The sequence below is a fragment of the Bombyx mori genome, chromosome 21, assembly GCF_030269925.1.
Source record: "Bombyx mori chromosome 21, ASM3026992v2".
In the NCBI taxonomy this organism is placed as follows: domain Eukaryota; kingdom Metazoa; phylum Arthropoda; class Insecta; order Lepidoptera; family Bombycidae; genus Bombyx; species Bombyx mori.
The window spans coordinates 14,875,183-14,947,271 of NC_085127.1; the positions used below are offsets into that span (position 1 = coordinate 14,875,183).

General features: G+C 39.7%; 1 protein-coding gene, 2 long non-coding RNA genes and 1 other non-coding gene across 6 annotated transcripts; 1 reads left to right on the forward strand and 3 right to left on the reverse strand.

Moving 5' to 3' along the window:
* Positions 1-13,735: 13,735 nt before the first annotated feature.
* Positions 13,736-18,397, reverse strand: LOC119630122 (uncharacterized). Of its 3 annotated transcripts, XM_038018588.2 has the most exons (3): positions 17,058-18,397; positions 16,523-16,680; positions 13,736-15,012 (listed from the first exon to the last, which is right to left on the reverse strand). In XM_038018588.2, the coding sequence occupies exons 1-2, from the start codon at positions 18,049-18,051 to the stop codon at positions 16,571-16,573; spliced, it is 1,104 nt and encodes a 367-aa protein (XP_037874516.1). In that variant the 5' UTR covers positions 18,052-18,397; the 3' UTR covers positions 13,736-15,012; positions 16,523-16,570. The 3 variants fall into 2 exon arrangements, with proteins under 3 accessions (XP_037874516.1, XP_037874514.1, XP_062530571.1); XM_038018586.2 differs by having other exon boundaries at positions 13,736-16,680.
* Positions 14,896-14,971, reverse strand: Mir2830-2 (microRNA mir-2830-2). The gene has a single exon (NR_107452.1). It is a non-coding gene; the product is annotated as a microRNA mir-2830-2 (primary transcript).
* An 11,670-nt stretch (positions 18,398-30,067) lies between the features above and the next one.
* LOC134200911 (uncharacterized) lies at positions 30,068-31,365 on the forward strand. The gene is made up of 2 exons (XR_009976023.1): positions 30,068-31,087; positions 31,167-31,365. It is a non-coding gene; the product is annotated as an uncharacterized LOC134200911 (long non-coding RNA).
* A 1,115-nt stretch (positions 31,366-32,480) lies between these two features.
* LOC134200905 (uncharacterized) lies at positions 32,481-33,326 on the reverse strand. Its single transcript, XR_009976014.1, has 2 exons — positions 33,196-33,326; positions 32,481-33,024 (listed from the first exon to the last, which is right to left on the reverse strand). It is a non-coding gene; the product is annotated as an uncharacterized LOC134200905 (long non-coding RNA).
* Positions 33,327-72,089: the final 38,763 nt, after the last annotated feature.

Below are 72,089 nucleotides of genomic sequence, written 5' to 3' on the forward strand. Positions count from 1 at the left end.
TGTCTGCTTCCTTATTTTATGACTGGATGATTGACGTCGCTGTGATATTCTCTGAAGGTTCGGAGGCGACGGTAAATGGTATTCGCATTAATAACAGAGTACTCTGAAACTAGAGCAGAGGATGGGATACCGTAGTGATATGATGATGAGAGCACTCGTAGCCTACTACGTAAGCTTGTACATATCGACGCTTGAAAGGCAAACGTGACTAAGCGACAATAACTGCTTTGTATATAAATGATAGGCAATAACCATATTCGATGCGAAAAAAAAAAGTCTAGGTCTATTAAAATCATTTTAATCCTACAGATTGATTCGTTAAAATAATTTTTTTTTTCAGGTATTTCAACTTTAAATTAGTCTACTGTAAAGTTCACGCATTGTCGCTTAGCCACGTTTGCTTTTCAAGCGTCGATATATTTTTTTCATTGGCGTCAGTTCATTATTTAATTGGAAGAATATTGGGATAATAGAAAAAAAGGATATATTTAAAAAAAAGATGTAGTGTAGTTTGGGTAGAGGTGTATGTAAGAAGTGGTATTCACATAGGACCTAGTTACCATAAGTGCTTCTGTAAAGAAATTGGCAGTAAAATTAAAACACAAGTATTTTCTGACTCCTATCCATTAACGTGTACAATGTCTGAATATGGAAGGTTTGTGGCAGGCAGCCGTCACAGAACACGCTATTCAAGATTAGCTTGTGTATATAAAAGTTCCGAACAACAACATTTGGACTGTTAGTGTACCGAGCAATATCACCCGCTCGGTGGAAAATCTTCCCTTTGTCGATAAAGCTCAAAAAGGTTTATTTAAAAAAAAAACTTCTGCATTTGCAACGGAAACCCGTTGGACATTTTCGATTAATCAGATTACACTGCTTACCCAGTAAGCCGGTCATCATTAACATATCTAGTGATTACTTTCTGCTGAAGCTTTTTAAGAGATGCTTTTCGAAATCTCAACAGCTTTTTATGCATTGTTGAAACACGAGGATTTTTGTACAATGATTGACCATACATAAATGTAGTATTATTTAAGAACACTGTCGACTGAGTTCAACCAATTAAAGAAGAGCTTTTCAAGATTGAGGTTTTAAAAAAATTCAAGTTAGAGTGAAAGCTTTAAAAAATAACTGTAAGCGAGAAAAAAAAGAATAATAAAGATCTACAAATAACAAACGTGCTAAATCCGGAATGCCTATCACAACCATGATATCGCTTTTCCCTCAATATTACAGAATCAAAACTTACAAAAGAACAATTCATATTACAAGTCGAACGTTAAAACCGAAACTTTAGCGAACACGCAAACAAAGTTTCGACAAAAATAGGAAAAACAGAAAGCTCCGAGAGCCGAACAAACAATCGGCGGAGGAATCAAGGATTCTTAATGGATAGAAAATGGATAGTGCGGCCGAGATTGGGGAAACATTCGACCAAATTTTGCATAGTCAGTACCACAGACGTATGCGCGCTGGAGATGGCACTTGTGAATTAAATACGATTTTTTAAAGTACTTAGACAGGATGTTTTAGCGGTAGGCACCGGCTTGGCTCTGCCCCTGGCATTGCAGATATCCATGGGCGACGGTAACCACTCGCCATCAGGTGGGCCGTATTCTCGTCTGCCTACAAGGGCAATAAAAAAAGATGTGTGGTGTCGTGGGACACCGGATAGGAACGAAGTTCCTTACTATAAAAAAAAAAAATTATTTTATTTTATTATTGCGAAAATGAACGCTCTAAGATCGGGGTCAATGAATGATAAAAAATATGTTAGTTTTTGTAGTTAAGTCGTACGCTTTACTAATAAAAATCTTACGTTACGGACGTTTTTTCCCGGTTAGGCTACCCCTCCGCATCATCCGATAAAGAACTTCGTTCCAAAAAAAAAAAAGGGGTAGTACAGTACCGTACGTAGGGGTATGACAGTACAGTACATTCACAGTAGTTTAGACTGTAACAGAAGTATATTTGTGCGTTGAGAATGTATCTGTAAAATGAATAGAGCAATTAGCTATAAAACACTATTCTGATTTTGTCTATTTGGTTTATTCTACTATTTTTTAATTCTATTTCTAAAACGAAGATATCATTCATTCATCATCAAGTTTGTGGACTGGCGAAGACCTTTCAACTTGTTTATTATCTATTTGACTTTATTAACTTTATGTACAAAAGTACAGTGGCGGGTTTAATGCCTAAGGCATTTTCTATCTTACTGTACCGGTTTGGTAAGCATTACCGCTAGATTACCTCAAGTTATTGACTCTACTAAAATATTATCGTAGAGAAACTGTGAAGTGGTTAACTTCAAATATGAAATATAACAAAAATGCACTCGGAATATTTGTCGAGTTTAAGGGAGTTTCAAATTAAAAACCATTTCATGTCTGGACACATCTATGTCCTGGTGGCAGGCAATCGTGGCCTTTGGCTCGGCTCCAACCACCACGATGTGGGATGAAATTTAATACGAGAACCCCACTGAATATTTATTTATGATAATATGCAATGATTTATGCTCGGATTCCTTTCCAGTTAATAATTTTTCGATGTTCCGTTTTTTATTCTTATCAGAACTATTAGAAATTTATTAGGTCGTTATTTATTTGATTTTAAATTGAATTCGGCTATACAAAGTTATTATTTTGTGATAAAAAATTACTTTAGTCCTCAATTTATTACTGTACTAGGGGCCCGCTCCGGCTCCGCTCGGGCCTTTAACAAAAATTTCAACAATATTTGACGTTGTTTTATTTTGTAAATAAATGAACATTTATTGCGGCATAACTATAATAGTTACACATATGCTGTCGCGACACTTTTTGTTAATAATAATGTGTTCTATAAAGTTGTAGTACATTATTTTATTCTATCATCAATCGTTTTCGTAGGGCACGTGATGTAAAGAATATTTTAGGTATTTTTTTTACACCTTGGGTTACATTATTGAAGTTTTAGTAAGGATTCCTAATTTTTTTCAAAAAATGATTATATCCTATGTCACTCGGGAATAGTGTAGCTTCCAAACAGTGAAAGAGTTTTTCAAATTGGGTCAGTAGTTTCGGAGCCTATTCAATACAAACAAACAAACAAATCTTTCCTCTTTATAATATTAGTGTAGATAACGATTGATCTTTATTCTCTTAAACAGAGTAGTATTATATTTTTAAAACTAGTTTTTTTTAAATCGTTAGTGTTCATAATGTAAACAAAAAGGTGTATCTACTATAAATAGCCAACTGATAGTAGCACCGGAGCTGTGCTCAGGGAGAAAATCTTGTTAGAGCCTCACTATGAAGCTGAGTACTTTGCGACCTTCGTTAAGGAGAGGCTTTGTTTGAATATTTAGATTTTCGGCTCACTTACCGAACTGCCTAATTCAGATCTTAAGCACTGGTGGTAGAGAGAAGCCTCAGAGAATCTTTGCTCTGAATTGCACTTTTACCTTTTACACATAATAGCCAAGCCATAATAGCCAATTGTTTCGAACAAGAAATATTTTTAAGCGGTAGGCAGCGGCTTGGCTTTGCCCCTGGCATTGTTGAAGTCCATGGGGGACGGTAACCACTTACTATCAGGTGGGCCGTATGCTCGTCTGCCTAAAAGGGCATTAAAAGAAATATTAACGATTTTTTTTATCACATGCATAGGTTAATTGTATGTAATGTGAGTCATTTACAAACTGGCGCGGTATTCGATCGTGTCCCCTCTAAAGATTGTTGGCCAGACATCATTGGAAAAGTTATCACGTTTTTATTTCAGATATTTTGAACAGTGTAGAACGACTTTAAGAATGCATCAAAGCATCCACATTTTGTCTAATAAGCTACCTTACTCCGCCAATCGAGAAGTTCACCAACGAGTGCTCATTCAGTCTAACAACGTACAACATAAGTGGAAAAGTTTTACGTGATGACCATGTAGGTTAGGCGCTTGTTGGTCCAGGGAAACTTGAACGAGATGTAATATTATCGGTGAAGTTGTTGAGAGCTCATTTTAGTTTGGATTAACCACATGGTGAGTACTGTGGGTAGATCGTTGGTAGTGACTTCCATAATGGTTATGAGATTGTAGCGATGTCTATCGACTGATGATTATCGATTATCTGTACTCACCGACACCTTAACGTGAGTGTCGCTGATCATATCGAGACACCAGAATTCATTTATTTACATTTTATGTTTATATACTTTTTTCAGTAGGTAATTTGATTTTGTGTTGGGAATGTTACTACTAGAAATGTCCTAGACTAGAACTAGAATGTCCCTCTGATGTTGGGTTGTTGCAGGAAAACTTACGTCAGAGCTCAGTTTGCCTTTGCATATACGTGCAAGTTAATATTCTTTTTAGCTTTTCTTTGTACAATGCATACAAAAGTCTTAGTTCAATTTGTTGTAAATTTTACCCTACTCACAAAAATCAAAACTACCTATTATGTTAAGATAAGAACTCAATTGGGCAGGAAAGGTATGGTCTGTGACAACATAATACGTTTGGTATATTTAAGAACTAGCGACCCGCCCTCGCTTCGCTTCGGAAACTGTAATTTATTATTGATTTCTCCACTATTTAATGAATGTTATTATACATACAAACCTTTCTCTTTAATCAATATATCTATTAAAAAAAACGCATCAAAATCCGTTGGGTAGTTTTAAAGATTTAAGCACACATAGGGACAGGTATATAGGGACAGAGAAAGCAACTTTGTTTTATACTATGTAGTGATATGACGCAAAAATTATCTCGACAAAAATGTGAATGCTTGCTCTAAATTTAAGAACAGTCCTCGGTACAAGGACCCTCCTTAACGTTTTATAACGGAGAAAATAATTTCATCCGTGTGAAGGAAAGTATAGCTAAGCTGTGTTTAGGGAGAGAGGCTTGTCCTTCTAATTTCCTTCAGACGGCCGTTCTATATTATTTTTGGCTGCAATATTATTCCAGGGACGTTCTCCTGCAATTATATGTTATTACAGGGTAAGTCCATTAGAGACGGATCCAAAGCTCCGTGAAGTTTCCTTCGAAGATACGAAAATTCAATTTTGAAGAATTCAGATTGTGATGAATGATTTTAAAAAGTTTGTGTTTAGCGAGTAACTCGATAACGCTGAAGAGAGTTCCAGTAATTGCTGAGCCAAGGTTCGTGGGCTCTATTCTCACTTCGAGCCAGAAACCACGTGACGAACAGATTTGTTTGTTTATTGTCAGGGTGTTTAATGTATATTTATTTACACGTATATAAGTATGTATGTGTCTCTGATTAGTTGGTTAGTCTCTGGTTACCACAGTGCAGAGAATCCTAGTGTAAGGTCACATAACCGTGCTTGATTTTGCTACCGATTATCTCAAAAACAATTAATATTCATTGAAAACTTTTTTTTGCTTATGTAAGAAGGAGGCAGATATATTCCAGTGACGATATTATTATTTAACATCTTGCAAGCAAAATCTGTGTCCTACATTTACTAAAGTAATGAAACAGCTATCTTGAATTTACAATGTAAGAGCAGAATTGAATTAGATCAGCTGTACAGACTGTAGAGCCAACAAATATAAGGGATGATCGCTGCAGCTCGGACCAGATAAAAGCCAGTAAAGGAGCCCGCATTGAGTGGCACTTGAAAATGTGTTCTAAAACTTTAAACTTGAGACAAAATATTCGAAGCAATCATCCTTTCCGTAATTCGAAACTATAGGAAAACAACCATCCACTTGATGATCAGTAGTCACCATCACGGAGCTTAACAATTTGAGGAGTATAGCCGCGCTGCTGCGTCATGCACATGATAATATATGCCTAGTCTTGTTTATGGTATGTCATGGTATATACTCGAATATACTCAAAGTATAAGTTCACAATTATTCTGTACTGCCAATGGCTGACTTCTCTAACTACATAACACTAGACAACGCGTTCTAAACTTTGTCCCGCAATAGCTGGCAAAGGTATTTAGCAAACTGAATATATGAATAGCAAGTTTCAAGTGAATCCAGGTTTAGAAGACATAAAAGCACTTTCAGTTAGCTATACTTCACTGGTGGTAGGACCTCTTGGGAGGCCGCACGGGTAGGTACCACCACCCCGCCTATTTCCGCCGTGAAGCAATAATGCGTTTTGGTTTGAAGGGTGGGGCAGCCGTTGTAATTATACTTGAGACCTTAGGACTTATATCTCAAGGTGGGTGGCACATTTATGTTGTAGATGCCTATGGGCTCCAGTAACCACTTAACACCAGGTTGGCTGTGAGCTCGTCGACCCATCTAAACAATAAAAAAAAAGAACAACTGTTGTTTCAGGCAGTAACCCACAGTACGAAAAAAAGACGGCAAAGTAAAAAATGCGACCCGTTTCTACTTAAAACTTAATCTATGGCAGTGTCAAGTGCACGACAGTCGTGCACAAAAGCGCTCCGTGGCCCGGCTCGTGTTTTATTGGGCAAGTTCTGCGATAAATTGGCCAAGCCGAGTGTGACTGATCAGAACTTAGACGTACCGTCAACCACAGAAGGGCTTTCAAAAAGCTATTTTAATTTAATTGAAGTCCAGGATTTACGTTGTACATGCTAAGTTCAAAGAATAATTAATAACCTTTAACATTTTTTTAATCATAAATCTTATCTTCAGAATACAATTTTGAGGTTAATGTTTTTAACCAGCAGAAGATCGAACGATTGGTTTGTTAGTTTTAGAATTGACAGCGATCTGTTTTGAATTTGGTTGTTGTTACAGTGGTTGAGTGCAACAGAAGACTTTAAACCTTATGTAAATTAAACAGTTAAATATTACGTAAAGTACTTAAAAGTGAGATTAAACTATAAAAGTTATTTTTTCTGCCTAGATGGGTGAACTACGTCACGGGCTACCGACGGCACGTGTTAAGTAGTCAACGGGGCGCATAAACATAAACATAATATCTTTCGCAGCCCTAACAGTGGTAGGCAGCGGCTTGGCTCTGCCCCTGGCATTGCTGAAGTCCATGGGCAACGGTAACCACTCACCATCAGGTGGGCCGTATGCTCGTCTGCCTACAAGGGCAGTAAAAAAAAATTATAAGCAGAAATCTGCTTCCTGAGCGCTATCACATGTCTTTCTTCAAACGAGGCTTGTGGAGAGTATTATACGGTAGGCAGCCGCTTGACTCTGCCCCTGGCATTGCTGAAGTCCATGGGCGACGGTAACTACTCACCATCAGGTGGGCCGTATGCTCGTCTGCCTACAAGAGCAAAAAAAAAAGAATCATAATAAACGTTATACAATTGCCAACTTACACAACAATTTTTACTTCGACTGTACTTTGTACAGGTTTGAAGAGAATTTATATCTTGCACCTGAAATCCTGTTAGTCGTTCCTTTATGGAGAACGATTTTCAGACATCTGCATCTTATCGTCAAGGGATAAGATTCAAAATCTCTTGGCAAATACTTAAAAGATAACTTTTCAACAGCCAGGTTTTCTATGATACAATTCAGTTGAGCATCGGAAATTGAATCTTGAAAATAGAAAAGAAAATATCCCTTAAGTAATGAGTTTTTCATTTGAGGATATTGTGGAATATAATTATTGATTCTTTTTTTGAAGTTATACTTCTTTAGGCGCGTTATGAAAAATTGATAAGAGTGAAATTTTACGATGCGCGCGCACCGTGACACAAAATTAACAGAATGAAGTTGCCCACTAAATCGCTCATTACAAATGTCAAGAAAAGGGATACCAATATGCGTGTTTGAGGATGTTGTTTAATCGATTTTTTTTCAAATTGATTAAAATTTAAATAAATAAAAAAGAAATAAATTTAATAAAAATAAAGTATAACTTCTTACGCGGGACATAAGTACACGCACCCTTTTTTTTGTTTGTTTGTTTGTTACTATGAGTGTTCTATGAGCACGAGTATGTCACGACTGCATGTGGACGTCGGCTAATGACCCTGCTGTGTATTGGATTGCTGAATAAGCAATTGAAGTCGTCGGACCTACAATGTAAGCGACCCAGTGTACTTTTAGTACTACGAATATGTCAGTGTTGAAATTCAACAGGCAGTCTAAATTAAAAAAAAAAATACATGTTAAGCACGCGGTCATGAAGTAATTTCATGATAAAACAATAACATCTATACTAATATTATAAAGCTGAAGAGTTTGTTTGTTTGTTTGAACCAGCTAATCTCAGGAATTACTGGTCCGATTTGAAAAATTCTTTCAGTGTTAGATAGCCCATTTATGGAGGAAGGTTATAAGCTATATAACATCACGGTAAGACCAATACAAGTGGAGTACCAATAAATAATGTTTCAAAATAGGGGTTTAAATAGCACCTTAGCATTCAAAAATATTTTTTACTTACTTTTTACGTAAATGAAGTGGGGGGTAAAACTTAGCATTATGCCAAAGTAATTATTCCAAGCGGGTGGAGTCGCGGGCAAAAGCTAGTTGTGTAATAAAATCCAGTAGCAATACATTTTACCTATTTCTGCCGTGAAGCAAACATGCGTTTTGATTAGAAAGGTAGGACTTAGGACCGCCATTACACAATACAGTTGAGACTACGATTTCGTGTTTCAGCGCGACTATTTACGTTACGATGTTTTTGAACTTCAGTAATTGCTTAACACCAGCCAGTCCGTCGGTTAGTTTACCCATGAGGGGAAGGAAAAATATTGAATTATCCTTTAAAGAGTATCTACGGTTCTTTGTCCTCAAGGTGGTATAGCCGTCTCAACTTGCACAGCATTTACATTTTAATTCCCAGTTTGATTAGCTGATAGGCAGCTTAACATTACGTGGCTCGCGTTGCTAAGCTCTTTGCACATAAGAAATTTATTGTAGCAATTGCCTTTTAAACTTCTCTTTTCTGTCACGTTTTCTTTAATTTTTACCGACTTCTAATCTTTTGTTCACAAACAGAACGAAGCCAGCGAACGAGCTTATCGCTATGGAGCTTTACTTGCTATATTAAAAACTTCAAGGGGAATCGTTCGCTGAACCCGTACAGTCGATTTAATTCAACCACAAAGAAGGAGTCCGTACAAATGCGGAATTAATCCAGCTAAATTGAAGAACGTAGACACACAAAAAGTCTTGAAGGAAATCGCTCGCTCGCGCCATACACGTTTTGCTGAGTAACCCATCGTGGTGGAAACACACGTCTTGATATTCTAGTATTAAACGATGATTAATATCAACCCAAAGTGACAAAGTGGCCACTTTGAAGTCGTCGTGGCCTAAAGGATAAGACGTCCGGTGCATTCGTATCGAGCGATGCACTGGTGTTCGAATCTCGCTGGCGGGTACCAATTTTTCTGATGAAATACGTTCACGATTGACTTCCACGGTGAAGGAATAACACCGTGCAATAAAAATCAAACCCGCAAAATTATAATTTGCGTAATTACTGGTGGTAGGACCTCTTGTGAGTCCGCACGGGTAGGTACCACCGCCCCGCCTATTGCTGCCGTGAAGCAGTAATGCGTTTCGGTTTGAAGGGTGGGGCAGCCGTTGTGACTATACTGAGACCTTAGAACTATGTCTCAAGGTGTGTGGCGCATTTACGTTGTAGATGTCTATGGGCTCCAGTAACCACTTAACACCAGGTGGGCTGTGAACTCGTCCACACATCTAAGCAATAAAAAAAATAAAAATAAAGTTGAAGGAAAGAGGCCTAGGGGGCGTAGTCCCATGCGCTGGTCCGATCAGATTAAGACGACTTTGGAATCCAGCATCAATGTCACTATCCACTGCGCGGAGGACAAAAGTGAATGGAGGAACATAGTCACAACAAAAGTGCTCATTAAAGGTCACGATCCTCAGAACTGAGGAATACGACGCACGGAGAAGGAATATAAACCCTCGTTATGAATGTAAGTAATTGGACTGCTCAATTTGCCACATTTAATGATCACAACCTGAGCTCGTATACGCAGTCTCATTCATGTAAGCCCTTACGTAATCAGGTTTTAAAACCATATGATGGTCTTAGCCATTACCTCTTTGATTTTTTTTCCTACCTTGAGAGGCTATTTCAGCGTAACCTTAACTAGGCTCACGGGGCTCAAACCGTAGTAATGCTAATACTGACCCTAGCAAGAGCGGTGCTTCGTAGAATATACCACCGGATCGGAAACGCGACCCACTGAGAAGATCCGGCGAGAAACTCAGTGGGCTGTGTCTATGAGTTAATTCGCTAGTCGAGCTCTTCGTCGCAAGCAACGGGTTCGACGAGGACGGTGACCGGTGCTTGTGGTACCTAAAAGCACCGTTAATAGATCGAGAGGATCCGTAATGACGCGTTTTGGGTGACGTCGACTGTTTACCATTCGGTTTACAGGATCGGGTATGTGAATTTTATTGTTGTTTTATATCGTCTCCAATACCAGCAAGATTATGCAATTTCAAACATTTAGATTGTGTTCTGATTATTTCTAATTTAATCTATATTTGTAGCATGTGGTTCTAAAAGCATAACAGCAAAAGAGGCTTTATGCCTGTGTATGTACATACTCAGAGCAATAAGGAAACCCTCTGTTATTTTATGCCCATAACTGAATACATTAATTAGGGGCTGGTTGAAACGCAACACATCACCGTAATCGCCCGCGTCGATTCCGTCGCTCTGGCCGCGACATTCCCAATGATATTTCGATCGGCCGATATGAAAACAGACCCGTGATTGAATCGTGATCGGTCCCAGCCATCGGCAATGGCCCTCACAACAATCCCAATAGAATTCCATTACTCGAAAGCAGACGCAGAACGGGAAATTGCCTGATTAAAATCGAGAATTGTCTCGTGTGCAGTAATAGCATTTGTAAATTGAGCGTGTCTGTTTGTGCACGTAATTACTAGACGTTTAGATTGAATTCGATTTGAAACTACGCTTTTGTTTTCAAAATTGCAGTACGCTTGTATGATTATTTTACGTGTGATTACAGTTGTGGTATTATAATGCCCTGTTTAAATTTAATTTGTGAATTCTGCATGCGGAACGCTATGTCAATATAATTGATGAATAATCTTCAATTCCTCAAGGGTAGAAATATCTGTAAATATCTACTAAGGAAAATTGTTGAATAGCTAGCTCATATACGATAATGGATCAGGGTAAATAGTAATGTATACCGGAACAATTCATGTGCGTCGTTTGATAGGTTTCTGTTCGAATCTTGACTTAGATACTATGTTTTTTCTTTGCTGGTTTCTTACCGATATACTTACTAATAATAGCGCAAGTCAGTAACTGTATTTCTTTTGTGTTTTTTTTATACACTGCCCACCTGATGGTGAGTGATTACCGTCGCCCATGGAGTTAAGCAATGCTAGGGACAGAGCCAAGTCGCTGCCTTTCTTTTTTTTATAGCTTAGATGGGTGGACGAGCTCACAGCCCACCTGGTGTTAAGCGGTTACTGGAGCCCATAGTAAATGCGCCACCCACCTTGAGATATAAGATCTAAGGTCTCAAATATAGTTACAACGGCTGCCCCGCCCTTCAAACCGAAACGCACTACTGCTTCACGGCAGAAATAGGCGGGGTGGTGGTACCTACCGGTGCGGACTCACAAGAGGTCCTACCACCAGTGCCTACCGTTAAACCGTATTTTAGTGACGTTGCTGCATTTAAATTGATTGATCGTTAGCAGTCTAAGTTGACAACAAAATAAACTGGCACAAACCCACAACTAGAGTTTTAGTACTAGAGTATGAGGTTATCATTACCGAATAGTCGGCAATGCTTTGACGTTGTTTATGATTGCTTCGTTGCTCTGGTTGTGAGTACCCTATTCTTGAATCATTATCTCTAGCTTAGGTTCTCTGTCAGTCAATGACTTTGTGTGATACATTTTACAACACAGTAAATTAAAAAAAAAATTAATTAAAGTGAAATGAATGAAGTCGTAATGTCTGCGAGTCTAATGGGTAGAGACAAGTCGCATAGTTAGTGATAAACTGAAAATATCTAAATACGAGTAGGAATATTATATTTTATAGAAAACGGATTGTCATTTTACTTCGGTATTGTAAAAGGAAGCACTGAAAATAAAATATAATGAAAATTTATGTTTCACTGAAAACTATTTTAATTTACGTAAACTTTCCCCATGTGTTTCGCTTGAGAGCTAATGTTCGGAATTCATAAAGAGCAAATATTAATAAATAAAGTTTATATGCTAATACCGTGTAGAATTAGGGGCTCTTGTGAGTCCGCATGGGTAGGTACCACCACCCTGCCTATTTCTGCCGTAAAGCAGTAATGCGTTTCGGTTTGAAGGGTGGGGCAGCCGTTGTAACTATACTTGAGACCTTAGAACTTATATCTCAAGGTGGGTGGCGCATTTACGTCGTAGATGTCTATGGGCTCCAGTAACCACTAAACGTCAAGTGGGCTGTGAGCTCGTCCATCCCACTAATCAATAAAAAAAATTGAAAAATATAACAATATTTATTGGACTCACTTCTGAACATTTCCACCTCTCTCTCTCTCTATTTTGGTAACTACAACTGGTGAACAGTATCAGTACTGAGTGAGTGAGGAATTCCACAATAGTTATACACATAAAAAAATGTGTAGTTGAAACTCGGGAAAATTAAAACCTTCAAAAGTATTAACATCTAATTTTCCGAAAGGATTAGTTTCATATATGTGTACTATTGTCTCTTTTTAGTGTCGACTTCAGAGTATAATTAAGTACTGTTTCATCGAATTTCAAATCGCAACGGTACCAAAGAGGTTTTTAGCTCAAAAAACTATCAATCAGTTTGTTTGAAGTCGTCGTGGCCTAAAGGATAAGGCGTCCGGTGCATTCGTATCGAGCGGTGCACTGGTGTTCGAATCCCGCAGGCGGGTACCAATTTTTCTAATGAAATATGTACTCAACAGATGTTCACGATTCACTTCCACGGTGAAGGAATAACACCGTGCAATAAAAATCAAACCCGCAAAATTATAATTTGCGTAATTACTGGTGGTAGGACCTCTTGTGAGTCCGCGCGGGTAGGTACCACCGCCCCGCCTATTTCTGCCGTGAAGCAGTAATGCGTTTCGGTTTGAAGGGTGGGGCAGCCGTTGTGACTATACTGAGACCTTAGAACTATATCTCAAGGTGTGTGGCGCATTTACGTTGTAGATGTCTATGGGCTCCAGTAACCACTTAACACCAGGTGGGCTGTGAGCTCGTCCACACATCTAAGCAATAAATAAAAAAAATATTTAAATCAATATACGAGTACTGGTATTAATGGGCCTTTACATGAGGTATTCTGGGGGTCCTAACTGGGACTCCGATATTAATAATTTCCGTAAGCATTGTTGATTACTATTTAACTTGTGGCGAAACATGTTGCTTACACGAGTTATAAGATGAGATCGCCATAAACGTCTTAATGTAGCATCACGGGTATTTATCTCATCAAATACATGTTTCTCTCATACCATATATAAATTGCAAAATGGACCACACTAACACTCATCACAAATCGGTCTTCATCTTTTGGAGTTGCCCCACATAAAATCGTGTCCAGAAAATCCGTCCTTCTCAGAATAAGGAACAAATATACATTGGCCAGTCTCCACGCTCCATTTCGCTGTATCCAATGACCAATGTCCATGTATTATTAACTACCCCTGAATGCACAATGCCCTCTTTATTAGTCCAAGATTAATGGCCCAAGTTGGTGGACCGTGCCTTCCTAGAGGGGTCCGTCTAGTCTACGCTTTATTTATATGTATGTATGTATGTATGTAATATATTTATTCATAAGAAGTTACACTTACATTCAAAACATGCCCCGCAAAACTGCTTATGCAGTTTGACTGCAGGTAACTCGCTTTATACAAACATAGCGTATAAACCATTCAACTAGCTTATACTATAATAACACAATTAATTTACGTAAATGGTTATAACGTATTTAACAAATGTTTTTTTAATAAGCTTTTAAATTTAGCAAGTATAGGCTCACGTCTTATGTCCTCGGGTAAACTATTGAGTAAGTATGGAACACGTTTTTTTAACGTTCTATCTCCATAGTAATTTTGTACCATGGGTATTTCAAATTTTCCTTTGGACATTGACCTTGTGCCAGTTTTATGTTGCACCAAGTTAGTTAAACGATCCTGTTTACTATGATTGTTTACAAGTAGAAGATATTTATGTTTCAGGCTAGCCGGTAAAATTTTACATATTTTATATAGTTTAGAGTAATCTCCTTTACATTGATTCTTTGTCTTTTTATTTACGAGTAATTTTAAAAATCTTGTTTGCAATGATTCTATTTTATCTATGTATGTTTTAAATGTTAATCCATAACAATCAAGAGCGTAACTTATTATGGAATCCACTAGTGCAAAATATAAACATTTTAGTATTGGCAATGGAACTTTAATACCTAAATAATAAAACTTTTCTAGTAATATTCTTAATTTTCCACATAAGTATTCTATGTGGGAATCCCAGGAAAAAGAGGTATCTATTTTTACTCCTAGGTATTTTACACAATTAACTTTTTCGATAGGATTACACGTGCAGTTAATTTTCTTATTGTGGAAGCAATCAAAGCTGTGGGCAATCAGAGGAGGCGGATTATCAATAGAACGTAAATACGGGGAGTGAATAATTATCATCTTTGTTTTGTCAGCGTTTAATATAATGCCGTTATCATGTGACCATTTAACTACCGCATCCACATCCTCTTGAACCCGGCGACACATTTCCGCGAGGTCGGTACTAGCGCTCAGAGTACAAAGGTCATCGGCAAACATGTGGGCGGAGCAGTGACGTAATACTCCACAGAGGCTATTTACGTGCATCAGGTAACACACGGGCCCACATCCGGAGCCCTGGGGAACTCCGCAGTTTACTTGTTTCTCCTCGCTGAACGCATCGCCGACTTTCACACGGTAAGAGCGCGCCCTGAGATAGTCGCTGAACCAAGGGTTCAGCGGCTGCCCCAGGCCGCACTCCTCCATTCCATTTAAGAGGGTTTCAGTCTGTAGGGTATCAAAAGCCTTCCTAAAATCATAAAAAATAGCTACAATAATTTTTTTATTTTCCAAATGTGCATTAATTTCGTCCGTAAAATTTGATAATAAGGTGTTGGTACTTTTATTTTTCTGGAAGCCATGTTGACATTCCGTTAAGATATTATTTTTTTGTAAAAAAGTTCCTATTTGATTGATAACACATTTTTCCATAATTTTATCAATACTTGATAGTATAGCTATTGGTCTGTAATTCGAAAATACTTTACGATCACCTCTCTTATGGACCGGACGAATGATTGCTTCCTTTAATTTTTGTGGAAATTTGTGGTATTTTACAGATAGATTTATCAGCTTAGATAAAACAGGGCTAATCTTATCAACAATTATTTTCAAATCAGACATGCGTATAAGATCACTTCCCGGTGATTTATTTTTATTCATTTTATCAATTATTAGTTTTATGTCCTTGCCATTAACCGGTTGCCATCTCATACACACATTAGACAATTTAACATAAGTCTTCCTTTCCAGCCATTTTTCATCACAGGAGTGCTTTATTTGATCAATTTCCTTTGAGAATGTATCAGCAAATTCATTACAGACTGCCTGCGTGCCGTCCTGTTTAGTTATGTTACTTAAGATTAGATTATCCAAAGACTGCTTATTTTTACCCAATAACTCATTAATTTTATCCCAAACTTTTTTAATATTATTATTACAATCTAAAATTGTTTTTTTATCATGTTCTACGTTACATTTAAAAATTACCTTTTGACATTTATTTCTGTACCTAGTATAAGTTAGTCTTTTTACCATATTCTTTGGATCGCTACACCATATTTTGAATAATCTATCTTTTACAATAACCATATTTTTTAAGCTGTTGTTTATCCAGTACTTTTCATTTCTATAGTCTCTGTTTCCAGTCATATTTTTTACTTTATAACATTGGTTATATATGTCTCTAAATAAAGTTGATAGCTCGTCGTATAATTTAAATGGGCAATCAATATTTAAGAGATGATTGAAGTTAGTTTCTAATAATTTTTCTCTGACCAATCTATTATCAAGCACATGGCGGTGGCACTGGGCCGTGGTAGTGGCGGGCGCAGCGCATGATTCACACACCTCGCCCGAGTGAGCTACATTCGGGGTCTGTTTCCATTGTACAGATGCCGCGACCAAATAATGATCTGATATTTTATGTTTTATTACTGCAGAATCGATTAATGCTGAGGATGATTTAATAAATATATGATCTAAACATGATTCGACTACATTACCCATTAAAATTTCCCTTCTTGTCACGTCTTTAATACATTTTGTAAAACCATGTTCGGCTAATAAATCTTCATAACATTTTACGTATTTCTCTGTATCTTTTAATAAATTTATGTTTATATCCCCACATATTATTACTTTGTCACTAGTAGACAATGACTGTAAAAGTTTTTCAAAGTAGGTTAAAAATTCTTGGATTTTATTCTGATTATTATATCTTGGTGGACGGTATATTGAAATGACGTGTAATTGCTCACCTTGCCAGTCGCAAACAATGGAAACAAACTCGGCTGCGCGCTCGCCATTCACAAGGATAGGATTAAGCCGCGCGCACAACCCCGCGCGAGAGTAAACCAACACTCCTCCACCTCTACGCCCACAACGAGTGTGTACATTAACATCGAATCCAGGAATGCTATAAAATGGTAACAAAGAATAATTGACGTTAGGTTCAGTTATGACTAATATATCTATATAATTAAGACGGTCGTTAAGCCCTACTAAAAGTTCTGAAAAATGTTTTTTTATAGAACGAATATTTACGTGAATAATACATAGTTCTTTTTTGTAGATACTTTGACTTATCCAATTATCTATGCTATCAGTACATACATAATTAATAGATTCATCATCAATTATTATGTCTAACTGAAATGAATCGTTGAATTTTATAAGAATAGTTAAACACAAACATACCAGTTATTAGGTAGTTAATAAAAATAAAAATACTTCAGTTTATGTTAAGTAAGGTCACGATTTCACTTTCATTACGGATGCATATTGACTTCTCACCTTCACTTTTTTTAACTAGAATTTTACCACTAGATACCCATATGTACTTGTATACGCCATGAAGCTGCTTCTTTGTGTTCCACAGCAGGGTTCTAGTTAACTTAGTAAGTGCTTCGTTGATGTATATTTTGTTGGTGGCCAATCCACCTGTGATTTTGTCACTCGTCACCTCCATAATTTTACGGCGCTGCGCCAACCAGGTGTCACGGGAGTCAGCTCCTGAGGCCTTGAATTTCACCACTATAGGTGCCGGTTTTGCGCTAGTTTTCAGAGGGCGGGTGGTCGTGGTTCGCCTGGCCCACTCGATTTCTGATGTACTTACATTAATTATGTCCCCAACCTTAGAAATAACCTCCTTGAGATTTTCACCTGGTAGTTGTTCGATGCCAACTATTTCTATGCGGTCATTTAGAGAAGCCTGCTCGAATTCATGGATCTCCTGTTCAAGCGCAACGTTGCACTTTTCCAAATACACACACTTATTGTTAATATTTAAAACTGTCTTCTCCAATCTACTGATCTTTTCCCGTGATTGTTGGTTTTCTGCAATTATTGTATCGTACCTATCCGACAACAAGCTCAGACTTTGCGTTATTTCATCAAGGTGTGTTTTTACTTGCGGTATTGCACCTACTTTTTTCTGGATGTCCTTAAGTATTTTTTCTTCAATTAAAGAGACCAACTCAGTCTTAAGTTTCGACAAAAGCGATAACTCCATGTTTCTAAAATATTCATCTAAATTACCCGCCACCGACGGTAAGGGTGCGTGGGGCGGAGGACTGTCGAATATTGACTTAACAGAAGTAATAGCGTCGTTTTTTGGAGGTAATTTACAGGCTGGACACTTCCAGTTTGACTTAGCTTTAGCCGCAAGCTTACCGAAGGAGGTCTTTGTGTATCCAACACAGCCGTAGTGGTAGTTATTTTTACATTCATAACAACATAATTTATCCGCTGCACTGATTAGCTGTTGACAATCAAAGCACGAACTCATCGTGTGGGTATACACGATTATAAACGAATATGCAACGCTAGTCACTCGAGTTTGCGATTAAAAGGGCCTAAGCGCCGGGCAGCAGCCGTCACTTACGCGTTTTACCGCGATGTTTATCACTGTTCACTACTGAAGATGCTAAATCAAAATTATAAAATATTATACACAAATTCTACTTAAACTGACTAATATTATTTAAATACAATTAAATTATAATATTGGCTGTCACTTGAAATGTCTACTTAAACAAAATTTAGATGAAACTGTAACTCTTAACAAGTAAAACTTTAAAATATCTTGGTGCAAAATAACTACGTGTCGTTCGATTGCAAACGTGCGTGCGAGTGCAATTTCTTTTTCGAAATTCGAAAAAGAAATTGCACTCGCAATTTCTTTTTCGAATTTCGAATTCGAAATTCGAAAAAGAAATTGTATCTTCATACAATCAACATCGATTGTATGAAGATACAATTTCTTTTTCGTAGTATGAACCATTAACCCCTTTGCCGTGAGTGCCTTATTATGTGATATTAAGATTTTTAATAGCAATACATATCTTATAACCTTAGTTGAGCATATGGTCCACTTAGTGGAAAATTATGAGGTGCTCCACATCATAGTTACTTTTTACCTATTATATATATAATTGACTACAGTTATTGATAATGGTCATTATGATCAACTAAAAGGCGTCTTTTAGAGAAGATGGTTCGTTCGAGACCCAATATCGAAACAAATTAAGCGTCTATACTAAAACACAAACTACATGCGCGTCCCAACATTCAATAACTTATTCACGGCTATCAGTTTCTCATAATTTCCTCGAAGCCCCGAGGGTTGAAGGCTTCCGGGACGTCGTTAAACACTTCTTAATGACCTCCGCTCGTTAAAACGAAAGGTTTCGCCTGTTCTTCGGAATTAACAGTTACTGCCGCTTCCAGCCGCCTAATCCTGACCTCGCAGCTCGAGGGAAATATCAATATTTATTTGGAGTGTAGTGGGCCAAGTTAGTTTGGACCGGCTTTTGTGGTGAAACGTAAAGTTTTATGCATACGGAATGGTCCGTGAATTGGTCGTTTTGCGTTTTGGAGGCACGAAATTTGTGCAAGGATATCGTTTCCAATTGAATGACACCGTGGAGCAGATGATTAGAAATCATTTTTAGATTGGATCTAATTTTATATTTAAATTTTATGCTTTGGCCAAGTTAAAAAATATACAAGCTCCATGACTTGTATATTATTATGTAGCAGGTAGCTAGCATACAACACAATATATTTGACAAATGCCTGAATCACACTAAAAATATTTTAAAGATAAGCTCACGTATACAACAACATTCAGACCGTCGGTCTACCCAGTAATTTTACCGGCTCGGTGGAAGATCTTCCCATAGTCGAGACCGTCGGTCTAATGAGTAATTTAACCCGCTCAGTGGAAGATCTTCCAAATATTTTTAATAATAAATAATTGTTGTAGATACATATATTGATTATTTTACAAGAGAAACTTACACACAGCTGCAGGTAATATCAGAGCACAGTGATTGTCTATTGATATAGATTTATTTATTGATGAATAAGAGGAGGCCACTGAAAGAGGCCTTCACCATGTTTAATGGGTTCCCACTAAGCATTAGTGTAGATATTTATCTACACTAAAGTAAATAATATTTACTTTGTATTTTAGCAGGAAATAAAAGGCTTTTTTGGAACAAAGTTTCTTATGGGACGATGCGGAGGGGTACCCTAATCGGGAAAAACGTCCGTAACGTAAGATTTTTATTAGTAATGCACACAATGTACGACTTAACTTTGTAATAACGTACAAAAAATAACATTTTTTGTTTTTATTTTTATCAATAAAAAAATCATAATAAAAAATGTATACCCGAATAATTATTTTCCTTATACCTCGAATAGAACTTAAAATTAATATTTTTATAATAAGAAACTTCGTTCCTATCTGGTGTCCCGGTTTTAGGACTATGTTTCTCAATTCCTTCCTTTCCTCCACGCAGTGGATTGCGACATTGATACTGGAGCCGTCTTACTTCGATCGGGCCAGCACATGGGACTACGCCCCCTAGGCCTCTTTCTTTCTACTTCCACTTCTACTTTGCCGGTAATGAGTAGTCTTTTGAGATTGTCACCCTTTTTCCCCGCAACATGACCGAAAAACTCGAAAATCCTACGTAGGCAAGTGGTCGAGAGTCTTGTGAAGACGCCTAGTTCTTCCAGGATTGATGCGTTGGTCCGATGTGCTGTCCGGGGAATCCGCAGCATTTTCTTCCAGCAAAACAAAACAGCACTAGGTCCGATAAAAACATAACATGGATTCTGATTCTGTTACCAGTTGAGTTCAAAATTAGCGTGGGAGTCTGTTTTTTTTCCTACATATTCGGTGGTAGCCTAAGTAGCTATTCCAGCTACGGGTGGACGGGTAGGTGAGCTAACACTAGCCCTAGCAGGAGCAGTGCTTTGCAGAATCTACCACCGGATTGGAATCGCGACCTACTGAGAAGATCTGGCGAGAAATTTAGTGGGCTCAAAAAAAAGCTGCTTTAATTCTACTTCTACATTCGATTTATTTTTAAAATTCGCAATTATCACCACGTGTCTACTTATCTACATCCAATCACTACAGTTCTCTCTGTACTGACGTGCCCAACTTCTCCCTCCTGTTTGACACTGAACTTTAAATATTTACATTCTTCGCATTATCTTACGAATTATCATCCTTATCAGGTTCTGCGTTCTTCTTATAATTTACTCCTTCTCTGTCCTACGCATAGCTCTAGTTTGATCTGTTCGTCTTTTCCAGTTCAATCTGTTCGACTTTGGAATTCAGTTCTTCTTAATGTCAAATGTGTAAATAATTTAAATCTTTTCTTTAACTTTGACCAGTCTAGTAGACACAAACGAGTAGAATTAGGGCGCGGGCAGACGGTGCCGTCAGCTGTAATCCTTGCTGACTGATAGCGCTAACTCTGATTAATAGATCTGCTGGCCGCGTATTTACAGATTGTCGCTCTCACTGTACAAATTCCTGGAGAGCTTTGGACGAATGTCATGATCCATCTTAGATGATAGGCTTCTTGTGTGATACCGTATTTTAATTCAACAAGTGATCATAGTTTTTATATATTAGAGATGCGCAAAAGTCTATGACTTGTTTCATGCGAGTGGTTAACAATTCTCATAGACCGATAATCAAAATAATAATAATAATAAAAAAATATTTATTTCGGTAAAAAAACAAACATTTAGTTAGTATTACCTATAATCTATGTTTTTTTTTTACTTATTGCTTAGATGGGTGGACGAGCTCACAGCCCACCTGGTCCTAAGTAGTTACTGGAGCCCATAGACATCTACAACGTAAATGCGCCACCCACCTTGAGACATAAGTTCTAAGTTCTCAGGTATACTTACGACGGCTGCCCCACCCTTCAAAACGAAACGCATTACTGCTTCACTGCAGAAATAAGCAGGGTGGTGGTACCTACCCGCGCGGATTCTCAAGAGGTCCTAAAACCAGTATGTTAGTAATTTAAAGCATTACACATTAATCATCTGACTTCATATATTATTTCATAATGTACGTACACAATTCGACTGTCCCAATTTTTCCCCTATGTTATAATACTCGTAATATGTGCCGGAAATATATTCGAGACAAAAACAACTAATATCAAGGAAATGGTAAATTTAACAAGTCAATAATCATACCGTCATTAACAACGTCAATGTTCGCTTAGCTCCCTATTTTCCCAAGCAAATACGTATATTCGTTCATTACAATAAAACCCTCGATTGACGCGAATCAAGTACGGGAAATCGCCTATAACAGCCTTATAAATACTGATGTTTTCTGAAACTCATTCAGTCTGAAAAGCTTTAACGAAATAAACTCATTACACGCGGTCCTTCGTAAAAAAAACTCGACCCAGTCCCTAATCTTTAGAATTTATTTCACAAAACGCATTAAGCATTCAAGTCTCGCTGACTCTTGTATAATTATTAATTAACAAAACAGAGTTACAGTGTCTCTCCTAACAGGACCGTGCGTTTGCCTTGTTAGACTAATCTGATTATATCCCGTGCTCCGAACGGTTATAATTCGAAAAAACAACGGGAATTCTTCTTGAATCAACTCAGAAATTACGAGTATGTAAATACTGCTAGTTCTAAATTGGTATGCTTAAAAAAACGATGAAGGAATTTTTTTGTTAGCCCAAGAAGCCGACGAGCTCATAGCCCGTTTGGTATTAAGTAAATTTTGAACCTATACTATAAATAGATCGAAGTTTTAATGCTTTACGCATAAATGTCAATAGAAGCAGTTAGGTTCTGAAGTCGTCGTGGCCTAACGGATAAGACGTCCGGTGCATTCGTGTTGAGCGATGCACCGGTTTTCGAATCTCAGGCGGGTACCAATTTTTCTAATGAAATACGTGCTCCACAAATGTTCACAATTGACTTCCACGGTGTAGGAATAACATCGTGTAATAAAAATGAAACCCGCAAAATTATAATTTGCGTAATTACTGGTGGTAGGACCTCTTGTGAGTCCGCGCGTGTAGGTACCACCACCGCACCTATATCTGCAGTGAAGCAGTAATGCGTTTCGGTTTGAAGGATGGGGCAGCCGTTGTAACTATACTTGAGACCTTAGAACTTATATCTCAAGGTGGGTGGCGCTTTTTCGTTGAAAATGTCTATGGGAAACAGTTAGGCTGTGATATTAGTCCAGCCAAATGAATTATATAATTTTATGGGTTTAATTAGCTCTGAATTCACAGCACAGTCACATCATTCGTTAGATCTCAGAAGATTTCATCAAGATATACATAAATTAATTATTAATAACGTAACTAAAATCATTTAATACCATCACACAGATTGCTATTTTTTTAACATCCCTAAAAATTTGTTTTGATCACAAGCTAAGACTATTTTGTTTCAACCTCTCGAATTGAAATTCAGAAAGAGAAATAACTTAAGCACGCCGAGAGCTTGTGTGTTCTCAGAATGTTCACGTGTAAATTCAAATGTGAAATTAATACTTAGAGCAAGTTTTAGGTATTCCGGTCCCTCGGCAGCCAATTAGTCATGTAATCCAGTAAAGTCCCTTGTTCTAAGGGCCTGGCCTTTCTAACTGGCACATAAATTTCGTAAGCCCCAGAAATATCAGGGCCACCATAGGGGCTATAAAGGCTTTTGTTTTAAAATATTCGGTTGTGGAGTTCGAGAAAGGCCCTTGGATTGTTTCGTTTGGGAATCATGGATTAACGGTATCTCAGTTTTAATATATGGAAATAATCATTTATAAATAACCAAAATAAAAATAAATAACTTGAAAAACATGTCGGTTTTTGTTATCATTTTTCATTGTTACACTTTTTTTGTCTAGCGCCTCAGCCCGCGAACAAAATGTTCGATAAGGTACTCCATGCCAAAAACAGCCTAGTTAGTTGCGGTAATCTTGCTTCGGGTGCATATATTATGCATATGTGCATTTGCAAGTCCATGTCGTCGTGGCCTCAAGGATAAGATGTCCAGTGGATTCGTATCTAGCGATGCAACAGTGTTCAAATCCCGCAGGCGGGTACTAATTTTACTAATGAAATACGTACTTAACATCGTGTAATAAAAATCAAACCCGCAAATTATAATTTGCGTATTACTGGTGGTAGGACCTCTGATGAGTCCGCGCGGATACGTATCACCCTGTCCATTTCCGCCGTGAATCAGTAATGCGTTTCGGTTTCTAGGGTGGGGCAGCCGTTGTAACTATACTGAGACCTTAGAACTTATATCTCAACGTGGGTGGCGGCATTTACGTTGTAGATATCTATGGGTGTCAGAAAACACTTAACACCAGATGGGCTGTGCTCGTCCACCCAACTTCTTCTACCCTATAACTAATACAATAAAGTTGCCCCTTGGCTGTCGAGTGATTATTTTAAATAGCTACGAACAGTAATCAACTGAACTCTAACTTAATAGTGTCAGAACGCAGATAACTTGTTTTATAACTAACAAAATCATTATCCTGACACGTAAAACGAGGATTGCTCGTAAAAACCAAGCTTCCCTTTATCTTGTCGATTAAAGATGTAATGACCATATGCCGTGAGCCGTGCTACAGTGCTGGTTTAATATCTGTTACTGATATCGTAACTATTATTCGATATAATTAGATTACTTTTTTGGTGTAAAATAATTCGGTTCGGATTATATTTTGAACCCTGTGCACATAAGATTAAATTCGGATTTATTTTGCACTAAAATATTGTTTTTATAAGCTTTTCTACTGGTGGTAGGACCTCTTGTGAGTCCGCGCGGGTAGGTACCACCGCCCTGCCTATTTCTGCCGTGAAGCAGTAATGCGTTTCGGTTTGAAGGGTGGGGCAGCCGTTGTGACTATACTAAGACCTTAGAACTATATCTCAAGGTGTGTGGCGCATTTACGTTGTAGATGTCTATGGGCTCCAGTAACCACTTAACACCAGGTGGGCTGTGAGCTCGTCCACACGTCTAAGCAATAAAAATAAAAAACTTTAAACTCAAATTAATTGTAATCAAATTCATATAGAGTGATGGACCAAAACATTAGTATTTTCAAGTAATAGTTTCAAAATATCAGATATTTTCTTCACGCTCACTTCACTAGTGTTAATGAGACTCGCTGCGAAATATACCCCGTGATGTATATGAAGTCTCGGGGTGGTAATCCTTGGTAAGGGAGGAACGCTTGCTAGACTGTTTTTACCGTAAAATGCCGGGGTTTTTCCTCGTTAGAAGCGTTTTATTACTCATACTTGTCATATCTGTCGTCTTACGGAGATATTATGTTTATTTAATTTCAGAAATTTACGTTCCCGTGTTTATGTTATGAGCTGTAGATTGGTTTTGACACGTGTATCACTATGTAATAATACCTGTGTTTAAATATTTATTTTACATAGCTTTTCGTTCGTAGCCTCGCTCGCCTGGACGACACTCTATATAGCGTGAGTGGAGACCCGTGTTTAGTAGTGGGATGAAATGTAGTCTATATTATCACCGCCGGTTCAGTCTATTTCCATACCGAATTTCGTCAAAATCGATTCTGTGGTTGTGGGTGTATACGTAAAAAAAAAACAGAGTTACTTATATCTTATTAATAAATGATTTGGTTGATACCTCTACCACTGTAAGCTTAAATTATAAAAATATTTCATTAAACATGCATCTTTTTTCTAAGACATAACGAGCTAAACAAATGTTCATCATAATATCGAGTAATCAAATTTTAAGACACAGAATATATAAAGTACATGGTTTTTTACTTTTTACTTAGTTTTTGGGAACGTTAATTCGTCTACTATGATAATGTCAAGGAAAAAAGATTTTTTTTATCGTAGACAAATTAAAAAGATTTTTTTTTATCATAGACAGATTAAAAAGTTTTTTTTTTAAATTCGTAATCTAAGTAAATTTAATGTTTAATTTCATTCTTCTTGTATAATTTCGGATTCAATACACAAACGAGATCAAAGTAACAATCTTAGATAAAAGTAATGGAGAGGTTGTTTGCCGAGGAGCTATGAGAGCTATCCCATCAAAAAATTTCAACAAAACTTTCTAATACCGTTTTTCTATTACGATTACTTACGATTATTTATTCTGTTTCTTTTAAACTTTTTCATTAGAGATTAACCATAAAAGTTGAAGCAATAAGTAATAACAGTTTTATTAAAAAATAATTTGAATATAGCTCAAGTTACAAGCGAAAGCGAACAACATCGTGTCGTCTCACGGAGTTGAAGAATTAAGTTAACGTAGAAATAGGGATTTGATCATAACTGCTAGTTTTAATCATAACTGAGACTTAGAACTAAGGTCAAGGGACACCCGGATGGAACGAAGTTCCTTTCGATAAATTAGTAAAGGAATTGTATTTTTTTTTTAAAAGTTATATTAATAAATTACGGCATTATGAAGAAGAAAAAAACAATACTATGAACTAAATTACTATTGTTGAAACGCTATCTCGAGAAACTGTACTCATTACGCGGACCAATCGGATACGAGCTATGTCACGCGATTGGTCAGAATGAAGGATCTAAAAAGTGTCGTGACAATTTTTCGTAAGAATTTTTTCCGTCTAGCCCCCTTTCACAACGCGTGATAAGGAACTTCGTTCCAAAAAAAATCGGTTGTCTGTAAAGTCGGCTTACTGACGATAGTTGAACGTGACAACGTCATAAGAAAATACGCCTCAGAGCGAGGTAACGCCGCATGAGTAATGTTTTTTCGTGCGTGCAGCCGGCTCCATCGAATTATAAGACGTTGTCACGTCAAAAGTTAAACTTCCTAATTTTGCGGTAAGCAGTAATCATATTTGGGATATTGTACTATGAGACGTTCTGTTAATTACAACCTGTTATAAAAATCTAATCTCGGCTCTATATTTCACATATTAAAGATATAATATTACAGGTATTAGATCGGATTTCTATGACTAAAGTTTTTACATTTAACTTAAAATATTAATTAATTTAATTATTATAGACGTCTATGCTATTAGAGTTGGGTGTTGAGAAAGTGTCTAGCTACTTTGATTTAAATTAGCACCCATCAAAAATAATACATACATGAAACAAATTAATACAATTTTACAGTTCTAATGAGATATTTTGATTACGATCGATTCACTCCAATGACTCGAGCTATGAAATCCGTTCAAGCCGTCTCTTTAGGCCATTCACAAATTTATCTTTCCCCAGGTTAAATATCCAAAACTTTAGGTTGCAGAAAAAGTTGAGGTATTTCTTATGATATCAGGCTCAAGTTTAGCCATATTTAGGAAAATGCGACGTTTAAAAAAGCATTAAGGTCGACTTTGGACTTAATTTCGCTTTCACAGTCTTTATTTATTAGCCAGTAATTTCCCTTGAAAAGCCCCAATGAAACAAGCTTAATATTGATAGTTATGAGTGTATAATGACTCTGAGCTTTTACGACAAAAGTTTGCAATTCAAAATGATCTTCAATGGGCCATCATCTTTTGTGGCTTTTTTTTTAAACTACACCAACATTTTTTTCAGCTTTTTATTTGAGTACTATTGCTCTGCGAAGGAATTTTTCATATTGCAGCTTAGCACAGCGTGGATTACTTAAAACTCTGATGAATAATTCAAATTCAGTTTTGATTCCAGTAATAATTGGAGTAGTGTTGATGCGATAATTTCAAAATGGACATATCTTAGTTACTGTCACGACCTTCAACCTAGAGAGAGAGATCTGGCTATTTATGAGCGATTAGAAGATCCTTTAAAATACTGTAAATTCACTTATGCAAATCATTTCAGTTAAGTTCTATTACATTTTGTCTTCTTCGACTGTGAGAACATCGATCTTGCTCAATATTTTCTCAGAGTACAACACACTAGCAACCATAATTTCAGGCATTTATCGTCTGAATTCAGAAACCGTGAGATGTAGGTACACTCGCCGTGAACGTTAGTGATGTTACGAAAGTCACGAGGCTGAATTTGGGTTGATTTTTATATGAGACTCCCCCTGGACAAAATTAGACTTTATCCACGGTGTGACGATGTTACGATCTGGTAGACTTTTTTTGTGTTGGTTTGGCTTCACATAGATTGGCAGACCAGCTCATGTCCCGACTAGCGTTGAATGGATATCAGCGCGAGTGGCTATAGATACTGCAACGTAGCTGTAGATTAGGTCCATTATCCCATCATCTCCTTTTTATCATCGAACCTCCCGCCTTCGGAGCAGAGTTCATCCATATCATCTGGAACCGCCGCGTTCATCGGCAGTGCGTTTCCAAAGATCTTTTTTGCCACGTACCATCTGGCTTTGGAATGAACATGTCCTTCTTCAAACGAGGCTTGCGGAGAGTACTTTATGGTAGGCAGCGGCTTGGCTCTGCCCCTGTCATTGCTGACGTCCACGAGCGACGGTGACGACTTACCATCAGGTGGGCCATATGCTCGTCTGCCTACAAAGGCAATAAAGAAAAAAGGTCATTATGAAGGTGACGTTGACACAGGTGTTAAGGTGCCATGATAACATACGCAGTTTGGTATTAGTGCTTATTTCTGCAGCAGTCATCTAAATTGGTTTGAAAGTTAGGTTTATCGTAAGGCAATTAGCAGTTGGGCCTCCTATGGTTATTGGAAGTTAGTGAGAGCACACCACTCTGAATTCAATTATTTAGAAATAATGCTTTTCAGGAATGCGCACAGTAAAATGATTTTAAAAGCTCTCAGTGCCATTACAAGTATTGATGATATTGCAATAAATTTTGTGCATTGGCTTCTGCGATACAACCTACGCTTACGACAGAGAGCGCAGAGGAGCTGTATTTATGACACAATATTATTGGAAATACGTATTCCTATTCTTGTTCTTATTCTGAAATCACTCAAGTTTCTGCTTAAGTCAACTAAAAAATGCTTCAGTGAAAACAGTAAGATAAAATACCCGAATGTAAAATAGTTTTTCTCTTCACTAAAACTGGGCGATATTCAAAAGCCCGAGGCACGAACATGGTCATTATTCATGGCAGCTATCGGCGTACGTTTAAAATGAAATATGTGCCCTCCGCCTATAACGTTTGAATATAATCACGAAGGGAAAAATCGACGAATAGTAACACCGCTGAATTCTTTTGTCGGGGATTTTGTACCGGCCTTTATTACCAATTTAACGGCTTATAGTACACTTTCGATACTACACTTTAAACTATACCTATATACGTAGGTTGAATCTGAGGCAATGAAAGACGCTTGCAATTTGTTGTAATTATTGTATTATTAGAAATCTACCAAATGTCTGCAAATACTTCTCTGGAGTTGGTGTAATGATGACATCTATAAATTAAAAAGCTAGGAGCTATATCTTCGAGGTTGGAGATTTGTTTTAGTTAGTCTCATTTATAAAGATATTTTATTTTTTTAACAGACCGGCATTATGATTTCTAATAGATATGAGTTCTTTTATTAGTGGGAATTCGTAAGTGAAGGAGGTGAAATTATGCGCCCGCCATGCACATATTGAGTATAGCAACTATGCTGGGACTTAAATCTTTTAGCAAGTACCAGGGCCCTAAAACTAGCGACATCATGTAGCGGAGGCCCCTAAACTTATATGTTGTTAAAGTTAAGGCATCTAATTATTTTATAACAAAACACAGAGAACAAAACAAAAAAAATCATACAAGTCTTTATTTGTTATAGACAAATTGATTAAATTTTATGAATTTGTGGTTTCCGAAAATTTACAAAATCCTTCATTAAGAATAGGATAGGTAATATGATACGGCCATCTACAGGAGCAATGAGAAACTAATCGAAGCGAAGCCATCTAGTGGCTGATGCCCGTAAACATTTTTGTTGAGTGCTTTAGTTGCTTATCTATAATTATTATAATTTTTTATTTTATTTTTTATTGCCTAGATGTGTGGACGAGCTCGCAGCCCACCTGGTGTTAAGTGGTTACTGGAACCCATAGACATCTACATTTTTTTTTTTTTTCCCTACCTAAGCTGAGAGCCTTGAGAGGCTATGTCAGCGTAACCCTAACTTTTGTAGGTGAGCTCACGGGGCTCAAACCTGATGACGTTGCTAACACAAACCCTAGCAAGAGCCGTGCTTCGCAGAATCTACCACCGGATCGGAAACGCGACCCACTGAGAAGATCCGGCGAGAAACTCAGTGGGCTGTGTCTGGGAGTTAATTTACTCGTCGAGCCCTTCGTTGCAAGCGACGGGTTCGACGAGAACGGTGACCGGTGCTTGAAGTACCTAGAAGCACCGTTAGTGGATCGGGAGGATCCGAGATGACGTGTTTTGGGCGACGTCGACTGCTTTCCATTCTGTCCGCAGGATCGGGAATGGCATCTACAACGTAAATGCGCCACACACCTTGAGATATAAGTTCTAAGGTCTCAGTGTAGTTACAACGGCTGCCCCACCCTTCAAACCGAAACGCATTACTAGCCCGAGAGCCCGTGGGATCTACCTGTATGTATTTGACCAGACCTGAATTTTCGTACATTGAGACCCCTATACCTACCATGCATGAGGTGGGGACTCACTAAGCTCAAAGTGGTCAACGCGCCGAGCGCTCAGGTAGGACAGGTACCGATTTTGACGGATTTTAAATCCATTTGACCACGTCTGCCGTTTTGAAATTTTGAAAATATATGATTATTATTATCGGAAAATAAGAATGGCAGACCATTATCGCGCATTTTACTTTGTGGCAGACCACTTTGAAAATGCTAAATTGCATTGAAAATGCAAAATTTTGAAAGTAATTGACTAGATCTGCCATTGATTTAATAATATGTTGTTTATTATAGTCTTAAAAACTTATATTGATCACGGCAGACCTCTACATTGCGTACATACATCAACATATAATAAAATCTTAGCTACTACCCGGCCAGATGTATATTATGTTTTCCGTTCACTGTTTTAGAGGAATATAATTTACTTGCGATTTACTTTAGCAATGTATTTACCGAAATTAATATTTTTTTATATTATATATACTAAACTTCATTAGTTAGACAATTAAGAAGTGAATTTTTTATGGAATAATTATAAATAATACGGTATAATGCTGATCAAAAAATAATTCAATTCCTCATTTTTATCATTCAACATTTAACTTGCCAGCTATACAATGCCAAAAAATCTAGTGATGTAGATGATGGAAGGTTCCAGCTATTCGTTAGCAACTATAAATATTCAGACATCAATGAAAATTATAGAAAAAAAAATCAAAAATTTGAGGCAAGCTCAATACCACCGCATAAGAGTGAGCTTTATCAACAACTTTTGAGGGCCCACTATATTTCTTCTATTTGGAGAAATGCTTACAAAAAGCAACTGACAACTTTAGACCCATTGGAGTATGGTTGGATTGAGCAGGACAACATATATGCCTTCAAAGGGTTCGAAGGTGACCAACTTCCATATTTTGTGAGTGACTTAATCACCAATGTTCCTGGTAAGTTGATAACAATTCTTTCTCGAACATGTTCAGATGAATTTACGTTCATTTTACAATTTATGTTTTATTTTTGCAGTATTCGATTCAATGGTTGATGAAGACGAGTCGCCTAACGATAAAGATGACTCCGATGATGATGATGATGAATGAAGATTGATATATATATATATATAATATGTAATGCATGCATGATATATTTTTTTAACTGATTTAACACTTTTAAATTTTGTCTTGACGAAATAAAAATGAGGAATTGAATTCTTTTTTGATCAGCATTGTACCGTATTATTTATAATTATTCCATAAAAAATTCACTTCTTAATTGTCTAACTAATGAAGTTTAGTATATATAATATAAAAAAATATTAATTTCGGTAAATACATTGCTAAAGTAAATCGCAAGTAAATTATATTCCTCTAAAACAGTGAACGGAAAACATAATATACATCTGGCCGGGTAGTAGCTAAGATTTTATTATATGTTGATGTATGTACGCAATGTAGAGGTCTGCCGTGATCAATATAAGTTTTTAAGACTATAATAAACAACATATTATTAAATCAATGGCAGATCTAGTCAATTACTTTCAAAATTTTGCATTTTCAATGCAATTTAGCATTTTCAAAGTGGTCTGCCACAAAGTAAAATGCGCGATAATGGTCTGCCATTCTTATTTTCCGATAATAATAATCATATATTTTCAAAATTTCAAAATGGCAGACGTGGTCAAATGGATTTAAAATCCGTCAAAATCGGTACCTGTCCTACCTGAGCGCTCGGCGCGTCGACCACTTTGAGCTTAGTGAGTCCCCACCTCATGCATGGTAGGTATAGGGGTCTCAATGTACGAAAATTCAGGTCTGATCAAATACATACAGGTAGATCCCACGGGCTCTCGGGCTATACTGCTTCACAGCAGAAATAGGCGGGGCGGGGGTACCCACCCGTGCGGACTCACAAGAGGTCCTACCACCAGTAATTACGCAAATTATAATTTTGCGGGTTTGATTTTTATTACACGATGTTATTTCTTCACCGTGGAAGTCAATCGTGAACATTTGTTGAGTACGTATTTCATTAGAAAAATGCCTGCGGGATTCGAACACCGGTGCATCGCTTCAACACGAATGCACCGGACGTCTTATCCTTTAGGCCACGACGACTTCGGAATTTATGGATATTATCTCTGGCAAGTACTAAAGTAAATATAGTTTTGCAATGCATAGTGAAGTGTAGACAATTTTCTAAGGGAACAACTACTAGAAACTAAAAATAGCTCCAATAACCTATTTATATAGTTCGATTTATCAATAAAGGCACTAACAAAATTACCTTAAAAGTCCTAAAGGGCTACCGGCATACATTAGCAAAGAAAAAACCATTTAGAAATTTTGTCCAGTCCTTTTATCTCACAATCCATTAAGGCGTTTATCAGAAGACATTGGAAAGCAATTTTTGGACCCTTTCATCTTTGTCTTAAGTTAATGATCGGGCGTCGCGATGAATTATTGTAATTCAATTAGGAGTCTGCCCGACTTCGAATCCGGGAAACAATTATTGGCGAGACAATGGAGTTTAATGATATCGACGCCTTCCTAAGAACATAATTGAATAACGATCGCCTTGAAGACTTGAGCGGTTTTTGATGAAATTTTGGATCTTTGATTCTGCGATTTGTATGGGAAGTTTTTAAAATGAATAGATAAAAAGTATGCCAATTGCTTGCACAAGGCTATAAATGGAACATAGTTGTTTTTAGAATGAATACACTTAGATTTCTTTTTCTTCTTCTTTGTCGTTTCCTCATTACTGATGGTCGTGACCACCTTGGTCCAGTTTTTGCACCAGCTTCCTCCAATGTTGCCTGCATTCGGCCTGCTTAATGGCACCCGGGACGCTGGTGTTTGTGGCCTCCTTGATAATGTCCGTCCACCTGGTTGGCATTAGCATAGCACATTAGCTTGATGTTAAAAAGTGAACAATAGACGTAGCTTATCTTACATAGTCTATCTTCAAAGGCAATAAAAACGTGAAAATATTGTAAAAACAACACCCTTTAACGCTTCAGTAAACGTCCTATAAATAATTCAGAAACCGAAATTACCAAGTGCCGTAAAAAATGGAACGGTTGGCGGAACACCCTGGCCACATAAAGCGGGGTGGTTAGTTTAAAATTCAAATTCGGAACGTCTAACGCGACGGCTGGCCTCAGTCGATTTAAGTGCAAATACGACTAGTCCCGGCGACGGACATTTGCTATGGTAATGATTTGTAGTGACGAGCTGTGCAAGTGATAAAAGAAAAATTAACCCTAGCTGGGAATAATAATACTACGTTGTTATCCTAGTTTACTGGTGGTAGGACCTCTTGAGAGTCCGCGCGGGTAGGTACCACCACCCTGCCTATCTCTGCCGTGAAGCAGTGATGCGTTTCGGTTTGAAGGGTGGGGCAGCCGTTGTAACTGGTTGTAACTATACTTGAGACCTTAGAACTTATATCTCAAGGTGGGTGGCGCATTTAAGTTGCAGATATTGGTTACACCAGGTGGGCTGTGAGTCCACCCATCTAAGCAATAAAAAAATAGTTTATCTTTTGGTACCGATCACGACCCTTATTCAGACGCCTTATCTTTGCGTCATATACATAGTTCAACCGGTGCTTGGTAACTGTTGTCGCAATCTACGGATCCGAACTTAGTTTTGGGCTTAATTGTGATTATGATCAATCGATTTCATGTTGCAATGGATACTTCATTCACATCGAGGCACATAATATATGATTTTAAAATGTTCATTGTTGTTTGATTTTCAAAATCTTTTTTTTTCTTGGTTTTTTGAATCTTCTGTGTTTATTAAGATTAAGACGAAAGTATATAAAATTCTTAAAGTCACTTCACGAATATGATATAATGACAGTGGCGTATAATGACGAGCAGGAAAATGTGGGATTAATGAGTGTTTTTCGTATTGTCTGAGCCTAATGCGGAGGAAGCTAGATTGATCTTTAAATTATACGACTCATTTATGGACTTTAGACAAAAAATTAAATAATTTAGGAATTTTTATCTGTTATAAGAATACAATATTAATATGGTGTGATAATTAAAGCATTTTTGAACATAAAATTCAATAACGACATCTCAAATTATGCCAAAAAAACAAATCAACTATTCATGACTGGATATAACGGGCTTCATTGGAATTGGTAGTCAACAAATTTATATTTAAGTTATAAATGTCACAGTAAATATTCTTCTTTAAAGCATGACTGTTTGTTACTGTATGTAGTCTTTACTGAAAACATGAAAATATTGAACAAAAATCGAATGCTTTCCGTGAAACACGGTGTCACTTGGCCATTTACGAAACTGTGATTTCTCTCGACTGCACCAATCACGCTCGCTGCCAATTCACGACAGCAAACAATTAGCACATGTATTATGCAACACGGAAGCACAAAAGCCGATCATTAAAATTATATAGAATTGAATCACGGATTTAAGTCCAGACCGTTGGGTTCGGCACATCCCTACAAACACACTCGCGGCTGGTAATTCCATTCATGAGTCCACAATAGACGGAGTGCACTACACAAATAAGCGGAAACGTTACGTTTTCAAGAAAATAATCCACTAAGTTGTTTATATGAATTTGTTGTATTTGGTATTTTGAATATTTTATATTATATGTCTATAAAACTCTGTTTGCCGGGTATAATTTACTACCGGGAGCCATAGATACACTAACGCAAAAGCCACCACTCGCTCATTAGAAATTATTACCAATTAATTGGATTTACGACTACCACTTAAAATAAGTACACATTACTATATACATTATTTTATACTAGTATATTCACTTAGGATATAATTGAGAATTATTACCACAGCCTAGACAGAGCTAAGAAATCCAGGAATATGTTTTAGTTTTCGAATTTGTGACCAGAAAGACCATTGCCATATGAGATCTTCTTAGCTATTGAGAGTCATTAGATACATAGATACGTAAGATGGTGTTCATTTTTGAAAAATTACGAGGAAGTACGGATAGGACCGCTATCATGCCTATTTTTGTAGGAAGGGACAGCCTTTTCTTTAGATATTCTTATGTAGAACTTATGTCATGTCCTCAACCTCATGTCTCAAGGTGAGTGGCGGTATTCGCATTGTGACGCTTATGAATCCCGGTAATAATTTGAAATCGGGTAGGTCATGAGTTCAGTCAGTCGTCTATGCAACAATTTACAAAGAAAACCGTTCAGAATCATTTTGATGGTAAGCGCTGAATAGTATTCTAATAAATTATAGAAGATGTATACTTATCTTTGCGACTAAAACAAACGATTATTTGGCGACGTCCACATCCGTCCCATCGACATCCTAACGCTAACCCAATTAGTTGTTTATTTATATAATTCCGAAGAACTAACAAAGGAAGGTACACAAACAGCGCAAAACAAAGTCACATATCAACTATTTCCTGCGCCGGAAGCGGAAACCCCTCCCGGTGACCTCGGGTATCGCGATGCCGATGCGATAAATGTTCGTACCTCACATTCTGTATATATTGCGTCTATTGGATTGTTTTTGTTCGGAAATAACTCACCTAATAACCCGATACACGTGGAAAACAGTTATACGGTCACAATTGTTATATACCCAACTAATTTCACATATCAATGTGTTGATTTTGTTTTTTTTGCGAAGAAAGTTTTTGAGTCGGTGAGAGAAAATTATTGTATCCTGATACATCTAGAATTACAAAATAAGGCTTTGCTTCTATATTTATATAAATCCTTAAAACAACTGAATTGCTTCTAAAATTATAAAATCAAAACAAACCAGTCGATATTGGAGAAAGGCATTTATTGAACTAATGATCTCAACTAATGGTTGTTTGTTAATTTTTTACAGGTATCCAGGAGCAGTTACGCTCTCCTTCTTCCTGGTTTTAAGTGAATCCAGAAGTCAACAGACAACATAACCTAATGATTCCTCCATTTCAAATAAGTTCAAAGACTCAATCAAATTTCCTGCCATATCGGCTATCATTTAATTTATGAAATATAATCGTCTCGCAGTAGTAACAGATAGGAAGTAGCCTTCACGTACTGTAGTAATAACGAAAAAAAAAATCGTTTTTGGATTTGATTTTGCAATACGATATAGTCCCTTCATTGCGAAAGTAATTTGTGAATTAGCGAACGTACCACAGTGTTGGAGAAACATCGTCGAGTTGGTCTCGAAACTAGATACTATTTACATGTTCGATAATTCGATAATAATCCGCATGACCCTGTTCTGTATCGAGTCAAGGAGCCAAGAGGAAGTAGCCGGTAGATGCGAAGGTCATCGTCAGGATGGGAGCCTTTACGTCAGATTAAACCCAGGTAAAATAATTCCTCCAATCACTAACCATTTAACATTCCGTAAAGATACAAAGAGCGTAAATTGCGCGGGAAATGTACATCAAAAGATACAATGACATATGAAAAGCTTTTCACTACAAGCTCAATTAGCATCACCATCGAATAAGTTAATTAAATGTCACCGCTGAAAAGTCGGAGCTTAAAAGCTCTCGAAACGGATGACAGTAGTTACAAAAGCTTACAGAGCTTCAACAATGTACGCTTTTAACACCGGTTTTAAATTTGTATTAAAATTTTTGCCTTTTTTCAGCACTTTAAGTTTTATTACCAGATGAATCAGGGGTGGGATTACGGTCAGCACGGTTGTGTTCAGTGGTTACTGGAGCTTACAGACATCACACAGTAGACGCCGTTGTGAAGTTACTTGTCCATTCATCAAATAGCCATCCCTACGGATATGACTTGGACACGGCACAATTCACGAAATCAGCAGTGTGGTGGTACCCACCTGAACGTATCCACAATACGTCTAACAACAGCAAAATTCTATTGCAGCAGCCTTCTATTTTATTCCGAGACCAGATAATTTTTCTCTGGTCAATGAATCACTTGCTCGTTTATGATATAAACTAGATGATGACCGAGCTTTGCTCGGTTTTTTTTTTGATAACATCATCTTGTTGTGTCTTTAAAGCGGTTAATTGCCTTCAATTAAGAAAAATAGTATTATTATTCGCCAATAGATGTCGGGAAGAGTTGATTATTGAAAACACGAATAAAATAACATTTTCTGAAAATAAATCGTAGCTATTTATCGCCCCCGAAATCCCCTGTATACTAAAATCGTTTAAAAAAATATTATGAAAATCGTTGGTACCGTTTCCGAGATTCAGATTATTTAGGTATGTTAATATACAAGAATTGCTCGTTTAAAGGCATAAGATTAGAATTCTAGGCCATACAGCCACAAGTCCTAATATTAGTTCTTAGATAAGGGCTGTCCCAAACATGCAAATCTAAATGTACTCTTCGCGGTTGAAATAGATAGTGTCGCAGTACCTACCCGCCTATCAATATAAGCTAATAAAACTTCTTGGTACCTTTCAGTACAAAACTCCTTCGTCGTGAAGGTCTTTCGTGAGCACGTAATAGGGATGTATTAACTTAGGAAGCTGCAGACCAGTTTTTATTATTTTTATTGATTAGATGGGTGGACGAGCTCACAGCCCACCTGGTGTTAAGTGGTTACTGGAGCCCATAGAAATATATAACGTAAATGCGCCACCCACCTTGAGATATAAGTTCTAAGGTCTCAGTATAGTTACAACGGCTGCCCCATCCTTCAAACCGAAACGCATTACTGCTTCACGGCAGAAATAGGCGTGGTGATGGTACCTACCCGTGCGGACTCACAAGAGGTCTGACCACCAGTAATTACGTAAATTATAATTTTGGCGTGGAAGTCTATCGTGAACATTTGTTAAGTATGTATTTCATTAGTCCTGCAGCCTTGAGCTTGGCTTGGCTTGAGTTCTAAACGCGTGTCTCGATGCAAGTACGTCGAGCGATGGATCCATCAAACCAGGATCATCTCCTAAGTCAGGAATTTAGTTATATTGATCTTCTTATTGATATTTTACACCAGTTAGTATTGCTACTAAAATACAATTTACTGTATTCATATAATTCCTTAATGACCGTAAGACGTGCATAATTCACACTTAATTAACCCTTAAAACAGTTAGAGCAACCGAGTCCTTCGGTTAACGGTCTCCCACTCGAATGAATATTACGCAGTCGTCTCATTAAAGTTTCCCTATTTCCTTGTCACAGAAACTTAAAACGTTCGTATTACAATACATTTGGAGCAGAGATGAAATCAGATGGCTTTGGGGCCCATACCCATATACCAATTTATTATCTCTTTCCTCCTCCTCCTCCAATTGACTGCTCATTGTTGAGCATCGTTATGCGCCTGAGACTTTTTCTTGTGATTTGTAGCCATTTATGTCGGTCAGTGCCATAGGGACATGCGTCGCTCAGTCTTATTTCCAGGTGCTCGGACACTTGATCTCTCCATCTTTTTGGGCTCCGACCTCTGGATCGTCTTGCATCGTCTATCTAAACAGAAATAATTTATGTTTATCGCTTATATGGATGGACGAGTTCACAGCCCACCTAGTGTTAAGTGGTTACCGAAGCCTATAAACATCCACGATGTAGATTCCGCCACCCACCCTAAGATATGATGACTACTAAGATCTCGGTATAGTTACAACGGCTGCTCCGCCCTTCAAACCGAAACGCATTACTGCTTCACTGCGGAAATAGGCATGGTGGTGGTACCTACCCGTGCGGACTCACAAACGATCCTACCAAGTTGCTTCTCATCATCATCATCATCAACAGCCCGCAGTCGTCCACTGCTGGACATAGGCCTCTCCCAATCCACACCACTGAGCCCGGTCTGCGGCTCTCCTCATCCATTTTTTGCCGGCCACCGTGCGGAGGTCATCGCACCATCTAGCCAGGGTCAGTCCTACGGCATATATGGCCAGCCCACTGCCACTTCAGCTTGCTGACTCTTTGAGCTATGTCGATGACTTTAGTTCTCTGTCGAATAATCTCATTCCGGATTTTATCCTTCAGAGAGCATGCTTCTATTTATCACTATAAGCTGAGGAGTAGTTTGAATCGTTGATGATCCCGGTCTTATCGATGTCTTAGAACAATGTAACCAAAGAAATGAGTTCATATTATTATATTTATCTTCTTTTACCATCGAACTACGGCCATAGAGGGAGTGTTTTTTTTAAATCTATTTTATCTGGAGCCATTTACCTTCAGCACATTTTTTCAGAGCTTAGAATCTGAAATAAAATTTGTTTAAAAAAATTATAGTTGTTCAAAATTAAGTTCTGAGTGCGTCAATATTCAACAGAATTCCAACTGTATGTAAGTAGCTGAATTAAGCAAGCGAAACGTTCGACAATCCAGCTGAGTTCAAGCAGAGTTGGACCCAGTTTGACTGGGCTCGTTCGTCGTAAATCTGATATTAACGGTAATTACAATTATAATAACAAAGCTTTTAGTAATGTATAGAACGTAACTAGGAAACTGGGAGCTTTAGATGTTTATAAACGGAGATCTCATATGATGCATGTCTATCCATGATCATTGTGTCGATGCAAGCTCTCCTCGAGTTAGCTAATATATATTGAGACCTTAGAAGTTAGACCTTTTGAAGTCGTCGTGGCCTAAACGGATAAGACGTCCGGTGCATTCGTGTTGAAACGATGCACCGGTGTTCGAATCCCGCAGGCGGGTACCAATTTTTCTAATGAAATACGTACTCAACAAATGTTCACGATTGACTTCCACGGTGAAGGAATAACATCGTGTAATAAAAATGAAACCCGCAAAATTATAATTTGCGTAATTACTGGTGGTAGGACCTCTTGTGAGTCCGCACGGGTAGGTACCACCGCCCCGCCTACTTCTGCCGTGAAGCAGTAATGCGTTTCGGTTTGAAGGGTGGGGCAGCCGTTGTGACTATACTGAGACCTTAGAACTTATATCTCAAGGTGTGTGGCGCATTTACGTTGTAGATGTCTATGGGCTCCAGTAACCACTTAACATCAGGTGGGAAGAAAGCAGTGTATTCGGTAGTGAGCAGATGTCTAAAGATTGTACAAGTGGAGTTACAAATAAAGCAATACAGAATTACGTAAACTACTGCAATCTGTGTATTATCTCCTGACTGTTGGAAGCGGAGTCTTACACAACATGCAACATTTTGACAATAAATAACTGTCTCAATCATTAATATCTATATACGAGTATGCTAGAGCGTAATTGGTCATTTTGTTTCGGAAGTTTTCCGTTCCGCAATACATCAGTGATAAAACTTTTTTTACGTATACAATCTAGATCTAAATTGACAACTCATTAAAAACATTCCGGAAAACTTTGGTACGAAATGTTTATTTCATAAACTTTGTTGCATTAAGTACGTGCATTCAGAGAATCCACACATTACCGCTCGAGATAAAGTTATGAAGCCAGTTCGCAGCCCAGCTTGATGAATAGCTCGTATAGCTCTCAAACAATTCTTTGAGATCTTCACAGTTAAGTTTTGAGTTATGAGATTACAATTTAATTAGATTTAGGAACTGGAACACTATTTTAGTTATCAATTTTTTATCGATATATTTTTGTAATATACATATATAGATACGAATTCTAACTGGTGGTAGGGCCTCTTGTGAGTCCGCACGGGTAGGTACCACCGCCCTGCCTATTTCTGCCGTGAAGCAGTAATGCGTTTCGGTTTGATGGGTGGGGCAGCCGTTGTAACTATACTTGAGACCTTAGAACTTATATCTCAAGGTGGGTGGCCCATTTACGTTGTAGATGTCTATGGGCTGTGGGCTCGTCCACCCATCTAAGCAATAAACAAAATTAAAAAGGAACTGTTCCATAATAAACAAAACCTTAACATAGGCCGCATTTAAACAGCTATTTTCATAATGAAACTTCCACTGTAAGTACATTTATTGTTGTATTTTTCATTTCGTTTTTTTTTTCCTACGCAACCTGATAGCCTTGAGAGGCTATATCAGCGTCTCAACTAGTAGGTGAGCTCACAGAGCTCAAACCTAATAACATCGTTTTTATTTGTATGGTATTTGCATAACCCGCCCGGGGTAAAGTGGTTATGGACCTAATCGACATCAGAACTAGAATGCCGACGCACACTTTGAGACACAAGTTTGTAGTCTCAATTGTAATATTTAACGGCTGTCCCAGCCTTCAAGCCGGAACGCATGACTGCTTCGTGGCTGAGATGGGTAGAATAGTAGTACCTTCATGCGCGGACTTACAATACGCACTGACAGCCGTAATTAGGCCAAATGTATTTCTTGCAGATTTGATCTTCATTACTTTATGTTATTCCTTCCCAATGGAAGCTATTCGGGAACAGGTGATAAGTGGTGGTGGTGGTGGGTATACCGGACGTCCTAACTTTTGGCCACGACTGCTTAATAAATTAAAATAAACTTATTTCTCTCTTTTTGAAAAGCTTATAGCGTTCAATACCAGAGACAGTGATCTCGTCTGCTCTTTTTTTTATTGCTTAGTGGACGAGCTCACAGTGCATCTGGTGTTAAGTGGTTACTGGAGCCCATAGACATCCACAACGTAAATGCGCCACCCATCTTGGGATATAAGTTCTAAGGTCTCAGTATAGTTACAACGGCTGCCCCGCCCTTCAAACCAAAAGGCATTACTGCTTCACGGCGGAAATAGGCAGGGTGGTGGTACCTACCCGCGCGGACTCACAAGAAGTCCTAACACCAGTATTTATTTGTCATCACCTACTTGTCCTTATTCGTCATGGCCATCAGTGCCAATCGTGTCCGGAGTCTGAGTTCTCCTTCATAGTCAACCTCTTTATGGTAATCAAATGTTAATAGCCGTTTTTTCTATATAAATAACTGGTTTTGTAATAAATAACAAATTCCAAATAAATATTACGCTGCAATCTGCTAACTATGTTTACATCGGGTTTACATTTCTTTGAAGAAAATGCAGCAAAATCAGCCGTAATTTCTAGTCCAAATATATAAACTATAGTAACCGCCTATTTTAATTTTCGTTGCACATTTTGAATTTTAAACTAACTTACAACATTTGCTTTCAGAGCTTGCAAAGCTTTCAAATGGTTTCGAAACTCGAGTCACAGCAGCGATACTGAACGCTTTCAAGTCTTTGTCTGAAAGTTCAATTGTTGGAACGTCGAGAGCTTCTGTGAAAAAGCTAGTTTTATCACACTTCAAAGCTTTAATTGACAACTTTGAAAATTGTTAATTGTTTGGAATTGTGAAACCTTTTGTTTTGGTTTCTTTTTTGTAAAATAAATTGGTAATAACACACAATGCAATGCAATTTGTATGAATGTTGTATCGTGCCAACCGTCCATGTATATAACACAACTACTGACCTGCTTGTTGTAAACGACAAAGGGAAGATCTACCATTGAGCGGGTGTTGTTACTCGATCAGCCGAGGGTCCGAATCTTGTTGTTTGGATCTTGTGACGTAAAGCTATCTTGAATATGTCGATAGCGCGATGCAAGTTTTTACTGTTTTCTTTTATGCCATATTAGCTATAGCTTCTTTTCTCTTTTCGAATCCAGAGTGCTCTGAGGAATTGTTTGAGATGATACCATCATCTCGTTTTTACCATCGCACTGCCTGCCACCGGAGTAGAGTTCATACATACTACCTGGAGCCACTGCGTTCATCCACAGTGCGTTTCCAGAGGTCTTTTTTGGCACGTACCATCCGGCTATGGAATGAGCTCCCTTCCACGGTGTTTCCCGACATGTTCTTCTTTAAATGAGGCTTGTGGAGAGTATTAAGTGGTAGGAAACGGCTTGACTCTGCCCCTGGCGTCACTGATGTCCATGGGCGACGGTAACCACTCACAATCAGGTGGGCCGTATGCTCATCTGCCTACAAGGGCAATAAAAAACAAAGGTAGTGTTAGTAAGTAGTAAGATTCGCTTGCGTCTGCGGTAATTCGAGACTGAACTTGAACATGCTACATCAGTGACGATGGTACACATACATTTATATATTAATACGTGAAGCAAAAACTTTGTATCCCTTTTTACGAAAATTGCGCGGACGGAGGAGTATGAAATTATCCACACTTATAGAGAATATAGAGAAGAAGTGCACAATGCTAATATTTTTTTTAAAATGATGCATAAAAGATACATTACATCAATAAAGAAAACACTACACACACATACCATGTATTTGACGCACACACACATGCATACTATTTATTGTCAAACTTTTGTTCTTGACGTCTGTTGTCAAATTGAGAATAGATTAAATATTGTTTGTCTTTATTAATATTTTTTTATAGTGTAGCCTTGGTGAAATTTGTGATTACAGAAGTATAAAATACAATCATAATAGTGAATAAACTTACAATTCCAATTAATTACTGTCGAATTTCGACTACTGCGGGACCTCTAGTACAGTATAAACTCTTCAATTATTTAATCTTTTTGTACCATATGAGTAGACTGGACCTTGGTCAACCTGACGCTTCTGAGACTAAAATTTCATCGGCTGCACTGTTGCACATAGAAATTTCTGACTACTTTGTTGCAGAAATAGGCACGATGGTGACACTGGAACTGTGCGGGCATACAATACGTTCCGACACTGGAAATATTCATGTATTTGTGCCAAGTCCGTATTTAATTAGACGGGGTACCTTCCAGATGATCTGCACACCGCAGTAGTGGACCTTAGTCAATGCTCAGGTCATCTATTCGGCTACAGAACCCGGTTCTACTCGTGAATAGTCTGACCTGCTATCATTTTACCATTTTACCTTCAATAATTCTCATCTTTTTTTAAATTGTTTTTTGATGGTACGTAGTAGAAGTGTCTACCTTCATCCGCAATAAACAAAAATATTCCTGGAGGTCAGTTTTCGTACAAGAACTGAAAGTAAAATGAGACCTCGTTCGATTACATCTTCTATAACGAGCTATGAATAAAGCTATGATAAAGTCTTGCAACGTTTAGACATAAAATTAGTGTCGGCTATAAAATCAGAAAGCGTCTATAGGGACCCGAGCTCACACCGAACTCTGCTCACTTATATTTTGACCAAGGGATGGCGACAGACAAATTTAATTCAGTTAGTAGGAAGGGTAATAGATACAATACAAGCGCAATACCATTTACATCCATCAACAGACGTTTGACAAATAGCCATGAACCTCATCACACAAATTAGAAATAAATGCCGTAATTATTGCTTAACCCTAATATTTCTTTATACATAATATTTCTAGCTATCTATATGTGTATGTAGTGGAAATATTTTAACGCAGTAATTTACACTAATTTTTAGACACCCGATTAACTTAACAATTTATACAGGTATCAAGGCTCACGATAACACAATGATCATAATACTATAGAGTAAAGGAAATTAACAACTAGATATAAATAGACAATCATTGGTTTGACTTGCTATTATAGCATATATTTATTATTTTCTAAATATATTTGATTGTAACATATTTTACAGATTTAGCCTATCTTTCTGATTTACCAGTAATAGCTCAATTATGTATGTTTGTATATAGGCCATGGCGTTGTGACAGAAAAAAAAAAGTTAATGAATTGGTAGATATCAAAATGGTACTGTTTTTAAGGCATTTGGAGAGATGGCTTCTTCATAGTTTAATATGGTGGTATCACCCGGCTGCATATTAAATGTAAAATGAAAATGAGATTTCAACATAAAGTCTCAAGCCACGTAGCGGCGTTACTTTGTGATTTCAATGGGTTACATGATTTATTATATAATTTTAACCATGAGATTAAATGACAGAATATAGTATATATAACAACATAGAAATCCTTTGCCGTCCACAAGTAATTTTAGCCTTACAGTATTGTGTTTCGTGTTCACTGGTACCTTCATAATTAATACGACAATGAGAATATGAAATAAGTGTGCATGTTTGAAAATCACAAAATCGCGTACGTGGCATAGCTGTATTAAGAATTCTTTTTTTAGGAGTTTGATGTTTTGAAACTGGAGTTACATACTGAATCTCCAGTTTTTCTGCAATAAACAGTATTTCCTGTAAGCGACACAGTAATCATCAGTTACGTCTCTATGTTTCTAAGGAAGGCTTATGTTTAGGAATATAAAATTTACGGCTGATGTAATGACAAGCTTACTATGTACGTATAATATGGGAAAGAAGTGAGTTTTGGGTTAAATACTCAACAGGATTAATGTCTCATCGTTATTTTGGGTCAGAAATTAAATTCACATACGACTGTCGCCTCCTAGAAGTAGTCTTGCCACTTTTCTAATATTCTGTATTCAATGCAGTTCCCCATTCGTACAATCATCCAGAATCAAAAGCAATCTGCGATCTATTTGCATCTTTCGAAGAGCAGTCCTCCAAATTTTTTACAAATTTTTTGGTTCCGATGGCTGACAATTACTACCAAGTCAGTCCTCCCATCAACAGAACTTTTTCAACTGCGTTAGTAACGTTGACTAGTCGATATTTCGTTACGGTGTAAGAACGTTCCACACGGGTCGAGTGAGTATTTCTCTGGTCGACCAACGAGGCAAGTTTAATGAAATTCTTGCAACCGTGCTCTGTGTGTGTCGACATATAAATGGTTGTTTTAAAACTTTTCCTTACCTGTACGCGGCGGTCTCCGCGCTATTGCACTTCATATAAAATATCTAAAATCTATCTATTCTATATTTGCGAGGTAACCTTAACTCGGGCTCATTATGACGCCCATACTGACACAATTATCTAAACCTAAATTAACACTCAACTATCAGTTAATTACATACCGATTGTTTCAATTTAATAGCATTGTTGACGTGGTGTATGTGTATGATTAGGTCGCTACGGTCTACGTGTAGCTTAGAATTTCTGACAAGTATATTAATGTTCGATTAATTCGATAATAGAGTGCTTCGTCATATCATTATCCTGCCCTTCTCCCAGTCACCTGGGGTCGGCGCAACATGTTTGCTCCTTCCATACTCTTCTATCATATACAAATTCTTTACTCACTGCCCTCTAACCCATATCGTCTTTCACCTAGTCCATCCATTTCTTCTTAGGTCTCCCTCTTCTTCTTTATCCTTCCACATTCATAGTTAACATTCTCTTACCAACCTCATTTTCATTTCGTCTCATCACATGTCCATACCATCCCAAATGCGCACTTCTCAGCTTCTGTGTCCCTGGTGCCACTTTCAGACTTCCTCTAAGATATTCATTCCGTATTCTATCCATTCTCGTTACACCACACATCCATCGCAACATTCGCATCTCTGCTGCGTGCAATCACCTTTCATAGAGTGCTTCGTAACTTACTATAATAATAGTTTATCCAAGTGAACTAACGACCACGACCGCTCTGAAGGGAGTCAAGAGTGAAACGATTCAGAAGAAGAAGTTCATCGAAGCGCTAGGACTTAGAGTTGTATAGATGTGACTTATGAGAGATAAAATAATATGCTGTTCTAATACGAAGTAGAACCTTAGGTCTTAAAGTCGTTTTTGAATTGTTGACAGCTTAAGAGCACGTTAGCCATGGGTCTGTCAGCACAACCAGAGATGTTATCACTGAAGTAATACGATAGACGACGACTAATACAGTATTACTCGCACACAGCTCGAGCAATTAAAACTAAAGACTAGAAATTACGAATCATGATCAATTTATGTCTAAGCAAGTCGAGGGTCTGATAATAAACCGCACGCGGTGCCAGCGGGCCAAACTTGAGATGAACCCTAGAATTATTCAACTCGCTTCGATTGTTACGGTTTTATGTCCTAAAGTTTGGGAGGTTGTGCCGAAAAACCGGATTAGCAGTTGGATTTCAAGGTCGGTATTTACCATAGTAGCAGCGAAATATATGATCAAGATTTGAGCATTCGAGTCCGATTTCAATCGTTATTTTATGGATTGGAATTCTTACAGCGATTTCACTCGGTGACTATTAGCAAAGTTTGTATAAAATTTTAAAGATGGATACTATTTTCACAAATTAAATGTAATGATGTATTCGACAGATCAGCTAAAACATAAAATTGGCAACCTATACATATTATGTATATTGAGGAATAAAGTTGATTAATGTTTCAAATTAATCATCTTCATTTCATTTCAATCCATATTATCATTTTTCATAAAAATAAGAATATAAATTAAAATAAGACTTGACTTAAAGGTCTCAGTTGCCAGGTCATGATTCCCTTAAAAAAAATTGTGGAATAAAAAAGTTTGCATTGCAGCGTAGGTATAACATGTAACTAAACTAGTGAAACTGATAACAGACAAATATTAAACTCATGAACCAGTAATAAAGCAGGCAAAATTTTCGAAGACGCAAAATAAATAAAAACTTTAGGGAATTTAGAAAAGTTCCAGAACGAAAATAGTCGATGAGCATATCACAACCTTATTAGCATTCACGTGCTGAACAAAAACTTTGGCAATCATGGCTGGAGGCCGATTCGGAATGTCTATGTCGGTAGAACTGTTCGGTGAAGAAAAAAATGTGGACACATTAATGTAAATTTTAATGTTAGAAAGGTCCGTGATAATTTTTGATATAATAGACTTTAACAAGTATTTTCATAATTCATTTGTGATTCGGCCATTTTTTTTACTGACCTATATCTTTGTTCTAGAATATGTTGAAGCTAGGGTAGTTAATAGCTTTTCTGTCGCGAAACCATCATTTGGTTTATTTTTTAAGGTTAGAATAGCCTTTTCTTTGGTGTAATTGAGACTTTGGCGTCATGCTTAAGGGGAGAAAGAAGTAGGTATTCATGGAGCTAAACCACTTATTTGTATTGTGAAAATTTGAGCATATCTATAATCGTCAGACATATTTCAATGCTACTGTAATTTTGTGATATTAAGTAAAACAGTAATACCTGACCACTCTAAATTCCTTTTCACATTGTTTAAATTTGAAACAGTGCGTGCTGAAACAGCTTCTCTGAGTTCAATTACAGATTGTGACGGCTAACGTTGTTGATGATTTATTTAAATAATATTATAAAAAAGAAAGATTTGTTTGTTTGTTTGTATTGAAGAAGCTACGAAACTACTGAACCGATTTGAAAAATTCTTACCTAAAATATACTTTACATCGCGTGCTCTGCGAAAACTATTGATGATAGAGTAAAATAATGTACTACGACTTTATAGAACACATGAGTTAGTTATGCCGCAATAAGTGTTCTTTTATTTAAAAAAATAAAACAACATCGTTGAAATTTTTGTTAAAAACACGAGCGGAGCCGGAGCGGGCCGCTAGTAATATTAATAAAACTAAGAAATCTCTACGTCGCGTTCGTAGATTACACCTGTGGAACGCATGAAAATTGTCTTAATAATCGTAACAAATCAAAATAAAGCGAAACTGATTTAAAAAATAATCTAAACTTTAAATGTTCATATTTCATATCATGATTTGAAAAATATCAGTGTGAGATGATCGATGCCGGACGTTTTTTCCTGTTCAATATCGAAGTCTCGACAGAGATCTCGTTAGAAGTTCATTCGAAACTCGTATCGTGTTATCATGACTGAGATGAAAAATCGAAAAACGAATACTGGAAACCGGTGTTTCCGCATTAAACAAATATTCTCGATTCCCGAGGACAAAATAATGGAAGGAAGATGAAAGTAATTCCTTTTATCTCTTCGAAGAATTCTAAAAAAGAAATCGATATTTTCCAATACCCGCACTGTCTCGCATTGTCCCTTTAATAAATTTGTTTTCTACAACAAGTCCGATTTAAATCGCCATTCCTTGATGTTTTCTAAATTAGAGCTGCTGAGAATCGTTAAGAGACGTCCGTCCATCTGTATTGCCTATCCGTCACGTCGGCCGATCCGGGCCCAAATTAAAAGTTTCCCTTCGGAGAACTAAATAGGCTAGCGTAATTTGTACAAGCCAGATAAATGTTGAGAGGCAATAAACAGCCACTACATTAAGTTCCCCTGATATTGGAGCAGGGATGTCGAGTGGTTTCAGCTTCGTTGAACAAATCTGATTAATTCTTCGATAAGTAGATGTTGATTGCCTTTGGTTTAGTGGCTGGTAGCAACCGTGGCTCCTACTGCACATGGTCAGAGTTTGATTCCCGGCCAGACAGTTACTTTGTTAAATGTGTCTGCTATTCGTGATCTTGCGTTTGTTCTTGTCTCATGTGTACCTATATCAGGCACCGCACAGGAGGAACAAGGCAGTGGAATGACAAATGGTTTTTCAATTCGTTAATATAAAACCTAGTGCAGTGTGCAGTGTATTTTAATTATAATTCGGGTACTTATTTTAAAATAGCACACAGGCCTCAAGTTTCAAGATTTCGATAGCTTCAGTTATCACTTAACATCGGGCCCCATTGATAAGCTCTTTCACACGTAAATATAATGAAAAATAAAATTAGTGACGATAAGCATTACCATATACGTAGTGCTTGTTCACTTCTGTGTTCGGTTAATATTAGGTTAGCCGTTCCTTGGACCCTCACTTTAGTTAATTAAAAAGTATTATCAAAATAATCATGATTCATTTGTGGAATTATTTAATTTGATCTATACTAATATTATAAAGCCGAAGAGTTTGTTTGTTTGAGCGCGCTAATCTCAGGAACTACTGGCCCGATTTGAAAAACTCTTTCAGTGTTAGATAGCCCATTTATTGAGGATAGTCTTAGCATTACGCTAAGACTAATACAAGCGGAGCACCAATAAATAATGTTTCAAAATCGGGGCTATTTTTTCCTTTTGAGAGGTTCCGCTGAATGCGCTGCAGAAACGGTTAAAGTTTCGCTAAAATAATGTATGACAGAATTGTTCCCCTTTAAAAGGTCTAAAAAAAAGTCCGCGACAGCATATGTCTATATGTTAAGGTTGGCTCACTATAACGTTTTTTATACTAACCAAATTTGTGCTAAATAAAGCATTTTTTGTGAAGTATTCCACGCGGGCAAGAGCTAGTATGTCATATTTTTTTGTTTTTAGATAACGTTAAAAAGCAACTCTGCTAAAGTTCAAGTTCGAGGTAAGCTTCTTCGTACGCTGTGCGGTGAATTCGTGTCGTGGCCCTCGGTTCCGTCTGAAAATCAAAGCTCATGCAGCTAGCGGTGTGCTGAATCGGGATCGGATTTATAGCTTAGATTGGATTTGTTAAAAATGAGCTTTTTTCATATAGTTTTTTTTCCCCCGGGATGAAAAGTTCGATTTTAGTACGTAGCACGCGGGACAAAAGTACCCGATTCTCCTTAGGTGTTTAAACAATTATTTTTCCAACCTAGATGAAACGTTCGCTTTTAGCCCCTGGCACGCGGGACAAAAGTACCCGATTCTCACCGAGAGATTCTTTCTCTTGTCTTCGGCTCGGGTGACAACAATTCGCGGGTGTGATTGTCCTACTTTTCTCCCTCGGTGCGTAATATACTATTTTATATTGTCTATTGTCAAAATATTTGAAATGGTGCCTAAAGCTAGGATGTCATAGATCCCACATTTTTTATCTTACATAGATAAAATATACGATCTAACTTTTTTTTTTTTTTTTATTGCTTAGATGGGTGGACGAGCTCACAGCCCACCTGATGTTAAGTGGAACTTAAAAAGCTTACGTTCTAAAACGTATAATATATCAGAGTTTGTTTATAAAAGAAATTTTAACGATATCTACGACTTGTGCCGACCTCAAAAAAAATACTACATTGACTCAGATTCCCAATGGCTGACGCGATCGATATAAAAAAGCTATAAAGCCCGGCAGCACCCTTATTTCCTGTTATTTTGACGGAACTGTATTTTCATATCCAAGTCCATGGGGCATTAGATTAGTTTTCATATTTTTGTTGACATTCTGTATAATCGTGAACTATGTTTTGTATTTTGGTAAAATATAAAGCCATAAGTCATTGCAACGGGGTCTAAATGTCTAATTTATTGTTCAGCAAGTTTTTGAGTAAATTGGAACATGCAAGTGACAAGGACAGTAGAATCGTGAAGTCTAGTGTTTGGACTTTTTGGCGGGAACACGAGGAGTGAAGTTGTGTGATTTGTTTTATTTTGTTTATTTAGTTTTTCTTCAGGTTAAAAATGTGTAATAACGGTGGTTTATTAACTGTTTAGTATCTGTGAAAGTGTACAAATGTGGGAAAATGAAAAAAAGCCGCTGAACGTAACTTATCGGGATCCTCCAAAAAGTCCACTGAAAAAATCTCAGTAAATGACCATTAATTTATTGAGATTATTTCTCATCCCATATCATCTTATCTCTCTCATTTCATTTCGTTCGATGCCATCCCATGTTTCATATCAATCAATTTCATTTCATTTCACTTCATGTTATCATTTTTCATATAAAAAAACATAGATAATATATATAAAAGATTAGGCTGTATGGTGACACCTTTGCCTTTCCAGTTGGAAAAATAGAACTACTACTACTCTAGTGTTCGTTTGTTAGCGTCGTTAGCAAAACAATCACACGCTGCGATTGGGCTATGAGTTTGCTCACCCACATAGATCGGAAGTTATAGACGTCCACCTAGTCGCTGAAAGGAAGTCGACGACAGAGTGTCACCATTGAGGCAGCAACTGGACAAGGTGACTTTTAATATAGAGAGTCGGATTCAACTTGTTGACTATAGGTTTTTTTTTATTGCTTAGATTGGTGAACGAGCTCACAGCCCACCTGATGTTAAGTGGTTACTGGAGCCCATAGACATCTACAATGTAAATGCGCCACCCACCTTGAGATATAAGTTCTAAGGTCTCAGTATAGTTACAACGGCTGCCCCACCCTTCAAACTGAAACGCATTACTGCTTCACGGCGGAAATAGGAAGGGCGTCCTTAGAACGAGCCGAGCGTATGGTTGTAAGTACTCCCTCACCCGGTTACCGCATCGGGTGGACCTCTTAAGGACCCTGCGCCCTTTCGGATATCTTACAAAGAGACCTGAGGTCAGGGTGTCACTTAAATTTCAAAAAATAATTAAGCTACACCTCCAACAAAATATTTTTTTAGTAAAACAGGTAGGTGGCCGTTTATCATCTTAGCATTCTCGTGTCTTAGTTGAATCCACAGCATATTAGCTTTTCTTACTTTGTATTTATTTCACACGTCGAATACAAATAAAGCAATGAATATTGTTGTACATCTTTCCCAAAACTCAGCGCCGTTTATCTACAGAACTTCGGTTTGGTCTAATTACCCTCAAATTAACCGTCCGTTCATCTTGCCAAGTTTTCATGTACTTTCTTGGATAAAACTTAATTTAGAAGGTTGTGTCTTGATGGAAATTTCCACATAAATTTAATTTCTCTGAGCCTTTCAAGAATTGAATGCTAATTAATTATTAGCCCACGCTGATTCGATTTTAATATACGCTTTTAATATACTGGTTGCCTTTTAATTTAGACGCCTTGTGGGTCTGCACAAGCAGGTACCAGCATCCCGGCTATTTTTGCCATAAAGTAGTAATGAATTTCGGTTTGAAGGGCGGGGGCGAGCTTTGAACTATACAAGTAAAACTAAGACTTAGAATTTATGTCTTAAGATGGGTGGCGGAATTAACGTTGTTGATGTCCGTTGGCTCCGATAACCACCTAACACTATGTGAGCTATAAGCTCGTCTCCTATCATCAGTAGGTAAAGCCGTTCTATCGCAAAATCTTCCCTCAATGGGATATGAAGACTAGAATAATAGACACGGCTATATGGCCATTGTTGTTGTCCCAATTCTTATGATAGACATTGAGGGCATCATGGTACTCACCCGTGTGGATTCTCAGCACCACCGCCATTGTGCAGATAAAGCACGTATCGAGTATTCACCTCTTCAGTGCCACACCCGACTCGTTAAATCAACTGTGTATATGTTTGAGTTTATTGGAACATATTTTAATTTTGTACACGACGAACCCAGCCATAAATAACCCGGGAGTGACATGTAAACAATCAGTTAAACAAACAGCATGACCTGTGGCCGCAAATCGCAATTTTAATTTTTCGTTTGATAAAATGCTACGCGCAAATTTTTAGAATTTATTATGTTATTTTTTGTGTGAGTTAATTTGTGAATTCTATGCTCTGAAGTAACAATGATTTTGTTTGTATTTACTTCTTTGCAGATGGTAGACGCAGTCAAGGATTACCTGTTGCTTAGTTGTTGGTAAAAGCAGCTGACCGAAACAGAGCTAATGCTTTTGAAATGTGGTGTTGGCGCCGCCTATTAAGAATTCCATGAACAGCCCACAGCACGAACATCTCGGTCCTACAACAGTTTAAAATGGAGAACGCTCAACGCCTGTCTACCACCTGTCTGCAACGCATAATGCGCTACTTTGGCCACGTTGCCCGCAGAGTTGTAGATAGCTTGGAACGTCTGATGGTCACTGGAAAAGTAGAAGGAAAACATCCTAGAGGCCGGAGCCCCAAACCTTAGTCCAACCAGACCAAACCAGCGGACCACATAGCGCTGCACTACACCAGGCAACTGACCGGAGCCGATGGAGGCTGGCAGTCGACAAGCTGAAACGGAGTCACGATCCGTAGCAATGAGGGAGCGATGGAGAAGAAGAAAAGTTGTTGGTAGAGAGATGGATATTCCGCTACTCGGGTTGTACCGCCATATCGAAGACTCATCTGTACCGAAAGATGACACTCTTAACAACAACGGCAACCAAGCAACCGCTCTGACGACAGTGCCGACTGAGAGGATCATGGAAATGGCACTGTTGTCTATGAAATAGATTCCTAACCGATCTTTGTAAAATAAAATGACATTTAGGTGAATGAGCTCCTTACTAGCTTAGTGTTAAAGGCGATACAGAGCCTTTAGATATCCCACTTGAGAGATCTAATCTCAATTTTATAGTAATTTGAATTGATGATTTTTACCACAATTGTTATACTTCATTTGCGGGATTTGAACACCGACACCATCGCATCGTTCGATACAAATGCACCAGGCGTCTTATCTTTTAGACTACAATAACGCAAAAATCATATTTCGAATATAAAGTAATTATTTGAAACTTTAACGTAGTTTATCATCTTCTTAATTCAGACATAACGCGGTGAATACACGATAAGATGATATTAATAGCCCAAGTTAGGAGACTAGTTCGCGCTGTGTACTCGACGAGGTAATTTATGTGCTCTAGTGCTGTGTGTACACGTTTATGTGCTGTCAGGCTTGTGTTTGTTTTACGCGTTTTATTTTCATCCGAACGTGGTTCGGCAATTTTTTATTGCTTATATAGATGGACGAGCTCATGGCCCACCTAACGTTAAGTGGTTACTGGAGGCGTATACATATCTACAACGTAAAATGCCGCTACTCACCTTAAGACATGAGTTCTAAGTCTCAGTTTTTACAGTACAACAGCTGCCCCAACTTTCAAACCGAAACGCATTACTGTTTCACGGCAGAAATAGGCAAGGAAATACCTACCCGTGCCGACTTATAAGAATTCCTACTAAGTAAAAATCTAATAAAAATCTAAAAAGCTAATCGAAACATTGTAATATTTGATCGTATTAGCGCTATATTTTACAATAATATGTGTTTTTATTAGAGCAGATGGTCTGTGTCCTAATAGGTGAGTTGGCTGATGTACTTAAGTCGAGCTATAATAGTAGGCCTATCAAACAAATCTTTGGCCGATATCAATTTCTTAAAGTACAATACGTACCACGTGCTTACAAACTCCTGAAGAGGTCTTGTTATAAGCCTGGAGCAGCAAGTAGTCTGTCAGACTGTGTTTTGTTTTTATTGCTTAGATGGGTGGACGAGCTCACAGCCCACCTGGTGTTAAGTGGTTACTGGAGCCCATAGACATCTGCGACGTAAATGCACCACCCACCTTGAGATATAAGTTCTAAGATCTCAAGTATAGTTACAACGGCTGCCCCACCCTTCAAACCGAAATATATAGTTATAGTAATAATACGGAAAGACACACCTTTTTTTAATGTATTCTCGATTATATCAAGATATTCTCTCATGCTGATTATTATGTTTTTTTTTTTTTTTTTTTTTTATTGCTTAGATGGATGGACGAGCTCACAGCCCTCCTGGTGTTAAGTGGTTACTGGAGCCCATATACATCTACAACGTAAATGCGCCACCCACCTCGAGATATAAGTTCTAAAGTCTCAGTATAGTTACAACGGCTACCCCACCCTTCGAACCGAAACGCATTACTGCTTCACGGCGGAAATAGGTGGGGTGGTGGTACCTACCCGTGCGGACTCACAAGAGGTCCTACCACCAGTGATTACGCAAATTATAATTTTGCGGGTTTGCTTTTTATATCACGATGTTATTCCTTCACCGTGAAAGTCAATCGTGAACATTTGTTGAGTACGTATTTCATTAGAAAAATTGGTACCCGCCTGCGGGATTCGAACACCGGTGCATCGCTACATACGAATGCACCGGACGTCTTATCCTTTAGGCCACGACGACTTATATATATATATATTATATGTTTTAATATATAATGCAAACGATACAATATACGCACAAAAGATACACAATCTCTATACAGAATCATGGTCGTAACCCCATAGTTTAACTATGTAGGAAACTAAACCCTCCCGGCTATTTCTGCTTCAACCAAAACTATGGAGAAATATATTATTATAACTACTCAAATAGCTCGTGACCCAGCGGCATCATGTTTCTCTCATCTAAAGAAATAACAAGTGCAAATCTACACCTACGACCTGCGAAATATGATCGTAACAATAGTCCGAGTACAGAAATTAATGTAAAAAACATCTTATATCGATTATTGTCCATGCAAAAAGCAAACTAGATCATTTCGAATTTAAAACCAATTTTGCTGTCAAAAAAAGCTTTGATTTACGTCGCTCGTACTCTGCATCGATTGAAATTTTAATCTGTCAAATAATAATAAAATTTCGATATTTATATCATACTGCTACATAGTACAGGCGAGTATAAACTAGTTTTTAGCCGACTTCAAAAAATGAGGTTCTCAATTGAACTGTTTTTTTTATGTTTGTTACCTCATAACTTTTGACTGGGTGAATCGATTTTGATTATTCTTTTTTTATTAGAAAGCTGACGCTTCCCGTGTAGTCCTTTCTGTCCAGTTCAATTTCAATTTAGTCCAGTTCTGATAATGGTATCCATGAGAAAACAACATAAGTCTTAAATTTGCATTAAGTACGTGCGCGACAAATAGATGAAAAAACTCAATAACTCAATGTCACGCCAACCGATTTCGATGATTATTGTTTTTAGTGTGTATTAATTTCTTTTGAAATTATTTTTTTTCTATTTGAAGTCGATTTTTGTTTAAGCATGTCTATTTACAATTATTGTGTAATATTATCAAACCTGCACTCCACAATAGTAGTAATAAAAAAAAAGAGTACACTTACCTAAGTACCATATCGTCGGCTTATTGCAAGAAGTCATTATGTGACATATTCAATATTTTGGGAAAACGGCATTTTAGTTGGAATTAGTTAGTGGTTATGTTGATTAACCCATATTATCCTTTATACATAATTACTGTGAGAAAAATTGAATGTTTTGGATTGCTTAATATGTATATTAATTAAAACAAGTGAGAGTCGTTACTCATATAACATTATGTATTATTTATAAACAAACTAAAAGTTAATGACTTCTTGCTACTGTAAGGCGGTTTTATATGTGAATTAATTATTTCTTAAATTAAAATAAAACAACAAAAACTTATCAAACCTTATTGAAATAAACAAAAACGAATAATAACATAATAATCAAAAACAATTTTTTCATAACAGTTGACGTAAGAACTTGCAATAGCTAATATTGCCAAGTACTCACGACAACTTCGCAGTCTCAAAAGTTTTACATAATATTATTTTTATTTTATTGCTCAGATGGGTGTACGAGTTCACAGCCCACCTGGTATTAAGTGGTCACTGGAGCCCATAGACATCTACAACGTAAATGCGCCACCCACCTTGAGATATAAGTTCTAAGGTATCAGTATGGTCACAACGGCTGCCCCACCCTTGAAGCCGAAACGCATTACTGCTTCTCGGCCGAAATAGGCGGGGTTGTGGTACCCACCCGTACGGACTCACTTGAGGTCTTACCACCAGTAATTACGCAAAATATAATTATGCGAGTTTGATTTTTACTACACGATATTATTCCTTTACCGTGGAAGTAGATCGTAAACATATTTTGTTAAGTACGTATTTCATCAGAAAAACTGGTCCCCGCCTGCGGGATTCGAACACCGATGCATCGCTAGATACGAATGCACCGGACGTCTTATCTTTTAGGCCAGGACGACTTCAATAATAAACTAAAAATAATTTTCTTCTTCCTGTTAGTCAATCACTCATGTATTCATTCAATCATGTGTTTTTTAATGAAAATTAGGAACTGAGCTTAAACACCATACAAAAACATAAAACAAATAAAAAAAGAGCTAGGTTAAAAAAAACTCTATCAGAGGTTTCTTCTTCAGGAATATATTATTCAGGAATATATATTATTATAATAATTTGGACCTTCTATATCAGGTATATTATTATAGCAATGGTGTAGCTCTGCAGGCTAGGTCTTTAAAATTGGAAACGTAGTCATACCTATATTGAACAATGTTAGGCCCGTTTGACTTCTTAAACATTAATTTGTTTCACAACTCTTTTAGGTTCAAGATATCAGAGTGACGCATAGGTTCATACGGCTTCTTTGCTGCTTTTTCCTTGTTTAGCTTTCTGTTCGATCTAGTCAATTTTAAAACATTACAGAGGTCTATCATAGAAAAAATTGGCATAAGACGCATTTGATTCTCGATAGAACTATGCATATTATAGAGCTGCATATTATGTGTATAGCCCAATTCTAAATACTTATGTTCAATCACCTCAAAGTGGGTAACTTGAAATAAGTATAGCATTAAGCATAACAGAAACTGATTACGTTTTTGCATCAGCTCGCTGAGTTTCTCGCCGGGTCTTCTCAGCGGGTTGCGATTCCGATCCGGTAGTAGATTCATTCGCGAAGCAGCTGTTCTTGAGTTGTTAGGTCTTTTTCGGAGGCGCACGGACAGCTGTTAGCAAATCCCACCCCTCTTGGCTGAGTTTTTGATAGCCCACATGTCCTGGTGAATCTGGAAAGGCCTCCGGGCCACCAGTAATCCTAAAAAAATATAAAAAAGCCTGTCTGGTGTTACAGTGATGACTGCAGCTCATAGAGATCTCAATGTGAATGCCACCACCCATATTGAGACCCGAAATCTAAATCTAAATTGTTCCGTATGCTGCTTCGCTTCGATGGTGGTACCAACTCGTACGGGCTTGCCATACGCCATACCAACCATCCTATCAGTAAATACAAGTTGGCAATCGTAGTCCACTGGTATGCTTCTCAGATAACGATGTTGCCCGTTCTCCAGTGTATCATTTAACGTCTTCTACACTCGTGGAAAGAATGATGCTATTGTAGGTCAGGTGTTTGCTTGCTAGGTTTTTTTTTTATTGCTTAGATGTGTGGACGACCTCGCAGCCCACCTGGTGTCACAACGGCTGCCCCACCCTTCAAACCGAAACGCATTACTGCTTCACGGCAGAAATAGGCGGGGCGGTGGTACCTACCCGTGCGGACTCACAAGAGGTCCTACCACCAGTAATAGGTTGTGCGAAGGTTGTTCGGAACTTCAATTGCTCCAACATCTTGCTTCCTCGTCCTTGTTTGAAACATTTATTTCGTTGCATTTTGTCAGAAATCATTAACTTCTATAACAGGCGTGGTAATCAACGTATCTCGCCGCAAACTGAGCGAGCGAGGCAGTACTCTTTCGTCCCGCGCAAGCCTACCCTCACCCGCGTTCGTCGGCTTCGTCTTATGCCCCGTGTTCCCTAGACAAGCTGTTTTGTCGCATTTCACCAAACCCTATATAACTGACTAAACTACAACCGAGGAACCACGTAGCCTGCAAGAAGTTACTATGTTCTTTTAATCGATGTTAACTTATTAAAATCATGCCATCAACAAAATAGAAAAAAAAAAGAATAAATGATTTTAGGTAAATCTTAATATTATGATTTATATTATATTAATATCGATAAAAATCATTAAGATTACTTATTGTGCATTTCTGATGAAATGATTCATTACAGAAACTAACTAAATGTAAATAATGAATTTTATCGAAATACAATTTTAAGCTATATTATACTACATTGTTTTGATAAAACTAATTAGATGCTGAAAATGAGTTCTGTAATGTAATGTATGCTGTTTTCAAATAATTATCCATTTAATAAAAATAACTAGTGCTGCTTAGTGAATCTTTGTAAATGCCCGACTTCCAAAGTTGCAATTATCAATTTTCTACCAAAGACGTAACGGCTAAAATTGGCCAGCTAGAAATTAGTGTGTTTTTGCATTTTGTAGAATATGCAAAAATGAGCCCAATAAAGATAAAAACGCATTTAGTGATTTTTTGCAGTTAATGAGTTCTTGCAATAAGCCGACGATATTTTATCCTTTATTGTTTAATTGATGACCTTTCTTTTTTTTAGTGAACATTGACAAGTTTTAGTGTTAATGTGTAAAAGATAAAATTATCCAAATTTTTTTAATACTAATATTTTTGTATTTAGTATACGCTTTAGAGTAAATAGTGTTAATTTATGAATTATATAATATTAGTAATTGATAATGCGCCTATTGATTTGTTCCGAATATGATTATATTTTTATAATATTGTCTTGGATATATGGAAGAAAATGCTTTTGCATACTGTATCTTTCCTGCAGTGGGGAAATAATAGGCGTTATCGGCATACATAAGCCGGGCAAACCGAAAAATGAAACCGCGACTTACTGACCGGTTAGTCTCCTCCCAGCGATAGGCAAACTATGCGAACGATTCCTTCGTAAACGTCTCTGGGACTTCATTACTGATCGTAACATCATTCTTCTGCCCTTCTCCCAGTCACCTGGGGTTCGCGCAACATGTTTTCTCCTTCCATACTCTTCTATCATATACCATTTCTTCGCTCACTCCCCTCTTACCCATATCGTCTTTCACGCAATTCATCCATTTCTTCTTAGGTCTACCTTTTCCTCTAAATACTTCCACATTCATAGTTTACACTCTCTTACCAACCTCATTTTGATTTCGTCTCATCATATGTCCATACCATCCCAAACGCGCACTCCTCAGCTTCTCTGTCACAGGTGCCACTTTCAGACTTCCTCTAAATATTCATTCCGTATTCTATCCATTCTCGTTACTCCACACATCCATCGCAACATTCGCATCTCTGCTGCATGCAATCGCCTTTCGTCATTACTGATCGTATCGTCTTTGTAAATGTCCTTACATTATGATAATGTCTGTTTTTAAATTCAATGTCTTTACCAGGATTTGACGAGATTATTATACTGTGTGTCGCGCTCCGAGCATCACACATCTACGAGCTACATTAGTTTTCAAGTTCTAGTTTGGCCCTTAAAGTTTTGAAAGCTTCTGTTAAAAGCGTCAAAGTCGCTGGAACTTTATGTTGAATGCAACTTTTCTGTACTTCGGTTGGTAAATAAACTGTCTTAAAAATATAACATGTACCATGTAGCGTTTCTTTACATTCATTTTGAATATTTTACAAGTAGACACAAAGCCGAGAGGGCTTCGTGGGCTTCACATAGAAACTTTTGTTTCAAATCATATTTTTATCAGTTTTGATTTAAAACGTGCTGTAAATTTTTTGTACTACGATGTATAATTCGAGTTTTTGTCGATTCTACAAAGCGAAACACCGTGCCACATGGCGTCGCATCGCGAGAACATCGGTATCGCAGGATTCGACTGATGCATGACCACGACCACTCTGTCAAGAGTGTACGAATAGGGAAAAGAAGATTCCTCTTGTGATGACGATGATGATGGCAAACAGACGAAAAAACTATTTTAAATGCCTTTAAAGCTATTTGCTTGTTCTGCAATTAATTAGTTTGACCTTTGAAATTTCTTTTATATTTTGACCGTCACAAACTGATCATAGTCTATAGATACGACAGACGGGTCATACGACAGAAATTGATCACGGATTGTTCGCTTTGGTCACGTATTGGTATATAATAATGGTTATTACTTACGAGATGACTGTTTTTACTCATAGCATATTAGGATGAATCACTTGATTACCAATATTTTTACGTTTTAAATAAAATTAAATTTTACGAGAAATAATTCAGTAGCGTACCCTTAGAGCAAAGTTGTACTGACGCCATGACGCCGGGGGTTGTAAACTGTTTCAAAGGGAGTATGAATAATGAAAGGCTCGCGAAAGAACTTTATTTATTCATTTCCGGTACAACGATCAAAGGGTAGTTAGTATATTACGTCATGTAATGGTGCAGGGATGGTGCTGGTTTGAGATTTTATATGTTTAGTGGTATCGCGAAGTGAAAACGCGGGTAGTTGTTGAATCCGTAATTATTTAGTATGTAATTTAATTATAAATTTATAGGCAGAAAATTTCATCATTTACCTGGTGTAAAATGATGAGTGGAGTTGTATTGCCTAGAAATTGCCCCTTACCTTAATTCAACAATTATAATTATAATTCATGCATATATAGTATTAAATAAAATAAATACTTCAAAATAAATAAAAGTAAAGAATTTATCCAAATATTGTAATTTTATTAAAAACAACACAAACTATTGAATAACCGAAACAAATATAAAAAAGAATAAAAAATAACTGTATATTTTAATCAAAGGCAGATTATTAATGCACACTGCAACACATTAAATATTCATATAGCACGTTCCGTTAATATTGGCGGAAAATAAATTGGACTGCAGCATCGCTGGCACATGTGATTTATGGAAATTACCGGACGTGCGTATTGTTTGGGAATCTAGTTAGTTGTTTAATATTCAATTTACTTTTAGATCAGTTAATGGTTTATTTATTGTTAAGATTTGAATGAATAGGGACAAGGTCTATTTAGGTATCGGTAGGCAGCGGCTTGGCTCTGCCCCTGGCATTTCTGAAATCCATGGGCGACGGTAACCACTCACCATCAGGTAGGCCGTTTTTTTTTATTGCTTAGATGGGTGGAGGAGCTCACAGCCCACCTGGTGTTAAGTGGTTACTGGAGCCCATAGACATCTACAACGTAAATGCGCCACCCATCTTGAGATATAAGTTCTAAGGTCTCAAGTATAGTTACAACGGCTGCCCTACCTTTCAAGCCGAAACGCATTACTGCTTCACGGCAGAAATAGGCAGGGTGGTGGTACCTACCCGCGCGGACTCACAAGAGCTCCTACCACCAGTAATTACGCAAATTATAATTTTGCGGGTTTGATTTTTATTACACGATGTTATTCCTTCACCGTGGAAGTCAATCGTGAACATTTGTTGAGTACGTATTTCATTAGAAAAATTGATACTCGCCTGAGATTCGAACACCGGTGCATCGCTTCAACACGAATGCACCGGACGTCTTATCCGTTAGGTCACGACGATTTTGCTGTATGCTCGTCTGCCTACAAGGGCAATAAAAAAAAATTATGAATATGAACCCCGAGGATCACGTTTAACGCAGCTTGGAAATACGATAAAATAAATTATCGCCAGCCGCGTCGAAACATTAAGTCGAATATTTTACGTTTTATAAATATGTCTATCGGCATATCACAACGAATATATTGTCCGACTACCCCACACATTGAACCAGAGACCACGGCGGCTTCACGGCACAATAAGATACCTTTTTATTTATTTATTTCACAGATGGATGACCGATGCGATGGGATGACAGATGGATGAAGAAGCTCACGGCCCAACCGGTTTTAAATAGTTACTTGAACTCGTAAATATGTCGCAACCTGAATGTCGCCACCCACCTTCAATACGTCCTAGAAACAATAATAAATTTTCAGTAAATAAGTAGCTAATAGAAGCAATGCACTTTGAAAAGGCGGCCCGACATGAGAACCCTCTTGTCGTGGCCGTTGGAAACTACATACCCGATCCTGTAGACCGTTTGGTAAACCGTCGACGTCGCCCAAAGCACGTCATCACGGATCCTCCCGATCCATTAATTGTGCTTTTAGGTACCACAAGCACCGGTCACTGTACTCGTCGAACCCGTCGCTTGCAACGAAGGGCTCGACGAGCGAATTAACCTATAGACACAGCCCAAAAAAAAAAGAAGCAATGTTCAATGTTTTATTTGATAGTGAAGCAGATTATAGCATTTGGGTCTTAAAATAAAGAAACAATTTTCAATATTGAGATCCATTATGTTCGCGACGGACATAAATAAATGCAGCTTAATAGATATTGTTCGCGACGGACATAGATAGTGTTAAAAATAGTTATAGAAAATGTCCCTAATAAATAGTTGTGTTAAAAAATAGTTAAAATAGAGAATAAATAGTTATAAATGTCCGTAAATAGATAGTATGTGAAAAATAGCTGTGAAATAAATAGAGAGAATGTAAATAGGAATAGTTAGGCATAGAAAATAAGATAATTTGCAATGTTATATTTGTTTGAAAATAAAGATTGGTCCTCGTGGTCTTTAATTTGGCGTGGGAACGCAGGAGCGAGTCACAATACGGGCGAGCACTAATAGAGCGACCGGGCAAACAATAGGCGAGCGAGGCGGCCGAGAGAACAATAGACGCCCACCGTGCTCGGACTCATAATAGCGCTGGCCGAGTGCGCGTGGGCGACCATAAATAAGGGGCCTACCTCGCTGCAAATTCACATCATTACCGATCACATCTCTTCCGCGATCATTAGATCTTCTAAAGAAGTCGATGTGGAGGACAGCTTCCACCGCATCAGACTGTCCCCCGATCTTAGGAATCTCTTAAGAGTTAGGAACGCGGCAATCCGGGCCTACGATCGTCTTCCCACGCATTCAAACCGGATTCAGATGCGTCGTCTACAACGCGAAGTCCACTCCCGCTTAAGCGACGCGCGTAACGATAATTGGCATAGTTATTTAGAACAACTCGCGCCCTCCCACCAAGCATACTGGCGACTAGCTAGGACTCTCAAATCCGAAACTACCGCTACTATGCCTCCCCTCTTACGCCCTTCAGGCCAACCACCGGCATTCGATGACGATGACAAGGCTGAGCTGCTGGCCGATGCACTGCAAGAGCAGTGCACCACCAGCACTCAACACGCGGACCCCGAACACACCGAGTTAGTCGACAGGGAGGTCGAGCGCAGAGCTTCCCTGCCGCCCTCGGACGCGTTACCCCCCATTACCACTGACGAAGTTAGAGACGCGATCCACAACCTCCAACCTAGGAAGGCACCAGGCTCCGACGGCATCCACAACCGCGCGCTAAAATTTTTGCCAGTCCAACTGATAGCAATGTTGGCTACAATTTTAAATGCCGCTATGACGCACTGCATCTTTCCCGCGGTGTGGAAAGAAGCGGACGTTATCGGTATAAATAAGCCGGGCAAACCGAGAAACGAAACTTCTAGTTACCGTCCGATTAGTCTCCTCTCGACGATAGGAAAAATTTACGAACGTCTCCTTAGGAAACGCCTCTGGGATTTTGTTACCGCGAACAAAATTCTCATAGACGAACAGTTCGGATTCCGCTCAAAACACTCGTGCGTACAACAAGTGCACCGCCTCACGGAGCACATTCTGATAGGACTAAATAGGCGTAAACAAATCCCGACCGGCGCCCTCTTCTTCGACATCGCGAAGGCGTTCGACAAAGTCTGGCACAACGGTTTGATCTACAAACTGTACAACATGGGAGTGCCAGACAGACTCGTGCTCATCATACGAGACTTCTTGTCGAACCGTTCGTTTCGATATCGAGTAGAGGGAACTCGTTCTCGTCCCCGTCAACTGACCGCCGGAGTCCCGCAAGGCTCCGCGCTCTCCCCGTTATTATTTAGTTTGTATATCAATGATATACCCCGGTCTCCGGAGACCCATCTAGCGCTCTTCGCCGACGACACGGCTATCTACTACTCGTGTAGGAAGATGTCGCTGCTTCATCGGCGACTCCAGATCGCAGTAGCCACCATGGGACAGTGGTTCCGGAAGTGGCGAATAGACATCAACCCCACGAAAAGCGCAGCGGTGCTCTTCAAAAGGGGTCGCCCTCCGAATATCACTTCGAGCATCCCACTCCGTAGTAGGCGCGCAAACACCTCCGCCGTTAGTCCCATCACTCTCTTTGGCCAGCCCATACCGTGGGTCTCGAAGGTCAAATATCTAGGCGTCACCCTCGACAGAGGGATGACACTCCGTCCCCATATAAAAACGGTACGCGACCGCGCCGCGTTTATTCTAGGACGACTCTATCCAATGCTTTGTAGTCGAAGCAAACTGTCCCTCCGCAATAAGGTAACTCTCTACAAAACTTGTATACGCCCCGTCATGACATATGCAAGCGTAGTGTTCGCTCACTCAGCCCGCACCCACTTGAAATCCCTTCAGGTTATTCAATCACGATTCTGCAGGATAGCCGTCGGAGCGCCATGGTTCCTTAGGAATGTGGATCTCCACGATGACCTGGAGCTCGACTCTCTTAGTAAGTATCTACAGTCGGCATCACTGCGCCATTTTGAGAAGGCGGCACGACATGAGAACCCTCTCATCGTAGCCGCTGGAAATTACATACCCGACCCAGTAGACCGAATGGTAAACCGTCGACGTCGCCCAAAGCACGTCATTACGGATCCTCCTGATCCATTAACGGTGCTTTTAGGCACCACAAGCACCGGCCACCGTCCTCGTCGAACCCGTCGCTTGCGACGAAGGGCTCGACGAGCGAACTAACCCATAGACACAGCCCACTGAGTTTCTCGCCGGATCTTCTCAGTGGGTCGCGTTTCCGATCCAGTGGTAGATTCTGCGAAGCACTGCTCTTGCTAGGGTCAGTGTTAGCAACTCTCCGGTTGAGCCCCGCGAGCTCACCTACTAACGTTAGGGCGAAGCTGAAATAGCCTCTCAAGGCTATCAGCATAGGTAGGAAAAAAAAAAAAAAAAAAAAGAAAAAACTGCAAATTCAGTTCGAGACAGCGAGCCGACGAGTCAAGACCTCTCCAGAAGAAGAGGAGAGAGCCGTCGAACAAGAAAAGACTCGCTCCTACGCCCTGCGCCGGTCAAGCCACGAGGACCGTGTGAACGCCATACTTGAAGCCTTCGTTATTTTCCTCGAACCAATCCCAGCACCCGTTCCGCGACAGCCACTGCGGCAATACTCGAGCCACCACGTTTCAACGAGTAAGAAGTCTAAAAATCACACGTGGTGGCCGAAACCTGAGCGGTGGCCGTCCGGAATATTGGTCCTTCGAGAGCCGGATTCATTTGAGGAAGATCGAAGAAAATTGAAGATTGAAGATTGAAGAAATGGTGCTCACACGGTCCGAGAAGATGAGGTCGTCACGCCTTGACCGGCCCGGCAACGAAGCTGTCTCGGGCTCAACTACGCAAGACGCACAGCAACGAGCTGTGTCGGCCGCGCCGCGTTCGGGAGTGACGCAGGGACCGCCACCGTTGGCGGCAACCTCCTCCCAGTCAACCGCGCCGCGTTCGGGAGTGACGCAGGGACCGCCACCGATGGCGGCACCCTCCTCCCAAGTGGAAAAGTGTCCGGGAGTGCCGCGGGGCTCACAAACGATGCCCCCCTCCCGCCAAATATTGCCTACGCAATACTCGCCGGCGTCGCCAACGGGACCGAACAGCGGGGTCTGTCGACGAGTGGTCAGACCTCCCAGCACCGCGACACCGGCAACAACTTCAGGCGACGCAGCAACGGAGAGCGTCGTATCCGCGAGCCAGAACAGAAAAGAGTCAGCGCTCACGGCCAATCAAATTGTACACGGGTCCCACACCACGGACGCCGCTGCCAAAATCTCGACGACAGAAGAAGGCTCCACACTCCGCGACGGGATGGCGCCACCAGTACGAGGATCTTCAAGAAAGTCGAGTCAACAGTCACAACGGCTGTTGCTTATGGCGCGCCTCAAGGAAGAGCATCTTCGCGCCAAAGAAGAAAAAGCCCGACTCCAAGCAGAGCTCGCCGCCGCCCGCATCTCAACATTAGAAGCCGAAGCGCTCGTTGAAGAGGAGGAAGATGCGCGCACAACACTCACGGAGGACGAGAACGAGCAAACACAGCGCGTCAATACATGGCTCAGTCAGCAACGATCGATCGCGCTACACGGAGTCGAAGAAAGAGTAATGCAGCCAACACACGGATCACCAGCCACCATCGAGCAACCGCAACTGGAACTTCCCGCACCAATAGAACAGCTGAAGCTACCGGCCCCTGCCGCGGCATCGATTGCCGCACCTGTCGCACCGAAGAGCGACATCGCCGAACTAGCAGCTGCCATCGCGACGGCTGCCCGCCAAGCCAGGCCCGGACCATCGCATCGGTACTACGGGGAGCTTCCAGTGTACAGTGGATCGCATCAAGAATGGCTCTCCTTCAAGGTCGCCTACGCCGAATCAGCGGACAGCTTCAGCGCCGCAGAGAACACTGCAAGACTTCGGCGTACGCTGAGAGGAAGAGCAAGAGAAGCGGTCAAAAACTTGTTGCTGCATTACACCGAGCCCGCTGAGATCATGCGGACTCTAGAATCGCGCTTCGGACGTCCAGAAGCAATCGCCGCAACGGAGCTGGAACGACTGCGCGCGCTGCCACGCTGCACGGACACACCGAGGGACATCTGCGTATTCGCGAACAAGGTGAACAACGTCGTCGCCGCTCTGAGGGCCCTCGACCGCGTACATTATATGTACAACCCGGAGCTCACTAACATCACATCGGAGAAGCTGCCGTCCACTCTACGCCACCGCTGGTTCGAATTCTCAGCAACTCAACCGGCGGGAGAACCGGACCTCGTCAAGCTGTCGCGCTTCCTGCAACGCGAGGCGGACCTGTGCAGCCCATACGCACAGCCGGAACCAGAGACGAGAGTGGAGAATACCAGCGGTCGGCGGAAGATGGTGAACACGCCTCAGAGGACGCACACCTCGCAAGCGAAGGAAGAGAGGAAATGCGCAGCATGTCAGAAGCCGGGGCACATCCCACAAGATTGTCCCGAATTCAAGAGAGCAGCCGTCAGCGAGCGCTGGGATACGGCGAAGCGCGAAAATTTGTGTTTCCGGTGCCTACGGTTCCGGTCCCGGGGACACGTGTGTAAAAAGAAGAAGTGCGGCGTCGACAGCTGTGAACGCACGCACCACGAGCTGTTGCATAAGAAGCCAGCATGGCAGAAGCCGAAGGAAAAAGAAGAGGCGGTCACCTCGACGTGGGCCGCAAGAAGTGCGACAGCCTACCTAAAGATGGCGCCAATTACTGTTATCGGACCGGCGGGAGAAGCAGATACATGGGCCCTGCTGGACGACGGGTCAACGATCTCGCTGATTGACGAAGACTTCGCGAGACGAGTGGGCGCCAAAGGACCGATCGAACCCCTCTTCATCACTGCCATCGGAGACAATAAGATAGACGCAACACGCTCACGACGCGTCCCGCTGAAGTTATGCGGACGCACGGGGGAACCGCAAGACCTAAACCTACGGACAGTCAACGGCTTAAAATTAACACCACAGCGACTGAACATCGAAGTCCTCGCGTCGTGCCACCACCTCACCGACCTCCGCCATCACTTCAAAACGAGCTACGCCTCGCCAAAGATACTGATCGGCCAAGACAACTGGCACCTGCTGGTGACGGAGGAGATGCGGACGGGACGACGCGATCAACCAGTGGCGTCTCGTACTCCGCTCGGGTGGGTCGTGCACGGAGCACACCCGGGAGGCAAGAGACAGCGCGTCAACTTCGTGGCACACGCGACGACGGCCGACGCGAACATGGACGAAGCCCTCAGGCACTACTTCGCGATCGAGGGACTCACCGTCGCCGCCAAGACACCGAAGAATGACCCAGACGAGCGCGCGCTGAAAATCCTGCGAGAGACCACTCAACAGCAACCCGACGGCCGCTACGAGACCGCACTGCTGTGGCGTGAGGAGAGCCTGAAGATGCCCAACAATTTTGAAGCCGCGCTGGATCGCCTGACGTCCGTAGAAAATAAACTGGAGAAGGATCCAAACTTGAAAGAGCGCTACAAGCAACAAGTGAACGCACTGGTAGCGAAAGGATACGCCGAAGTAGCTCCGTCGACGGGAACGAAGGACCGAACCTGGTACCTGCCACACTTCGGCGTAACGCATTCGATGAAGCCGGATAAGATTCGCATCGTGCACGACGCCGATGCGAAAAATAGAGGGAAGAAGCCCAAACGACTTCCTGCTCACCGACCCGGACCTGCTGCAGTCGCTGCCCGGAGCGACTGTGCGCTTCAGGCAGCACGCCGTCACCGTCTCCACGGACATCGCGGAGATGTTTGTACAGATAGGCGTCCGAAGCGAGGACCGCGACGCGCTCCGGTACTTGTGGAGGGAGGACCCTTCACGAGAACCTATAGAATACCGGATGAGGTCCATCATCTTCGGCGCGAGAAGCTGACCTGCAACCACCATCTGCGTGAAGAACCGACTGCAGTACCCGGACGCCGCCGACCTCAAGCTCCACACGTACGTGGACACGAGCAAGTACGCCCACGCCGCCGCGTTGTACTGGCGCGTGGAGACGCCCGACGGGGAGATGAGGACCTCCCTAGCCAAAGACCGAGTCGCAACCGTGAAGCTAACATCGATACCGCGCCTCGAGCTACAAACCGACGTGATGGGAAGCCGAATAGCCGCGGCCGTCACGGGAAAACACTATAGAAAGCCAGACACGAGTGTTCTGGACCGACAGCGCCACCATAGAAGAGAACAGCACTGTGGAGGAATGGCGCTGGGTCCCCACAAGAGAGAATGTCGCCGACGACGCCACAAGGGAGATACCCGTCGGCTTTGAAGGATACCACCGCTGGTTCATAGGCCCGGAATACCTGAGACGGCATCCGGATGATTGGCCCGTACAACGGACTGCAAGAAGGGCAGAAGATACGGGCAAAGAGAAGTGCGCAGCGCTCGCCGTGAGCAGAGAGAGCCTCGGCGAAGCGATCCCGGACCCAAGACGCTTTTCGAAATGGGAAAAGTACCTGCGTGCAACGGGGCGAATACTGCAATTCGTCGACCTATGCCGCAGAAGTCGCGAGCGCACTTATTACAAGAGGACCAGACGGAACCCGCGCTCGGACCCGACGTGGGAGAGAAATAGAAAGAAGACGACTTCGAAGACCCCGCTGAACACACCGCGGACGCCAGAGCAAGCAGTCATTCAATGGAAGACTTTAGACGCCGACACGCTTCGACGCGCCGAGACGCTCATTTGGCGACAGAGCCAGCGGGCGGCCTTCGAGGAAGAGATTTTGACGCTCCAGCGAGGGAAACAAGTATCCCCAGCGAGCCGACTGCGAAACTTGTCCGTAACTTACGCGGACGGGATATTGAAAATAAACGGACGCATCGGCAACATAGAGGGAGCTAACGTCATCACCTCGCCTCTCGTGCTAGACGGATCCCGACGCGAAACGAGACTGATGATAGACTTCATCCATAGAAAGATGCACCACGCCGGAACCGAAGCTACGATCGCCGAGTGCCGACAGTCGTACTGGTTCTTACGCCTACGCCCAGTGACACGGAGCGTAATCCACAACTGTCTTCCGTGTCGTATCCGCAAGGACACTCCACCGCGTCCAGCCACAGGCGACCACCCACCGAGCAGACTGGCACACCATCGGCGACCATTCACATACGTGGGCCTCGATTACTTCGGACCGTATCTAGTTACCACTGGCAGAAGCACCCAGAAGCACTACGTGGCCATCTTCACATGTCTCACTACGCGTGCGGTACATTTAGAACCGGCAGCGAGCCTCAGCACGGACTCAGCGGTGATGGCACTCCGGCGCATGATCGCGCGCCGGGGAGCCCCGACGGAGATATGGAGCGACAACGGCACCTATTTACGGGGTGCCGACAAGGAGCTGCGCCAAGCTATGGACAAGGCGACCGAGCATGAAGCGAGCTTAAGACTTATCCAATGGCGCTTCATTCCACCGGGCGCGCCTTTCATGGGCGGCGCCTGGGAGAGAATGGTGCGGGCGGTAAAGGCCGCGCTCTCGGCCACGGAACAGCCGAGGCACCCGACGCCTGAAATATTTCACACTCTGCTAGCGGAGGCAGAGTTCACAGTGAACAGCCGACCTCTCACTCACGTATCGGTGAGCGCCGACGATCCCGACCCTCTAACGCCAAACCACTTCCTGCTGGGAGGCCCGGCGCGAGTCCCCGTGCCGGGCAAATTTGACGACGCCGACCTCATAGGACGCGCACACTGGCGCGCAGCTCAACGTCTGGCAGATGTGTTCTGGAGTCGCTGGCTCCGGGAGTACCTGCCCGACCTGCAGAACCGGCGGGAGCCCCACAGCCGCGGGCCCGCCCTGAAGATAGGCGACGTCGTGATAATAGCAGACGGAACGCTCCCACGCAACACCTGGCCACGTGGGATCATCCAGGAGGTTTACCCAGGGGCCGACGGCATCACTCGAGTGGTCGACGTGCGCACCGCCGGCGGTATCTTGCGACGCCCGGCAAAGAAGATCATCGTGCTGCCCACGATGTCCGCCGCTCACCAGGGAGGATGCAGCGACGGACATAAATAAATGCAGCTTAATAGATATTGTTCGCGACGGACATAGATAGTGTTAAAAATAGTTATAGAAAATGTCCGTAATAAATAGTTGTGTTAAAAAATAGTTAAAATAGAGAATAAATAGTTATAAATGTCCGTAAATAGATAGTATGTGAAAAATAGCTGTGAAATAAATAGAGAGAATGTAAATAGGAATAGTTAGGCATAGAAAATAAGATAATTTGCAATGTTATATTTGTTTGAAAATAAAGATTGGTCCTCGTGGTCTTTAATTTGGCGTGGGAACGCAGGAGCGAGTCACAATACGGGCGAGCACT

What these genes read in the sequence shown, in the direction of transcription:
- LOC119630122 (XM_038018586.2), bottom strand. Translation starts at nt 16,271, where the DNA reads ATGGGTAATGTAGTCGAATCATGTTTAGATCATATATTTATTAAATCA.